Below are 68209 nucleotides of genomic sequence, written 5' to 3' on the forward strand. Positions count from 1 at the left end.
CACAACCTTTTAAATGACTGCAGGTTATGCTATGTGCAGAAGACAAGTGTTTTCAACAAATCCACGTAGTGTTGGAAATTGGCTCCTTCTGGGGCAATTCTTTCAGTATTTTAAACAGTAGTGCCTCGAGTATCCTGGTAGCTTGGTCTTTGAGCACCTTTAAAGCACTGTCTTGGTGCTGGGGACACTCACCTGCACTGTGAGAGGTCCTTTGTTTTGTTTTGGTTTTGAGACAGAGTCTCACTCTGTCACCAGGCTGGAGTGCAGTGGTGCGATCACAGCCTACTGCAACCTCTGCCTCCAGGGTTCAAGTGATTCTCCTGCCTCAGCCTCCTGAGTAGCTGGGATTACAGGCAGGCACCACCATGCCCAGCTCTTTTCTGTATTTTTAGTAGAGATGGGGTTTCACCATGTTGTCCAGGCTGGTCTCAAACTCCTGACCTCAGGTGTTCCTCTGGCCGAGGCCTCTCAAAGTGCTGAGGTTACAGGCCAGTGTCCTTGGTTATCATGAAAATGCAAATTAAAATCACAATGTAATATCACAACCCACAGAGCAGTCAGTATGAATAAGGGGAACACTTCCAGTTATCGGAACGCTGTGGCATAACCGGAACCCTCAACATTGCTCGTCACGTGAAAGTTGATGCAAGCAGCATATAAAAGTGCTGGGCGCAGGCACAGGTACCCACGGCCAAGTTCACCCGACAGAAATGCTCGCCGCTGTTCACCAAAGACTTTCCTGTGTGAGCACATTCATGTCCACGCAAAAGCCAAGAGCCAGAAGCCACTGAAACGCCCATTCATTGCAAAAGGGATAGATGAGTAGGGGCTGCACAGCCCCCGGAATGGTGCTCAGCAGTGACAATGACCGACGTAGGATCTCGTGCAGCGAGAGCATCCGTACAGACTGCACGCCGAGTGGAGGAAAGCAGGCACCGTGCCATCCCCTTTCAGGAAGGGTGCAAGTAAGATTCAGTTATCCAGCCGGGTACGGAGGCTCACACCTGCAATCTCAGCACTTTGGGAGGCCGGGACAGGTGGATCACCTGAGGTCAGGAGTTCGAGACCAGTCTGGCCAACATGGTGAAACCGCATCTCTACTAAAAATACAAAACGTAGCCGCCAGGCGTGGTGGCTTACACTTGTAATCTCAACTACTTGGGAGGCTGAGCCAGGAGAATCGCTTGAGCCTGGGAGGTGGAGGTTGCAGTGAGTCCAGATTACGCCATTGCACTCCAGCCTGGACAACAAGAGCGAAACTCCGTCTCAAAAAAAAAAAAAAAAAGATATAGTTATCCTGGGGGTACTGATGGGGAGGAAACAGGGCTCCTGGGGGCGCAGGGGCTGCTGGGTGTGGGTTAGAGGCGTGTGTTCGGTTTGTGAAGGTGCCCGGGCAGCTGCATCTTTCAACACCTCCATCATAGGTGGGTGAAAACTCAGTTCAACGCAATCATTTATTCAACCAGCACATTTGGGAAGCAGAGGAAGGAGGGAACGCGGGAGGGGCCTGAGCGCCTCTCATTCGCCTACAGAATCAGCAGACCTGGGCGATTGTAAAATGCGTGGTCACATAAACGCGATGACCCAGCGACTTAACGTTTCCCACAGTCATTTTCTTAAATCTGAGGGGATCATTTACGAACCAGTATCTTTTGTTGTGGTAAAATATTTATCTGAAATGCAGCAACTCTTTCCATTTAAATCCAAATGAAACACAATTTGCTATTTTATTTTGAAATAAAGCCTGTCTTCTTACCCGACGCCGCTTCTCAGCTGCTGCACCTCCTGCTCTCGTCTCTGTCTCTCTGCAGAAGCACCAAGCCAGACGTTGGGGATAACATCCAGCAATTTAGTGACAGTTATTTCTTAGCGCTTGGATTTAAAGTGACTTTTAGAGACTCTTTTTTTGTACATTTCCGCATTCATTCACATTTTAATAACAAGCATTTTTCAAGTTAATAAAGCTGTTCTGCCGGGCACGGTGGCTCAGATCTGTAACCCCAGCACTTCGGGTGGCCTAGGCAGGTGGATCACGAGGTGAACGGTTCGAGACCAGCCTGACCAACATGGTGAAACCCCGTCTCTACTAAAAATACAGAAATTAGGGCCAGGCGCGGTGGCTCACGCCTGTAATCCCAGCACTTTGGGAGGCCGAGGCGGGTGGATCACAAGGTCAAGAGATCGAGACCATCCTGGTCAACATGTTGAAACCCCATCTCCACTAAAAATACAGAATTAGCTGGGCATGGTGGCGCGTGCCTGTAATCCCAGCTACTCAGGAGGCTGAGGCAGAAGAATTGCCTGAACCCGGGAGGCGGAGGTTGTGGTGAGCTGAGATCGCGCCATTGCACTCCAACCCGGGTAACAAGAGCGAAACTCCGTCTCAAAATAAATAAATAAATAAATAAAGTTTAAAAAAATACAGAAATTAGCCGGGCATGGTGACACATGCCTGGAATTTCAGCTATTCAGGAATCTGAGGCAGGAAAATCACATGAACCCGGGAGGCAGAGGTTGCAGTGAGATTGCATCACTGCACTCCAGCCTGGGCGACAGAGCAAGACTCTGTTTCAAAAATAAAGAAAGAAAGGAAAATAAAGCCGTTCTGTTGTGCTCCATCACTAGCTGGATGACCTGGAGCAAGTTTCTTACCTTCACTGAGCCTTGTTTTTTGCAGCTATAAAATGCAGATACCAATATTATCAAATGCATAGGGTTTTTTAGAAAGATTAAATTAGACTATTTTTCGAAGTGCCTATAAATAAGGGAGCCCTTAACACACAGTAGCTGTTATTATTATTGCCAGACATCAATAGGGAAGAAAGCAGCAAAGAGACTCAGGCCTCCCTTCAGGAGGTGATAATCTGGCAGAAAGAGATGAGAGCAAACGCCCAGATGGAGTGACACGAGCAGCCTACTGCCCGGGGCGGCCACAGGCATGAAGGCAGGGCTGAAGCCTTGGGGAAACTGAGGGGTGGGCCGGAAGTGGAGGAGTGGGCACTGGCCCTGCAGGCTTAGAGGGTCCGAGTCAGCGTCCTGTCCTGAGGGTGTTGCCTGGCTGGGGAGTGGGGGCTACCCTGGGCCAGCAGAGGACTCCGGCGGAGGGGGGCTGTCTGCAGGAAGCGATGGGTTGGAGAGCCCTGCTATCCCTGAGACTCCTATATGAGGCATGGTCCTTGGGCCTGCAGCCCTGTGTCCCCACCCAAATCTCATCTGGAATTGTAATCCCCATGTGTGGAGGGAGGGACCTGGCGGGAGGTGACTGGATCCGGGAGTGGTTTCCCCCGCTGTTCTCGTGGTAGTGAGGGAGTTCTCCTGAGATCTGACGTTTCACACGTGGCAGCTTCCCCCGTGCTCGCTCTCTCCTGCCACCGTGCGAAGAAGGTGCCCTGCTTCCCCTTCCCCTTCCCCCACGATTGTAAGTTTCCTGAGGTCTCCCAGCCATGCAGAACTGGGAGTCAATGAAACCTCTTTCCTTTATAAATTACCCAGTCCCAGGCAGTTCTTTACAGCAGCGTGAAAACAGACTAATGCAGACAGCATCAGAAGAGGCTTGAGTTCATGCAGTGCTACTGGAAGACTGTGGAGTGGAAGAGACTGAAGGCACAGCCAAGGTGTGGAGGCTCAAAGCCAAAAGGCGCTCGGCACACAGGCAGGGCTCTCTCCAGAGAGGTCTGCTCAACTCCTGCAGGCGGGAACACCTGCCCTGTCCCGCAGCCCTCAGCGGGCCTGGGGCATCTCCCAGCTGCATGATTTCACCCCCTGACAGCAAACCCTCAGGGTGGGGTTGTCAGACAAAATACAGAACTCCCAGATCAATCTGTACTTGAGACAAACAACAAATACATTTCAGTACAAGTGTGTCCCATGCGATATTTGGGACATGCCAGTGCCAAATACTGCATAGGACATTGTATTAGTTCGTTCTCACGTTGCTAGGAAGAACTACCTGAGACTGGGTAATTTATAAGAAAAGGGGTTTAATTGGCTCATGGTTCTGCAGGACTGCACAAGAAGCACAGCTGGAGAGGACTCAGGAAACTTACAGCCATGGTGGAGCAGGAGGAAGAGGGCGAAGGGGAGGTGCTTCACACTTTTAGACAACCAGACCTTGCACTATCACGAGGACAGCAAGGGGAGATCCGCCCCATGAGCCAGTCACGTCCCACCAGGCCCCTCCTCCGATATCGCAGATACAATTTGACATGAGATTTGGGCCAGCACACAAATCCAAACCGTGTCAGACACACTTATCCTAAAACAGTATTCACTGTTTATCCGAATTTCAAATCTACCTCCATGCCCTTTATCTTCATTTACTAAAGCTGCAACCCCCTCGGGTGATGCTGTGCCCTTGCTTACCTAGTACCACCGCTGCCAGTCCTGTGCCCAGCACACAGCAGGCTTTCAATTAATGTTGAATGGACGTGGGGTGAGTGGATGGAGGATAGATGGATGGTGGGCGAATGGGTGGATGGATGAATAGATGGGTGGATGGGGTGTGTGGATGTGTGGGTAGGCGGTTAGGCGGATGGATGGTGGTGGGTGAAAGGATGGATAGATGGATGGATGGGCAGACGGACAGATGCGGGTGGGTGGATTGGTGGGTGAATGGATGATGGATGGGTGGATGGGTGAGTGGATGGATGGGTGGGTAGATGGATGGATGGGCAGATGGATAGATGGGGGTGGGTGGATTGGTGGGTGAATGGATGATGGATGGGTGGATGGGTGGATGGGTGAGTGGATGGATGGATAGATGGATGGATGGGCAGATGGATAGATGGGGGTGGGTGGATTGGTGGGTGAATGGATGATGGATGGGTGGATGGGTGGATGGGTGAGTGGATGGATGGATAGATGGATGGATGGGCAGATGGATAGATGGGGGTGGGTGGATTGGTGGGTGAATGGATGATGGATGGGTGGATGGGTGAGTGGATGGATGGATAGATGGATGGATGGGCAGATGGATAGATGGGGGTGGGTGGATTGGTGGGTGAATGGATGATGGATGGGTGGATGGGTGAGTGGATGGATGGATAGATGGATGGATGGGCAGATGGATAGATGGGGGTGGGTGGATTGGTGGGTGAATGGATGATGGATGGGTGGATGGATGAGTGGATGGATGGGTGGATGGACGGATGGGGTAGCAGGTTGGGTGGGTGGGTGGATGGTTGGGTGGATGAAAAGGCAGACAGATTTGTGGATCGGTGGGTGGATGCCTAGATAAGCAGGCAAATGAATGGGATTCGGATTCTGTAAGAGATTTTAATACTGAGCAGCCTGTACCCCATGACGGGACCAGGGTGTGTGTAATGAAGTACCTGCTGGTGACTCCCGGCCTGGACACCTCTCACCACCTCTGGGACTCTCCTGCTGAGATTCTGAACCCGTAGGATGGGAATGCTTGGTTACGCCCCAGCAAGAGGAAGCCCCATGCTCTGCGACACAGGTTACATGTCCCTGACGTGGGTGCCTTGCTGGGGGTGGTGGGGGATGATTTGCCTGCCGGCTTCAAAGCCCTGCCTGCCGGGAGCCTTGAATTCCCAGCCCCAATCAGAAGTCATACAAAGGTGACCTCTGCACTCCCAGCACCGAGGACTTCCTCTGGGCCCTGAGCAAGCACTATTCATTGTTATCTGAAATTCAAATCTACCTCCGTGCCCATATCTTCATATACTAAAGCTGCAACCCACTGGGGTGATGCCGTGCCCTTGCTTACCTGGTACCACCACTGCCAGTCCTGTGCCCAGCACACAGCAGCCTTTCAATTAATGATGGCCAAGGCCAGGCTGGCCAGCACCTCCCCAGTCTGACACAAGTGTGTCGGGCGCTCACGAGCACCGTCCCTTCCAGCAAGGCCACCTCCGCCTGCGGGGCAGGGCCTCAGGTGCTGACACCAACGCGGCACTCAGAAGCTCCCCCCGGCTTGTTGAACCTTGTGTTTTAGAAAGGGGCTTCCACTCACGGCATCTCCCTCTCCCCCGTCCTCCTCCCAGAGACTGTTGAAGGGTGGGCATGGGACCCCCAGGGTTCTCAGGGCTATTCCGAGGGGTGGACTTCTCATAAGCAATATTGCCCCTCCTCCCAGGGCCCAGGGCAAGGAGCTGCGAGCCTGGACCTGCAGTCGCCGTGGCCCCAGCCCACGGGAGGGGGCAGCACAGCCAGGGCCACGTGGAGTCTGAGGTGGGCGGGGGCCGTCCTCGCCCGGCCACCCTCCCTGCCTCCTGTGACATCAGCCCATCAACTCCCCTCCCTCTTCTGCCCTCACTAGGTCTGGTCTCTGGCCCTTGTGGCCACAAGGCTCCCGACTCCCGTGTCCTTGTGAAAAAGCCACACATAGCAGTTGGGGGCTGCCCCTGCGAGACCGGCCGGGATTCCCGCTGGCTTCCCCGTGTCCGGACCACCCACTCTAGCAGAGGAGCAGGAAGCCCAGAGAGGCAAGTCACAGGTCTAGGAAGCGAAGAGGGATCTCCGCCCCTGGCCGCCTGAGGGGTGAGAGGGCTGAGGCTGGGGTCTGCGGTGACTAGAGCTGGAACCTACAGACCTCATCCCACTCCCGTTTTGCCTCTGGGGACACCCATGGGGAGATCGTGGGGTCTGGGGCCCCTCCTGCCCTGGGCGCTGGTTGCCACAGCTGCAGATGGCATGGGAGAAACTTGTCCTTCCAGGAGGACAGGAGGACAGGGCACCTGAGGGGGGCTGCCCAGACATAGGGGCATCCCCGGCACCCACCCCATCCTGTGAAGGCAAGAGGAGGATTCAGGCAGCAGCCGCCTCTGAGAGGGAGAGCTGGGGGACCCTACCGCACCCCCGTCAGAGTAGCCCCTCACTGCTGCCCTGGACTCCACAGCAGCAGGCTGGAGTTCCCAGGGCTATGGGGACAGGAGGCTGTGGCTGGCTGAGCGCTTTCTGTCAAGGTTCCCACTGCCTCTGGGGACTGTGGCCGGCCAGCCACACCCCGACAGTGGAACTCAGCACCTGAGCCTGCTGAGCTCCTGAGAGCCCTGGAGCTGCCTGATTCCCTGAGGCAGAGCAGGCAGGAGGGAGGCCCTGGTGTGGCTGGTTCCGCTGGGCCCAGCACTCAACGCCCCGTCCCCTGACTTGTTGGGGCCCCTGGGATCCAAGGAGAGGTCGGGAAGAGCCACCTGCCCTCACCCCGCTTGTTCTGGGCAGGGCTGGGCCCTGGCCTGTCAGGTGCCCCCACCCCTGTGCCTGCAGCCCTGCTCTGAGCCCCGCTCCCCCACCTCACCTCTTCCCATCTCCTCCCCTTCCTCCTCTTCCCAAGAAGGAGGCAGATGGTGGTGGAAACTCCGCTTCCTTCGTGTTCCGGAGCGTGACTCAGCACCGCAGCTGCCGCCTCAGCCCCCACATGGCAGCGTGAAGCCTGCCCTCCCCTACAGCGGGGCCCTGGGGCTCCCCAGAGGACCCCCTCCCACAACTCATCTGGAGAACGCCGGGCTGCGAGGACCCCTCGGAGGCAGCTAAGTTCCTGCCCACCGGCTACGACAGCAGCCCCGCAGGGCAGCGGGGAGGGCGTGTGCCTGGGAGGGACAGGTGGGCGGGGCTACAGCCCCAGATCTCTGGGACACACTGAGGTGACCACAGGGCTTCTTAGCTTCTGGGTGGCCGCCCGCCCAGGAGACGGGGCTGAACGAAGGGGAGGGGAAGGCCTAGGATGGAGCCCCAGAGAGGACCCATCAGAAGACACAGGGAGGTAGGAAAATGAGAGAAATTTCCAGAAGCAAGAGGCTTGGCCCTCGTGGCATGCTGCAGAGCCAGCCTCAGCCCACCAGGGAGTCTCTGAGGACACTGACCCCAGCCCACCAGCGTGGTCCCAAGTCCTGCTCTGAGCTCCAGATGGCCCTTCCCCTCCCCACATCAGAGCCTCCCAGGGAGCCTTGGAGATCTCTGCTCCGAGAACAGAGGAACCTTCACTGCTGGGAGCCCCCATGGCTCCTCCCACTCCCCCCACTCAGCTCCCTCTCTCCTCCTCGCTCCCTTTGCTCCCTTTGCAGTGGGCTTGGGCCAGGAGGGTCCTGGCACCCCCCCCTACTGCTCTGTAAACCCCTGGGGAGGCCAGCTGGGGTTGGCTCCCCACTCCTGCCTGGCCAAGATCACAAAGCGGGCCTCGGGATGTGGGCACACACTCACCATCGCCGCAACTGCACTCTCCTTAGAGTCCCCTTCCCAAACCTTAAAACAAGGCCTGCCAGCACCCCACCCCTTCCTCCCCTCTGTCCCCTCCCCACAGCACTGGGTACAGCTGCAGACGCTGAGGCTCAAGGGGGTCAAGTCCCTTCACTCCAGTGGCAGAGCTGGGATGGTCAGAGACCCTGGACCCCAGCCGAAGGCTCCCATCCTGACCGAGGAAGCCTCTCCTGACCCAGAAAGCCCCTCCTGTGGGGCCCGAGTGGGTTCCCAGCACCAGGAAGGGCCAGCCCAGGTGAGAGGCCTCCTGCCGGGAACCCTGTGGGCAACCTGACCAGGGACACCAGTGCTCACAGGTCCAGGTGGGTCCCGGCCCCAGCCCACCCTCCGTTTGCTGGCAGTGACCTCTCTGCTCTCCCCCAGGACACCTGACAGCTCTGCACAGAGGCCTCGTGCCCTCCCGGCTGGCGGACTCCCGCCTTGCCACTGGGCTCCTTCCCCATCTCCTGGCTGCCAGCTGCTCCCCTCTTGCAGCCTCAGTTTCTGCATCTGTAGGTTGAGAATAACGAGATTCCCCGACCGGACCGCTGGGAGGGCTGGGGGCCCTGGGAGAGGGAAGGGGGTGCAGGTGTTCATCTTCTCCTGGGGACGGAAATGCCAAGAGCTGGGTGGAGCCAGGTCAGGGAGGCACAGCCATGGGCTCCAGCCCCAGCCACAGCAGCCACTCGGTGGCCCAAGCTAGCCCAGGCCCTGAGCCTGCCCGTCCTTAAGCAGGGTGGGCACTGCCAGGCCTAGTGGCTGAGGGGTGGGCCCAGCCCAGCTTTCCTCCCTAGGCGTTCATCAGGCCCAGCACTGGGGCAGGGCACCCGGCCCGCACCACATGGATGGGGACAAACCCGCCAGCTGGGCTGCCCCGACAGGGACAGAGGCAAATGGGTCTCCCGGTCCTGGGGCCGGCACAGCTCTATGGCTCCTGCATTGTCAAATCCAGGCCTCGAAAAGGACTTCAGGGAACCAGGCTGCTCCCGAGAGACCCCAGATGTCCTGGCTCTTCTTTAGGGGGTCTTGGGCCAACAAAGGACTGAAGCCCCAGAGGAAGGCAACGCAGGGTCAAGATGGGCCCCTGAGGGTCCCAAGTCCTTTGTAAATCACCTCATTCTCAGCCAGCCTGGCTGCCCCACGGCTGGGCACCCGAGGCCTTCCTGGGCATGGGCATCACTGCCCTCTGCAAAGAACGAACACTGACTCCCCGGCCTCTGCCCAAACACGCACTCTCAGGTTCACACTCACACAACTCCTTACCATTCACCAGCTCCCACTGGCTCTGCCCCAACTCGCCCCCTCCGCCCTGCCAACCTCTGCCCCTCGCCAAGGGGATCCTCCAGTCCGATCTTGTAAGTCAGGGTCCCTGGGCTCAAAGCCTCTGTCACCCTTCCTCGCTGTGGAACAAACCCACCCTCCTTCTTCTGACTCTCGCCACTCCCGCCTCGGTGCCTGCAGAGGAGCCTTCCCAGCACGCGGTTGAAGTGGCTCCCACCCTGGGGCCATTGACCAGGCTGCAAACTCCCACCCATGCCTTGGCATCTGGGCCATTTTTACTGACGGTAGTTGGGCCTGGCTTGGGGGCTTCACACACACCTCCCGGTCCAGCAGCCCTAGGAGGTAGGACCCAGACCGACCTGGCCACAGCACCCTCCCGCTGTACCACGGGACTGCACTGTCCACAGGGCCACTGCTGGCCCCTCGAGAGTCCCTCCAGGCAGGACAGGCCAGGACTGTGCTCTAGAATGCAGCCCACGCAGGGCTGCCCGCTGCACAGGCCAGGGCGGCACTGAGCGGTAGTCCGACAGCTCCCACCCGTCAGGGCCTGTGCACCCGCAATGCTCAGGCCCAGCCACCGCCACAGGGAGGTTGGCGATGACTCAGGCCTTGAGTCAGCAGCGTCGGAGGAGGGAGCAGCCAACCCTCTGCCGGTTGAGAGAGCCCCAGGAAGGCCCAGGCTCTGCTAGCTGGGCCAGCGGGACCCCTGGCTGGAACTGAACCAGGCTCAGCAGCGCTCAGGGACTGGAGCCCAGAGCTATCTCCTGGGAAAACTCACAAGCACAAGCACACGCATGCACACAGAGGAGGCCTGCCATCAGGGTAGGTGCGGCTGAACTAACACCAGCCCAGGGAAGAGAAACCAGAGCTGGTGGGGCGCAGTGGGCAGCGAGGCGGTGTCTCGGCCGGAGGGGCTCACTCAGGCTGTGGAGCGCCCTGTGCCTCCTAAACAGAAACTCCGCACGGGCCAAGGAAACAGAGCTACCAGTGACTCACTCTCCCAGCAAACAACACCGGCTCCTCCCCGAGCCAGGCCCTAGAAGAGAGGCCGACCTCACACGCTGCCATCTGGGGGGTGGCACCAGGCTGTGAAGGATCCACACACTGGCACAGGCAGGAAGAAACAGGGCGGGCAAGGGGCAAGGACCCCAACAAGCAGGAGCAGGTCAGGGCCCTCCCCGCGCCCCACTGTGGCAGGGGCCTACCAGTGCCCCAGGCTCACCCACCAGAGCACTGCGGGTGAAAGGTGAGAAGCTCACCAGCGCCCCGTGCTCACCCACCAGAGCACTGCGGGTGAAAGGTGAGAAGCTCACCAGCGCCCCGTGCTCACCCACCAGAGCACTGCGGGTGAAAGGTGAGAAGCTCATCAGTGCCCCGTGCTCACCCACCAGAGCACTGCGGGTGAAAGGTGAGAAGCTCACCAGTGCCCCGTGCTCACCCACCAGAGCACTGCGGGTGAAAGGTGAGCAGCTCACCAGTGCCCCAGGCTCACCCACCAGAGCACTGCGGGTGAAAGGTGAGAAGCTCATCAGTGCCCCGTGCTCACCCACCAGAGCACTGCGAGTGAAAGGTGAAAAGAGGAACACAGAACATTCTCCTGGATGTCACCCACAGGAAGCCGCGTGCAGGCTTGGCCCTCACCCTGGGACACTGGAAACGGAGCTAGTTATGTCACATCTGGCTCTCAGGGCTGGGGGCAGCGTCTAGGACGCCTGATGCAGAAGGCACACGGGCACCAGCGCCCCCGCTCAGCAAACTCCACGTCTCATGAAATTAGGACTGGATTTCTACTTTATTTTGAAAATACTGCCAAGGTAAGAGGTCGGGAACCACAAGGCCAAGCTGGGGTAGCCGAGAAGGCGGAGGGGTGGCCACAAGCATCAGAGTGCGGGAGGCACGGGCGCGGAGTGGGACAGCCTGGGGTTCACTCTCAGGCACCCCTGGAGAGCCAGGGTGGTCAGGACAGCTGAGGATGAGGGCTGGAGCCCACGACACCCCATTGGTTTCTCAGCATGGCTGACTCCTGGCCACACCGGGCCTGGAACTCAAAGTCTAACTGGGGAGCCAGGCAAGGAGCCAGGCCGGAAAACGGATGTTTGCAAGCGAAGATTCCAGGCTGAGGCTCTGTGGAAGGAAGGGAGCAGTCACTCTCCCAGGGCCGGAAGTGGGCGGGGTCGGAGTCTCCAGGGAGGGAAGGAGGGGCTGGAGGAGTCCCCCGGGTCCCAGGAGAGCCAGCAGCCTGTGCAGAGTCGGGGTCCCAGGAGAGCCAGCAGCCTGTGCAGTGGCACGGGAAAGACCCCGTTTCCTGGTGGGGAATTGACACAACCAGTGTATGTGGAGTCAGATAGGGTTTCGGGTTCTAGGTTATTTTTAACACGTAAGTCTCCCTGCTATTCTACAGAAGAAAGGGAACGCTGTGCTGGGCGCTCAGGAAGATGCAGGCAGGGGCCCGCAGTGTGGGGAGGGACAGGGAGGGCCTAGGGGCTGGGTCAGAGCCCCGCCAAGGGCCTTCAGGAGGGAAGCACCGTCTCCCCTCTGGAATCTGTCACTTGTCATCCTGGAAGAACTCAGGAGCAAATGGGTTCCTTTCCATGAAAAAAGCATGGCAGCTGGGGGCTAAGCAAAGCCGAAACTGGCAGATGAGGGGCCCCGATGAGCAGGCAGCTGCCTGCAGCGGCCCGGAGCAGGGCCGGGAGGTGGGAGGGCAGCAGGGAGCGGGGACCCTTGGGATGGGCGGCACCCCTGGAGGCACTGGGAAGCAAGCCAGCTGCCCGGCCTGCAGGCCAGTGAGGGGAGGACACAGCCAGAATCCAGCATCACCTGGCAACAGGTCCCGTCAAGGTGGGAGGTGACGCGGATGAGAAGAAAGAGTCTGATCTATTTCCAAGCTACCAGTGAAACTAGGAGGTTCTGTAAGAACTGGGGGCCGGGCGTGGTGGCTCACGCCTGCAATCCCAGCACTTTGGGAGGCCTAGATGGGTGGATCACCTGAGATCAGGAGTTCAAGACCAGCCTGATCCACATGTAGAAACCCCGTCTCTACTAAAAATACAAAAAATTAGCCAAGTGTGTCGGTACATGCCTGCAATTCCAGCTACTCAGGAGGCTGAGGCAGGAGAATCACTTAAACCCAGGAGGCGGAGGTTGCGGTGAGCCAAGATCGCACCATTGCACTCCAGCCTGGGCAACAAGATCGAAATTCTGTCTCAAAAAAAAAAAAAAAAAAAAGGCTGAGTGCAGTGGCTCATGCTTGTAATGCCAGCACTTTGGGAGGCCGAGGCGGGCAGATCACCTGAGGTCAGGAGATGGAGACCATCCTGACTGACACGGTGAAACTCTGTCTCTACTAAAAATACAAAAAATTAGCTGGGCATGGTGGCATGAGCCTGTAATCCCAGCTACTTGGGAAGTTGAGGCAGGAGAATTGCTTGAACCTGGGAGGCAGAGGTTGCAGTGAGCTGATATCACACCACTGCACTCCAGCCCGGGTGACAGAGTGAGACTGTCTCAAAAAAACAAAAAAGAACTGGGGAATTACTACTTTAACTCAGCAGTGCTCACTGTGAAACCAAGCCCTCACCTAGGGGAGGGCCACTGCAGCAGTGGCCGCTCCTAAAACCCTCACCTCCGTCCTGGGCCAATCTAGCCTCTAGGATGGAAGTAAGCCAGCCAACCCTAGGATTATCGCGTCTGGGTTAAACCGAGGGGTTGTCTGTGTGCACTCGGTCTGCGCTAGTGACTGGGGCCTTCACAGTGTTGGGTGTGCCTGGGGTAGCTCGGCGTCACATGGTCAGACAGCACTCAGGGCGGGGCTGGAGGGCGATGCCCTTCCCTGGGCCTCAGCGTGCCCTGTAGAGTGGAGGGCCCGGTGCCCACCTCACACGCAGGGAGGGTGGAAGGAGACCCCGCGTGCTGAGTGCCCACACTTGCAGCTGGCACCTGGACGTCTGTGGAACGTGCTTCCGTGGTCATCATTGCTGTTACAGATCTGTCCACGTGTGGCACCTGGACGTCTGTGGAACGTGCTCCGTGGTCATCATTGCTGTTACAGATCTGTCCACATGTGGCACCTGGACGTCTGTGGAACGTGCTTCCGTGGTCATCATTGCTGTTACAGATCTGCCCACGTGTGGCTGACTCAGAGCTGTGAATTTAAGGGAAAGGAAAGGAAATGATTGAGCTGCCTTTGCAGACAACACTGGGAGTTTTGAAGAACTCAAGAATCAGTCTGTTGAAAGGTTTGCACCTTGGAGTCGCTGCTCGTGCGTCCGAATTGCTGGCAAGGACAATGGGAGATACTTCATTTATTCATAAGCACCTTTAAAATGCGGGAGAAGCACCTTGAAAGGGATAGGTAGAATTTGCCAAATTAATACGATTGGTAAAATAAACCCAAACGTTTGGGGGGAAAAACGTAATTTTATTTTATTTTTTACTTTATTTTATTTTTTGAGACAGTCTCTTGCTCTGTGGCCCAGGCTGGAGTGCAGTGACATGATCGTGGCTCATTGCAGCCCCAGCCTCCCGGATTCAAGCGATCCTCCCACCTCAGCCTCCCAAGTAGCTAGGATTACAGACACACACCACAAAGCCTCATTAATTTTCATATTTCTGGTACAGACTGGTTTCCCCATGTTGGCCAGGCTGGTCTTGAACTCCTGGGCTCAAGCGGTCCACCCTCCTCAGCCTCCCAAAGTGCTGGGATTACAGGTGTGAGCCGCCGTGCCTGGCAAAAATGAGATTTTAAATGTCCCACTTTAATCAACTGAGTATTAATGTTGAAAACCCTAGGAGCAACATAGGTCCTCAAAGACAGAGACCTGGGGAGGAGTCTGCGGGTGGCTGCCATGGGGGAGGGAAGGGGGGAGGGGAGGAGGAGCCCTGAGGAGGCAGCACGAACTGGTTTATGTGGTGACCCCTCGGTGGCCTCTTGGTGACCCATAAGAATAAATCCCAAGCACTCATCCTCCTGCATGCCCCAGCCTGGGGCTGCCACTCCCTGCCTCCCACCGTCCACTCCAGGAGCCTGGCTTCCCTGAGTGCCTGGGTCCCCACCAGGTGTGTCAGGGCAGAAGGCTGGCAACAGTGACCCTGAAGGCCCCAGAGCTGTGGGGTAGGGAGGGAGGGAGGCGTTCAGGGAGAGATGGGAGGGTGGAGGGGAGAGTGAAGGGGGAGGGGAGAGCAGAGAGGGCAGGGGCAGGCCCGCAGGGGAGGGCAGACAGTCACAGCCCACAGCAGTGTCCTCATTCCAGGCACCATTCCACTCATAAATACGTCTGAAACCTGCCCCTGACACACACACACAGTTATCTCCGGAGACCTACTAGTCTCTTTAAAACACAGTTCAGCGGCTAAAAATCACGTGCAAAGCATTCCAGACTTTATTTGCTTCCCTCCAAGGTCATCAGGCAGGGTCCAATCCAGCAGCCTACAGGCCCTGCCCTGAGCCCTCTCCCACTCTCCCCTTCTCTGACGCCCAGCCCTGCCTCTGCTGAGTCTGCAGGGTTCAAGGCCAAGGGCAGGGCGAGTCGGAACACAGCTACACTCAGCAGACCCTGGGCTGGGGTGTGGATGGGTCTCAGGCACGTCTCCTCTCAAAGGAGGACCTCCAGCGAACCCATCTGGGGCTACCTCCAGCCCCTGAAGTTCCCAGCATCGGGGTTGCAAGGCCCAGTGTCTCCTCACCTCATCAGCTTCAGAGCCCCTTCTTGAAGCAAAAGATGGCACGGACCCCCAACATAAGACAGTTCAAAGCTGAGTGGCTCTCCCCATCATGCCAGGAACCTGCGTGCCACCATGGGGAACAGCACCCATCCCGTCCGGACTCCCACCGGACAACTGAGAAGGAGGCTGGGGAGGGGAGGGACAGCTCAGTGGCTCACGGGAGGTCGGCAGGAAGGCGGACTGCGTCTCCCCAGGGCCAGCACTGGCTCAGCCTGCTCAGCGAGGGGCCCGAAGGAGGCCCACCATCTCTGCCAGCACCTGCCTCTGCACCTCAGCTTTCAGCGGATAGGTTTGTGCAACTGAATATTTCACAGAAATCAAGAAACATGAGCAACCGACGCGCACCACCGCGGGGACGACTCTCAGAGACTACGGAGCAAAAGAAGCCGGGCACAAGGCTGACAGTTCACGCCATCCCAGAATGACGGATCTCTGCTGGCAGAGACGAGAACAGCAGTTAGCTCTGGGGGGTGCCCACGGAGGGGGCTACGCAGTGGAACTTTCTGGGCCCTGGAAGTGTTCCACAGTTTACTGTGGGTGGTAGAGTTACGTGAGCTTCTACGAATGTGAAAACTCGGTGTGTAGCAGGCCGAAGCTCCGGGCGCCTCATGCAGGCCACGCAGCAGCTCTCTCTGTGACGGCTCCTCCTGCGCCCCGTGATGTGGCTGCAAACACTGACTCAGCGAATGCCGAACCTCCTCTGCTCCCAGGGGAAACAGAGGGCCAGGTTCCTACAAGCCTCTGGTCCAGGCTTTTTAGCTCCCAATCCGTACGCAGTGGACTTACTTGCGTGTTGCTGTTAATCCACGTCACTGAACTCCCGGCCAGGAGCACGACTGCTCATGCCTGTAAAAGCCTTTCCAACACACGTGACCGCAGCAGCAAGTATTCATCTTACTTTACTTCACTTTCAAGAGATGCGGACTGTTCCTGAGCAAGTACTGCTTTTAGGTTTACAAATCAATTTCAGTGAGTAGACAAATTTGCAAGTGCAGAACCTGCAAATAACGAGATCCTACTGTATGTGTGTGCAATATTCAAATGAAAAGGACAGAGCGCCCTGCCTGCTGCAAGCGACTGACTGACCGCCCCACCCACTGTCCCTCCTAAAAGCAGCAACCTGGGCCGGGCGCCTGCCTCCCCGTCCCCAGACCGGAGATAAGCCCTGACCAATGTCTACGTCCTGCAGCCAGACACAGACAGGCTGACTCAGGTGCTCTCGGAGTTTGAACTAAGAAATGCACAAGACGTTTGCACGATGCTGAGACGCATCACCAGGGCTTCCGAGGCCCCAGCGGCACAGCTGCCAGCTACAGAGCGAAGAGCCGAGGGAGGGGCAAGGATGTGGGAGGAGGGACCCGGCTGGAGGTGACTCAGGGGTGGGGTCATGTCCTTGTCAGCAAGCACAGGGCAGAACAGCTGCCCAAGGTGCCACAGCTGGATGGGTGGGTGGGTGGGTGGGTGGGTAGCTGAGTGGGTGGATGGATGAGTGGGTGATGGGTGAGTGAGTGAATGAATGAATGGACAGATGGATGGATGAGGGTGGGTGCATAGGTGGATGGGTGGGTGGATGGATGGGTGGGTGATGGGTGGGTGGTGGGTGGTTGGATGAGTGGATGGATGGGAGGATGGGTGAATGGATGAGTGAATGTATGAGTGGGTGGGTAGCTGGATGAATGGATGGATGAGGGTGGGTGGATGGGAGGGTGGATGGGGGGGTAGGTGGGCAGATGACTGGATGATGGGTGGCTAGGTGGATGGGTAGGGGGATGGATGTGTGGACAATGGGTGGGTGAATGAATGAATGAATGGATGGGCAGATGGATGGATGAGGGTGGGTGGACCGATGGATGACTGGGTGATGGGTGGGTTGGTGGGCAGATGGGTGGTGGGTGGGTGGATGAATGGATGGGCAGATGGATGGATGAGGGTGGGTGGGTGGGTGGATAGATTGATGAAGTGTAGGTATGTGGGGATGGATGGGTGAATGGGTACACAGGTGGGTGGACATGGGTGGGTGGGTGGGTGGGTGGATGGATGGATGAAGTGTAGGTATGTGGGGATGGATGGGTGAATGGGTACACAGGTGGGTGGACATGGGTGGGTGGGCGCATTTTCACTTCTTTCACTCTGTAACAAGGTCAGAGATCACCTCAGGGCACCCCAGTAGGATGCAAAAATAAATCTCAAAATTAAAAAATGATAAGAAGCATTCCGGGTGCTGAATTGACAAAGGAAATGAACCCATGGCCAGACTGCTGCTCAGGTGAAACCCAGGCGGCGCTTCTGGGCCTGCAAGTGGCCACCTGCCGCATGTCCTGACTTTGCATGGTGTCAACATCAGGCTGGGAGGATTTCTCTCAGGAACGCCCACGCTGCCTGCCTGTTCCTAGCAGAAGTCGAGCCGGCGATGCCAAGGCCTGCTCTCCCCCTCATCCCAGTCTCCCAGCAAGGGGTGGAGGCAAGCTCTCCGCAGGCCCGCGGCGTGGCCCGGCACGTGTGCCTCCGCCTGGGTGTGCGACAGCGCCAGCCTGTACCTGCACGCTCCTGTTCTCAGGCATCTGGGCACCCACAGCTGTGGGTGAGCACATGTGTACCCAGCTCCAAGGAAGGACCCATGCCCAGGAGGGGAGCCTCCAGACAGGCCATGGCTTCCAGGAGGCAGCTCCGGAAGCTGCCGGTAGTGGCCGCAGGTGGTGTGATTCTGAGGCCAAATTGGTCCTCCCTTTGACCCCAGGCCCAGGAAGGAAGCTCAAAATAGGGCTGGGATGGAGTCTGGGGGCGCTGGAGGTGCAGAGGGTTGGGGGTGAGCCACTGAAGGAAAACAGGAGGGGAGCTCTGTATGTCTCAGAAAATCAGTGGTCAAGGCGGGTTGAACCCTGCTGCCCTGGGCATGGTGGGTTCAAGCCTGAGGGAAAGCCCCTTCTCAGTGTTCACACATCCACCATCCCAGACTTCTGACCTCAGCCTCCACCACACACACACACCCTTAACCAGGGCCAAAGCCCTCCTCTGCAGTCCCTCCCAACCCCAAGGACTTTTCCAGCCTCCCTCTGACTAACTCACATTCACCCCACCTTCTTCACCCTGCTCTGGCCTGCGCTGGCCTCTCTGGACCAGGTGGCAGCTCAGAAGCATGGCTGGGCACAAGGGAGACAGCCTCAGGCAGAAGCGGCCCTGGGGGCGCTGGGCCCTCCCTTCCCAGATCAGGGCAGGAGTCCTCACATCTGTGCAGCTGCAGAAGTGCCAGGAAAGGTGGATCCCTGGCCCACACCCGGCCTCCGGCTCCAGCCTCTGGGTGAGGCTCAGGACTCTGACTTTCCCCAGGCTGGTAGGCAGGGGAGGGGGCTGCAGGTCAAAGTTCACTCCCCACCAACCTCGCCACATTCCTCCATCCCCTGGATCTACAAACACACTCACTGACCAGCGCCTCTGCGGCCAGGCGCCAGCTCACCAGCTCCCGACGCAGATGAGTCAGCCCCGCCTGTGCCCTCCACCCTTACCCTCAGGAGGTACCAGCAGAGGCACCAGTGCTCAGGAATGCACGAGGAGACCCAGGGCCCAGCTTGGGGGAGGGCAGGAAGGCCTCCTGCTCTGGAGGGGCCCTGGAGCCAGGTGTGGCGGCGGCCTGCAGGCCTTCCCGGTGCATTCCAAGAATTGCAGAGCTCCTGTCTAGGAGCAGCCGCCGCCCAGGTTGGAAGGTGTCCAGTAAGCGCCTGCCTTGGCTGGCTCCTCGGGCACGCCCAGCCCTCAGGAGCTCATTCGGGGCTGTTGCCAGCAGCCGCTCCTGCACTGGGGCCGAGCCAGCAAACTTCCGGGGCTGGAGCTGCTGGGCAGGGCAGGGTCGGCACAGGGAGCGCACAGACACAGCCAGCAACTCGGGGCTGATCCCCACACAGATGCGCAGTTGGCCTCAAAGCAGAAGCTGCTTCGGGGCTGGTCAGCCATTCAAAAGCCCTTCTGGCTGCCCTTGCCCTCGCCCCGAGCCCTGCCTGCCACTGCGCACACAGCAGGCCCTCTGGAGAGATGTCAGGACGCCAGCGGAGACACTTTATCCACACGTTCTTGACACTCATATAGCCCTTACGGGTACTTATTCTGTTTTACAGATGGGGAAACTGAGGCTCCACAGGGTCATATCCCAGCCTGACGTCATACAGGGAGTGCTGGAGCCAGTTCTCAGGGCAGGGTTGTGTCTGCTCCGTCCCACGTCACACGGGGCTCCCCAAGGCCTGCCTTCCTCTGCTCTCCCTCTAGCTGCCCCCCAGGGACCCCCAAACTCCAGGCCTGATGCAGTTTCCTGCAGCTCTGATTGAGGGTCAGACGTCAGAAGGGACTTTCAGAGCTGGGGCCTGGCTCTCATCCAGCCAGGCTGGCTTTCAGAGCCGACTGCGGGCGTGCCCCACGCTGGTCAATGTCGGGGATGGGAGGATTGGTGGATGGGTGCCCTCCAGTCTAGGAGACAGATTAGGCCGGACAGCAGAGGGGTGGCAGAGAAAACCCACCCATCCCAGCACCTCCGCGGCCCTCACGCAGCTGCCTCCAACCCGCGAAGTGCGGCTGCCCAAGACCACCGAGGCCCCATCAAGGGGGGAGGGGGTCAGGAAGGGCTGCGGAGGGGAGGCCACACGGCTGGCCTGGTTGATGGGGAGGCCCTCCGTCCCCGAAGCCTGGGAAGAGACAGCTCTGCCGAGGGATCCCCGAATCCGGCTGGCTGGAACAGGAGTCTTGGCCCGAGCAGCGGGAGGTGACCGGCGCCTGGGAAGCCAGTCCCACCGGCGCCGCCGGGGCGCGGGCCTGGAGGATGCGGGGTGTAGGTGGACGGGAGGCGCCGGAGGGCAGGGTGGGGCGGACGGTAGGGGCCCAGGCTGGGGACGGCCCGGCTCCGCGCGTCCCACCCCCGTCTCCGCCCATCAGGAGCCGGAGCAGCGGGGCCCGAGAGGGGGCGGCCAGGGATTCACGCGCGCGGGGAGACCCCTTAGAGCGCCCTCAGGGGCGGGCCACGGTGGGCGGGGCCACCCCAGCGACCCCTCCCCGGCCCCGCCCCGGCCCGCGCCGGCTCCCCACGTGGCCGCTGACGGGCGGGGCGGCACCTCCTCTTCCTCCCGCCCGCCCCGCGCCCGCTGGGAGCCGCCGTCCGAGCCGTGCGAGCGCCGCAGTGGGCGCCGGCTGCCCGCAGCCCCTGACCCGGCCCCGGACGGAGCGCTGGCCGCGCCGCCGCCTCACCCGGTAAGTCCTTTGCCTCGGGGCCTGCTAGGAGCCTCAGGGGAAACTGAGTCCGGGAGGAGGCGGGGGCGCGCTGGGGTACGGGAGTGAGGCTCCGGGTTGCCGCGTGGGCGCCCCAGGTGGCGGCGGGCCGTCCCGCGGCGCAGGGCACAGTCCCGGGCGGGGACCCCAGGTCGCCCCTGACCCTGCCGGCTCCTCGCGCCCCGCCCAGGACCGTGGTCCCCGGCGCAGAGGCACCGCCCGAGCGCGCACTGCCCACAGAGTGGGCCTGGCCTACTCCCGGGGCAGGCGGGATTTCTGCGCCTCGCGGCTGCCACATCCTGACCATGAATCAGCCACAGCTGGGAAAATAAACTTCAACTTCGGGTCTGCCGCCCGGGTGGCACCCAGAGGTGCACGCCGGCCTGCTGCCCCACCTTGACTGCTTGGCTTCCAGCTGCCCACGCGCAAGTGGGTGCACAGGGGGCCCTGGCCCCCTCCGCTGGCAGGCTTGGGGGAATCAGCCTCCATCACAGCTCTCTGTTCCTTGTGGGCGGGGTGGGAGGCAACGCTGTGCGCCCTCACACCCACCGTCAACCCTCTAACCGGGGAGTCGCCCCAGGAGTGACCGTGACTATGGAGGGAAGCCGGGGTGACCAGCTGTGACTCTGCCCTCAGTCGCCCTGTGGGGAACACAGGTGTTGGGGATGGCCTGTCTGTCTGGGCCTTCTGGGCCTCGGGCTCCCCAGCCGGGGCTCTGCAGCTCAGCTGTGATCACTGCATTATTGCCCACGCCAGTTGGACGCACCGGGAGGCAGAGTGGCGGAGACCTTGCCCAGGCAGGGAACCAGAAACCGTGCCAGAGGTCAGGCAGGCCAGAAGGCACTGGACTTGGGAAATGCCGTTACTGCCAGCCCTCCCCCACTCTGGCACTGGAATGGAGCAGGGTACTTGCTTTCTTCAGGCCTCAGTTTCCACATCTGCACTCTGAAGGGTGGGACGGCAGCTCAGGCTGGGACCTGCTCCCTGCCACCCTTCCTTGGGGAAGGTAGGCTCCCAGAGCGGCGCTCCAGACGCCCAAGGTGCTGCCCAGCCAGGGGCCTTTGGGTCATGAGTGCTCAGGCCCAGTGCAGCAAATAGCAGCACTGGGTTCCAGAGCTGGGGTCTGAGACCTCACACTGCTCCCACCCGCCCCCACCAGGGCAGCAGCCACCTTCTGTTCTAAAAGCCAGGTTGCTGCAGTGGGCCCTCCTGGGACCCGAGGGAGTTGACCCCTGCCCAGGCCCTGCCCTCCATCCCTGGACGGTCCTGGACCCTGCAGGCCGGCAAAGGGGGCCTCACAGGGCAGACCGAGCGGCCACTTGCGCCTGTGGCCCCCACAGCCGGGGCTCCTCAGCAGCTAAGAGTTAACCTTCAGGTGAGCGCCCACTTTGTGGAGGAGCTGACGGCTGTCAAGCTGATTGCACGCACCGCACATGTGGGGATGTGGAAGCTCCTACCTGAAATAGACTCTGTGCGCCTTCCATCAAAGCGCCGTTGCTTCCCGGGTTGGGAAAGTTACGGGGTTCGTGCAGGCTGCGGGAGGGGTGGGCGGTGACAGGAAAGTAACTGGTGCTGCCTGTGGTGTGGGCAGGGCGCAGCTGGCCCAGCTCTGGACGGGGACAGTGAAGTAAGCTCAAGCCCCTGGCTTTTTGCTGGTGCCTGGAGGTCAGGTTTCCCGTTGTCAGGGATGAGACCTGACTCCCTGCCGCCAGGCCCCTCCCCTACCTCCGTCTTGCAAACGGCAGGTGTGTGATAGGTGTGTGGTTCATGGCCCAGTGGACACATTGCGCTGGAGGAGGCACACCCACCTCTGTTTCAGGATGTGGATGGAAGGCGGGGAGGAGAGGCCACACAGGAGCTCCCCAGTATCTGGAGGGCCGCCCCAGCGGCCATGGCAGAGCCAGGCCTAGACAAGGAGGCTGCTACCAGCTGGATGGGAAGGAGGCTCCCCACCGCTGGAGGTGTGAGCAGGATCCAACCACCTGGCCCCGTTAGAGAGGCTCCCACTCCTGCCAGCCTCACCCTAGGAGGGAGGGTCCTGCCCAGTCTGCCTCTGAGCACCCAGACAGCCTGGGTCCTGAGCCTGGGTGGAGTCTGTTCACACAGCTGCCCCCCTGCCCAGCCCCGGTGTACCATGGCGACCACCAGGCCGGGAGAGCAAGGCAGACTGCTGGTGCCTGTCCTCTCGTGAGGGGTTGTCCTTTCTCAGCTGTAATTAACTAAGGAAACACAGGGACTGCTCAGGGTCACCCCTCTTAGGGCTTATGTCAGTCCCGAGGGCCAGCCCCAAGCCCAGCCTGTCCACTCACCATTCATGCCAGCCTGGGCAGGGTCTGTGTGCTGGGTGCGTGGGGGAGGAAGGAAGGAATGAACCAGCCTGCAGGTCCCCACACACAGTCTCCCACTCTCATCCCTCCCAGTGAGGCGTGTGTCCTGCAGGAGCGTTCAGCTCACAGACGAGGAAGCAGGCACGGGACAGCCAGTGCCACTTTATACCCAGTGCCATCTGTCCTGGCAGGGGGAGCTGATAAAGCCCCTACTGTGTGCGTCGCCTTGTGCCCAGAGACTGGAGGCCGGCCCCACTCAGCAATGTGCCAGGCAGGCACAGGGCACTTACTGGGGGTCAGGATGCAAACGGGCCAGTCCTACAGAGTAGCTGGAGGCTGAGGCTCCCCACCCCTTCTTGCCACCACCAGGGCACGCTCAGGGTCCTGGCACTGCCACTCTGGAAATAGGATGGGCCTGTCCTGGTCAAGTAGCTGGCCTCCAAACTCAGGGGCAGCGGTGGGGGAGGGGGCAGGAATAGGCCCGTCCTCCAGGTACTCCGACCTGTGTCATTCCGGAGCAGCTCATGCAGACAGACAACCACCAAAGGGCCAGCCCAGACCCTGGAGCCTTCCTGGCCAGTCAGGGCCTGGGTCACAGCCTGGGTGGGATGCCCAGCCAGCCCAGACCCTGGAAACCCTTCCTGGCAGGTCAGGGCCTGGGTCACAGCCTGGGTGGGATGCCCAGCCAGCCCGGACCCTGGAAACCCTTCCAGCCGATCAGGGCCTGGGTCACAGCCTGGGTGAATGGCCAGCGTGAAGGCAAACTCCAAGGCTGCTCTCCTCTTTGCCTACAGCTTTTCCCAGAGGCAGCAGGGGAGGGAGGGGAGAGGGACCAGGAGAGTCCCGAGAGAAGGGCCAGGCTGGGCCGTCCTGAGCCTCCGTGTCCTCAGCTCGCTCCTGTTCTCACCCCAGAAGGGTGACTGGCTGCGGCTGCGGCTCCAGCTCCCTGTCTCCCTCTGCCCCGACCTCTGTGCATTGGGAGCGGCACGGAGACCTGGGAGGAGGAGATGGGCACCGCCGGAGGCCTGGCCGGGCCCCTGGCCACCGATCAAGGCCTTTGCTGGGTCAGAAGGACATGGAAAGATGCTGCCAAGGCTCCCGGCCCTGGTGGCCTGGGCAGGGACCCCCTGCTCCCTTGCTGTGATGGCACTCTACCACCCACCCCCTTCCCGTGACACAGTCTGAGCACCCCAAGGTCCAGGGTGGGAGAGGTGGGGCGGGGCGGATGGACGGCTGCCCTACTGTCCCAGGGCTCTGCCCCAGGCCACCTCACAGTGAAGGCAGAGGCCCCTAGGCAGCCCTTGGTGGCCCAGAACTCGGCCAGGAACCACACCTGGGGTGGTGAGGACAGGCTGTCTGCTTCCCATTTTGCAGATGAAGGCTAGTGTCAAAGCCTAGTGTTGGGGCTAACCCAGGGCACAGCTGGGAGGGATGCGGGGAACCAGTGGCCGGCGGAACACACAGCCCTGAGTAGCGGCTTCTCTGTATGCAGCTGCTGTGGGCGGAGGCCAGCCCCAGCCCCTCGCTCTGCCCAGCCAGTGGCCGCCCAACACGCGTGGAGTCCCGGTGGGCGTGGCCAGTGGTGCAGGGGTTTGTTTGTGCCTGGACTGTCCTGGCCCTCGCCGGTTCGGGGGTGGACGTGGCCAGCTGTGTGAGGAGGGCCAGCCTCCCACTGGCCTCCATCTCCCCGTCTGCACCTGGGTCCTTGCGGGCCCTGGGAGGTAGCCTTGGTGTGCAGCCAGCCTACCCCACCCTCTGTGGCCTGGGTCCCTGTTCCTGCTCTAGACACAGCTCAGACTGTCGCCTGCACCCAGCCTAGGCTGGGAGGAGGACGCAGGGTGGGGGTGAGGGAGTAGCCACCTGTCCCCACCTGCCTCTGCTTCCACTTTGTGCACAGACGTGAGTGGCCTGAGAACCGGAGCCCCTCGGGGACACCCAGGGCCCCTGCCTGTGCCTGCATGTGCAGAGACCCCCTGGCACCCTCGTGTCCCAACAGGCAATGCCAGGCGGCACACTGCACCCACGCTGGGGATCTTGTTCACCCGGTCAGGCCCGATGGGCTCCTTAGCACTGGCTGCCTGGAGCAGAGGTTGAGGGACGCTGAGCAGGGGCTGGGGAGACTCATGCAACGTTCCAGCTCCGTCCCAGCCGCCAGGCAGGAGGTGGGCCGATCGGGAGGGCAGGTGGTCAGGGCACGCGCTGTGCGTGGTTGCACACTGGTTACAGCCTGCGTCTCGATCTGTCAGTAAGCTGCAGGGTTGGCACCGACACGCTCGTCCCCATTTGAGGACAGGAACCAGGAGATCTGTGGGTCACAGGCCGGTCAGCAGCAGAGCCTGGTGGCACCCACAATCAGAGCCGCCCCCCACCCTGGGCCCTGGCAGCAGCCCCTGGCCGTGCTGGGTGCGCAGGCTCGGCCTCTCCCACTCTCAATCTGTCTTTGTTCTCCCTGGTCCTGGGAAGGCAGCTGCTAGCAGGGATGTGGGCTGGGGGCAGGGACCACGGAGCCTGGCTTGTGGGCGGACAGCAGGCAGCCCTCCTGTTCTGGCATGGTCAGGGTAGAGGCTGGACACCGTGGGGCCCAGCCAGGACCTGAACCCTAAAGCTGGGGCCTGGCTCCAACCAGCCCTGCCCTTCCCCATCCCAAGTTGGGAGAGGCCTTTTCTGAGGACAGAGGAGGGACCTGGGGGCCTTGGAGGAGGCATCTCTGAGTGTGTCTGGTCTGGGGGGAGGAATCCCAGGTGGGGAGATTCTGGTGATGAGCCCCTGGTCTCCATGCTCCCGGCTACCTGTCCCCATGGAGCCCCTGCCCGGTGCATCTGGGCCTGTGATAGCCAGCCCCGGGCTCACGCCCCCTGCCCTGGGCCCTCCTCAGCCCCTAACCACAGATCTGCACGCATCACTCCCAGCCACAGCCATGGTAGGTGCTGGCAGGTCCTCAGGCTCAGGATGTGCCCCCAAGGCAGCTGCTGGTCCCCACACGCCTCTCCCTGGGCCCCCAGACTCCAGCCCAGACCCCCGAGAATGGCAGAGGCGGCCAGGCCCTCAGGAAGCACCCATTGGCCCTGCTTTTTGTGCGGGTGAGGCACTATGTCCTGGAGAAGACCCATCCGGTGACCGGCGAGCTGCATGCCCACCCAGGCCCTGCACACCCTCTGCGCAGGTGGAAGCAAGAGCCTGGCTTCCTGGCGTGGGGCCTCCGCCCTTCCTGTCCTCCCTTGCCTGGGCTGCGCTTGCCGACCCTCCTCCCCGGAGCCCTCCTCCCCATTTCCTGTTTGCTGCACCCCCCCATTCCCCCCCACAGAGCCGCCCTCCTCCCCGTGGTTCCACAGGGCTCTGTTCCTAACCCAGGAACTGCACCTCCCACAGGCCCATTGTCTGCCCCAGAGCTGGGGACACAGAGCCCCGACCAGAGGTGTCCCCTGGCGCTCAGCGCTGGCCAGCCAGGCCCCCCAGCTCCTGTCCACTCACGAGGCCTCCGCCAACGCTTGCCAGAGTGCCGCGAAGGACCCTCGGCTGCCCCTCTGCTCCCGGGGTGACCCGAGCGGGGCTGCACCGCTCTGAGCCAGCTTCCCTCGGTGAGAGGCTGTCGGCGTCTTTCGGCCGTGTTGCCTGCTTTCTTCCCCGGTGTAAACCCGACCCTCTGCATCCCATTTGCAGCTTAGGTTAGTGTTTGGGAGGCGTCCTGGTGGCATCACACGCACCCCGTGGTTGAACTCTGTCGCCGTGCAGGCTGCTTCCATCTTTGTCTTTTGATGGTAACACCGCTGAGAGCGCCTTTCTGCCCACCCGCTCCTGCTGTGGGTCCCCACAGTGGCTCAGGGGGCCCTCCTTGCACAGCACGGGGAGAGCAAGATCTTGGAGGGCTTTGAGGCAGGAGCCTCGAACTCTGTCTGGATCTTGGGGACTGCAGGCAGCGTGAGGGCGGGAGAGCTCCTTGGGTGTGAGACGGGCCGGGGGACAGCGAGGACATGGCCAGCCCTCGCCGAGGCCTGTGCGCCCCATGCCTCTGGACAGGTGTGGGTGGATCCCATTTCTCGCCTGCCTTGAGGCCCCCTGTGAGCCACCAGGTCAGTGGAGTTCCCTCAGGGGCTCTTGGCCTGGCGGGGAGGCTCAGGAGTGGGGGTCACGGTAGGACAGGCTCGGCCCCAGGTGCCTCCACCGCCCGCAGCGCCTGGGCTGCCCAGAACCCCGGGTGCTGCCAGGAACGTGTGCAGTTCTGGAGATACACGGGTTGCCAAAGAGTGGAAAAATTTGGGCTCTTGGAGGAGCTAAAAATACAGTGTGGCAGCCCCTGCCTCCTAGTTCCGGAATCCTCTCCCACTGCTCTGCCCGCCCACCCCGTGGAAGACAAGATCCCTCCCTGCACCCCACCACCAACGCTGGCTCCGGGCCCAGAAGCACCAGCCCCTGCCAGTGCCAGAAGGGCCTCCCGAAGCTGCCTGTCCTGCTTTGGGGTCCCCAGAGCCCCTTAGTGCCAGGCACAGAAGGCAGTACCTGGCAGTACACTTCCCCAGCGCTGCCCGGCTCACGGCTTGGACTGTTCCTCATGGGGAGCCTGAGACCTCTCCCTTCCCTACCGTGCGGCCTGTCCCAGGCAGACACAGAACATGTCACGGGGGGCCTCCAGGCCCATTGGTGCTGACTGAGGGCCCAGGACCCCCACACTCATGCTGGGATTCAGGCCTGGTCACCGTCACCCTGGTCCGTGTGCCGCTCCGGCCATGGAGCCCCCAGCCACTCTGCACCGCAGGGGCTGGGCACAAGGCCTCAGGTCTGGTGGGGGCCAGCGATGGCCCTGTCCCCACCCCATGACTCACGCTCAGCTTGACTGTTGACTGCCAGGTGGGGCAGCCCAGTGGCTTCCCGAGAGTCAGCGCAGCTGCCCTAGCGTGGAGGCCCTTGGATGGAGGTACTGGCATCACCCTGTCAGGCTGGCCAGGCCCAGGCCCAGGGGGGACCCTGCCCGCAGGAGCTGGAGTCTGAGGGGAGAGGCATGACCCCAGCCTGTGGAAGCCCACGCCATTGGCTAACAAAAAAGCAAGAGCTGGAGAAATGGTGACATCACACTACCGCGGGTGGGGTGAGCCCCTCAGACCCCGGGGTCTTCGTCTGCACTACCGCGGGTGGGGTGAGCCCCTCAGACCCCGGAGTCTTCGTCTGCACTACCAGGGGTGGGGTGAGCCCCTCAGACCCCGGCGGGTGGGGTGAGCCCCTCAGACCCCGGGGTCTTCGTCTGCAGAAGACCTGTCCCATGTGGTTCCATTGGTGCTGGTGGACTGTCAGGGGTGGGGCGGATGGGGACACCCCTTCTCGGTGCCCTGACCCTTTTGCTGTCTGAGGCATGGGCCTGGCCTGAGCCATGGGCCCTGGGCCCTGCAGAGCCTGGATGGTCCTGCCCTGCCTCAGCCGGAGCTGCTGCCAGCTGCAAACAGATTGGGAAGAACGCAAATTCCTGTGCCTGTGGAGGTGGCCACACCCCTGCAGCCAGGGCTGTGGAGTGCTGAGGACACATTCCTGCCAGCCCACTAAACAGATGGAGAGCAGAGGGGCCGGGTGGCTGCCCAGGGGCACACCGCTCAGCCGTGTCTCCCGCCCTTGCCCTACTTGCTTGGCACCGTGCCTTCTAGGGTATTGTTCCCCGTGGCCCCGTGCCCCTGAGATCGGCAAACCATGGATTCCTTCTGGAACCCTTGTAGAAGCGGACACCACCCCCCAGTGGGACCAGGCAAGGCTGTTTGCGCAGAGCTCGCTGGAGCAGGGAGTGGGCCACTGCCACCCACGTTTAGCAGAGACTCAGGCGGGCGGGGGAGTGGGGAGCCTCCTGGTTTTCTCGTGTGGATGTTTCACTCTATACATAGAAAGCTTTTTATAGACAAAGGGAAGGCTCGGGGATGCCCTAGAGAGGCTGCTGGCTGGAAGTCGGACTCCTGTGAGATGGGACAAATATCACAGAAGCTGTCAATTATTACCCAGGTCCCGGCCGTCTGGGGCCAGTGGCCAGACTGCGGGTCGGAGTGCTGTGTATGTGGTCTGGCCACGTCCGTGTGCAGGCTCAGCCCCGTGCTGAAAAGCGGCTGGAACATTCCCCAGTGCAGAGCCTGACCGGGGGCCCTGGATGAGGTCGGGCGGCCTTGGCGGCATCACAGAAGCAGAAAGGCAGCTCTGGCCTCGGCCTCCGGGTCCACCGTCTATGTCGGCTGCAGCCCAGCAAGGCCCTGCTACACTCACTGCCCCCGCACAGCACCCGGTGGGGCCCAGCTGACTGGGGCGGCGCGGACACAGAGCGTGGCGCCCGGGCACGGCCATATAGGGACCCGCGTGGATGGGAAGGCCAGTTTCCTCCCACCGTGGCTCCACCCCACAGACCAAGGGGGCTCCTCTTGACTAGGGTCTCTCAGGGGTGTGCACAGGGCAAGGAGGACTGGGCAGGGCCGAGGGGGCAGTACTCAGATCGGGGAGTGCCCTATGTGTCCAGGGACACCCTGGGGCCCGGGGGACGGCGGCTTTCGGCGACACTGCTTGTTTCTAAAAGGTCATGATTTTTTGCATGGAGGGACCCCTGGGGCTCTTGGCTGGAGAGGACACTCTGGATGCCAGGGGCCGGGCCTGGGAGAGTTCATAACTCCATCCACTCGGCCTGTGCCAAGGGGACAGGGACTCCGGCCAATGGAGGCGGGGGAGGGAAGGAGGGTCAGTTCTGGGGCCTCTAGGCAGCCACAGCCAGGGTGGGTGGGAATGCGTGCAGAGCCCGGCTGCCTGGCTCTTCCTGCTGCTGTGAGCAACCCCCACTGCTGCCAGGAGGGGCCCTGAGGACCTGAGGCTGCCTGGGAAGGACCTGGGTGGCAGCTCTGGCAGCTCAGCGGTCAGCAGCAATGAGAAGCCAGGGGAGCGTGAGGAGCAGCCCGGGGCAGGGCCCAGAGTGGGTGGGCAGAGGCGGCCGGAAGGTCCTGCGCATCTGGGTGAGTGGACGGCCACTGGGGGACCAAGAGGGCTGGGCCCGGGAGGGTGACTTAAAACCACAGTGGGCCGGGGCTCCGGGCTCTCCGTTCTGCAGTGCCCAGACTGGGATCCCCTGCAGGGAGAGGGGGCATCCAAGGCCACCCTCTCATGGTGCTCCCGGGAGCCTGATGCTAGAGGTGCGGAGGAGGAAACTGAGGCACAGGCAAGCTGAGTGACTGGGCCCGGCTCAGCTGGTGAGGGCCGGAGCTGGGGACACAGATCACATGCAGATCAGAGCTCTGGCTTCCACCCGCCAGGCTGCTCCTGGAAGGAACCCAGTGGCCCCCCAGGGCCGTTGGACAGGCGGAGGGTTGAGGAACGGTGGGGGGAGTGGGGGCGGACTGCCGGAAACACCAGGCTTGGTCGTGGGCCAGGCTGGGGAGTGGGCCTGGGACCTCAAGGGAGGGGGCTCCAGGACACTGTCCCAAGGCAGGAGGGGAGGAACGGGGCCTCCAGCGGTGAGGACAGTGGTGGGGCTGGGGCCAGAGCCGCCTGGGGAGGCAGACGCTTGTGTGCTTCCCCCCGCTCGGATCCTGTGACCTCAGATGGCCCTCGGCCTGGGGTCTCCTGACTTACCAGGTTGGGCAGCACTTGCCAGGTTGAAGCAAAGCCCTGTGGGACCTCCAGTCACAGCCCAGCTGTGCCCAGGTGTGGGACTGTGGGCAGGGACCCAGCTGCCTCCACTTCCCCACCTGTTGCAGGGGTATAAAGTGCCTGCCTTGCGGGTGGTGGGAAACCGAGGGGCAGGGTGGAGAGTGCTAGGCCAGGGTGGAGGCTCAGAGCGTGTCCCTGCCAGGCCCGGCCCCCGAGCTCCCTCCCTGAGGCTCCACACTGCCGTTCTCAGACACTAAATATAAGCTCTGAGCCGCACGTGGTCGCAGGAGGGCCTGGGATGCCCCTGACCTTCGAGGCCAGTTCCCAGGATCTGTGGTTGGGGACAGCGGCTGGGGGGACATGGTGGCGTGGCGCTGATGGCAGAGGTGCAGCCCGCCCCTCCTGCCGTTCCCTTTGGGGAAAGGCACGTGTTGAGGCTGTTCTGGGCTGGGCCTGTTATGGGGGTGGTCCCAGGGCTGGAGTCAGACCTGTGGCGACTGAAGCCTGTGAAACCCTGCGTGCCAAGGTCCGTCTTCCTGTTGGTGTGAGCCCACCACCCACACACAGATGGGCAGACAGGCCCAGGGGAGACCCGGGAGCCGCGCCTCCTCCCCAGCCATGCTCCTGACACTGCGGCAGCCCAGGCAGCGCCCGGGGTTTACAATCTCCCTGTCCATATTGTCCACGGGGGCAGGGGAAGCGCCTGGGGTGAGATAAGGGAGCCCCAGATGTGCCGTCTGTTGCATCGTTACCTCTGGCAGTGTTCCTGCCAGTGGAGCCTCCTGCTCCCCGAGGCCCCCGCAAGCTCATCCGGTCCTGTCCATCTGGAGAGGCCGTGCCAGCCTTGGACTTGGGGTGTAGGTTTCTGAGCCAGCTCCTCCCCTCCCAGCTCTGAGCCTCGGGGTCTTGATGCGCGCAGTGGAGCCCTTCCTGCCTGCCGCCTCGGTTGCTGAAATCAGTCAGGGATGGGTACAGGGAAACCTGGGATACCTGTAGCGGGGGACACAGTGCTACTCATACGCGTGAGTGGGAATTGCCACAGAGAAACTGAGGCTGAGGGAAGGCCCCGCCTGCACTGGTGGCCAGGAGGGGCCCGGCGTCCCTCCGGTGAACAGCCCTCATCCCCGCCCCGCTGATGGCCCCGTACCCTCTGCCCGCAGCTCAGCAAGATGTCAGTGAAGGAGGGCGCACAGCGCAAGTGGGCGGCGCTGAAGGAGAAGCTGGGGCCGCAGGACTCAGACCCCACGGAGGCCAACCTGGAGAACGCAGACCCCGAGCTGTGCATCCGGCTGCTTCAGATGCCCTCTGTGGTCAACTACTCGGGCCTGCGCAAGCGCCTGGAGGGCAGTGACGGCAGCTGGATGGTGCAGTTCCTGGAGCAGAGCGGCCTGGACCTGCTGCTCGAGGCGCTGGCGCGGCTGTCGGGCCGCGGCGTCGCGCGCATCTCGGACGCCCTGCTGCAGCTCACCTGCGTCAGCTGCGTGCGCGCCGTCATGAACTCACGGCAGGGTATCGAGTACATCCTCAGCAACCAGGGCTACGTGCGTCAGCTCTCCCAGGGTGAGCCACGGTGCCAAGCCAGGGACCTGGCGTGAGGCCTGGGGGCCCACCGGGAGGAAGCGCAGCCAGACAGGCAAGGAGGGCTTCCTGGAGGAGGACTGGCTTCCTGGGCGCAGGGAAAACATCACCATTCACTCCGAGTCTGAGGCCTCCAGGTCACCCCAGTCCCCGCACTGGCCGTACCAGCAGTCTCCCTGTTCCCGCCTCTGTTCTGTGGCTCTGCCCCACCCTCCCAGCCCTGTGCTGGTTCCCACCCTCTGGTTTCTCTGCCCTCGTCTGCACCTCGGCAACCAGAGTCACCTGGGTCAGAGATGCGAGTCCACCCGAGGGGCTCCTGCATACACCTGCCTGGCTCCAAGCTCTTCACCCCCAGCCCAGACAGAGCCTTCCGGTCTGGCCCACACCTGATGAGGGCATCACCCTCCACCTCCCAGCACCTTCACAGCGTCCCCCTCCCCGCCCTGTCCCCTACACCAGCACCCAGGGGCAGCCCCAGCTCACTTCCCCTCCTCCAGGAAGTCTCCCCCGGCTGTGCCCAAAGTCAGTCCTGACCCCTTGAGAGAAATCCTTGCTGTGCCGCTCATGGCTCCTGCCAGGTCCCACCGATGCTTGGGGACCAGCTGGGGTGGGCGGTGATGGGCGGGGCTGGGTCCATGGGGGCAGCAGGTGCCTGTGTGGGCAAGCAAGTCAGAGGTGCCTCGTTTCTGCCGGACCCAGGGGACAGAGGCAGGTGCAGGAGCCAGCCACTGTCCCTGTCTCCCCGGCCTGGGCCTGGCAGGCCCCTCTGTGGAGTCCTTTGTGGATTGTTCTCAGCAGGGTCAGATGAGAGCCACCCCCAGAACTCTCACAGCTCAAGGGATGGGGCGGGTGGCAAGGGTTCATAGGAATGAGGAGGTATCCCAGGTTTCATCTGCCGTAAACACGGTCAGTGCTGCACTGGCAGAAGACCTGGGCCCAGAGCCAGCAACAGGATGGGGCCACTGCCCCCAAGCTCTTCCTGCAGGGTCTGGCCCTGTGGTCCAGGAGCAGGGCCAGGGCACCGAGGAGCGGGTAGCTTACTGGGTCCCAGCCCTTTGCTCAGCACTGCTGTGGGCCACGGGCAACTGCCCAGCACCCCCTGGCGTCTGCCTGCCAGGCCCTGAGCCCAACTGCACAGGCGTGGGAAAGGGTGCGCTGACCCTGCTGAGCCCGCCCGCTCCTCCCTGGCAGCCCTGGACACATCCAACGTGATGGTGAAGAAGCAGGTGTTTGAACTACTGGCCGCCCTGTGCATCTACTCACCCGAGGGCCACGCGCTGACCCTGGACGCCCTGGACCACTACAAGGTGGGTGGCAGGGCCTGGGCCGGACGTGTGGGGCCGCCTGCCTGGGTGCACCCTGACCCCGGCCTCCCCGCAGACGGTGTGCAACCAGCAGTACCGCTTCCGCGTGGTCATGAACGAGCTCTCCGGCAGCGACAACGTGCCCTATGTGGTCACCCTGCTCAGCGTGATCAACGCCGTCATCCTGGGCCCCGAGGACCTGCGCACACGCACCCAGCTGCGGAACGAGTTTATCGGTAACCACCCGCCCTGGGCTGCTTGAGTGCCCGCGCCTGCCCTCCTCTTTGCCAGCGCGTCCCATGAGGCATCCGCCCGGGGAGGTGGGAGCACCACAAAACCTGTCCCCAACCCGGGGCCCCAGAGGACGGCGTCATTGCGGGTGTGCCACCACCTGCCCCTTCGATGGATGCAGGCCTCAGAATGCCTGGGGTCAACCCTGGACCGTTCTCAGTTGCAAGGCTGGCCGGGCCGTGGAGAGGGACGGGGGCCTGATCCCCGGTTCCAGCCCTGCCTGTTCTGGCCGTGAGCCCTGAATAAGCGGCACTGGGTATCCACCACCAGGTCTCCCCGCGGGAGCCTCGGTCTCTGGTGTCCTGTGGGTGTAGCAGAGCAGGGCTGGGTGCTCTGGGTGGCAGAAGTGACCTGGGGAAGGTGGGGGTGGCCTCCAAACCCTCTGACCCTGTCTGTCCCTTCCCAGGGCTGCAGCTGCTGGACGTCCTGGCTCGCCTGCGGTGAGTGCCCACTGTGGCGGTCCTGCCAGCTGCCCCGTGCCCCTACTGCTCCCAAGGCCAGGCCCCCCTGCCCTTTGGATCCCACCCCCCACCCCAGGTAGACCCAGGGGTCCAGCAGGAAGGCAGGTCTCAGGCTAGAATCCAGCTCACTGTGCCCAGCAGCTGCCCACAGAAACTAGGGTTGCAGCGGCCGTAGAACAGACGGAATGAGCTCACATCCTTTGCACACCGTGGATGGAGCTGGAGGCCGTGACCCTAAGTGAACCCACTCAGACACAGAAAATAGAACGCCAGTCAGTGGGAACTGCAAGGTGGCGCAGCGGACGCACGATGGAGACAGCGGGCACGGGCTCCGGGCGAGCTGAAAACCCCACGGGGTACAGCGTCCACTGCTTGGTGTGAGCTCCTCTAGAACAGGGGTCCCCAACCCCCGGGGCCGCAGACCGGTACCAGCCCTTGGCCTGTCGGGAACCGGGCCGAGCAGCAGGAAGTGAGCTCCGGCTCCCGTCAGGCCAGCGCAGCGTTCGAATGTCGTCGGTGCTCGATGGCTACTGTGCACGCCCGTGAGGCACCCAGGCTGCGCTCCTCCTGAGAATCGAATGCCTGACGACCCGGGTGGGAGCAGTTTTATCCCGAAACCGTTCCCCTCACCCCTGTCTGTGGAAAACTTGTCTTCCACAAAACCAGTCCCTAGTGCCAAAAAGGCTGGAGACCACTGCCCCGGCAGGCCAGTCCCCGCCATTACAGGACACCATGTGGCGAACACGCACACGTGCCCCCGAGTCTAAAACAAATAACAGTTTTTAAAAAAAGAAACTAGGGTTGCCAGGTACCATACGGGACATGCTGTGTATTCGAGTTTCAGATACACAACGTGTTTTAGTGCAAGTATATCCCAGATATTGCGCGGGATATACTTATGCCAAAAGTTATTCATTGTTTGTCTGAAATTCAAATTTAACGGGTACCCTGTAGTTTCATTTGCTAAATCCTGCAGCCCTGCTGGGAACCCACATGGCTGAGAATCTGTATCCCAGGCCTCAGTCAGAACTATACTCAGGCCAGGGTCCCAACGCGCAGGGAAGTCAGCTTGGAGAAGCCCATGGCTGGAGTGCCTGGTGTTGAAATGGCCTCGGGCCAGGCGCAGTGGCTCACACCTGTAATCCCAGCACTTTGGGAGGCCAAGATGGGCAGATCACTTGAGGTGAGGAGTTCAAGACCAGCCTGGCCAACATGGTGAAACCCCAGCTCTACTAAAAGTACAAAACTAGCTGGGCATGGTGGCGTGTGCCTGCGATCCCAGCTACTCAGGAGGCTGAGACAGGAGAATCGCTGGAACCCGGGAGGTAGAGGTTGCAGTGAGCTGAGGTCACACCACTGCACTTCAGTGTAGGTGACAGAGCAAGACTCCATCTCAAAAAAGAAGGAAAAAAAGGAATGGCCTCATGCAAAGTTTGCCTGGGTGGGTGCCTGTGCCCCACCGGTGGGGCTGAAGGGGGCTGGCCCTGACTACAGAGAACTTGCTCATTGGCTAAACTGAGATGACTGGCAAGCCCTGGGCCCAGTGAACAGTCAGGTTCCTCCTGCTCAGTCCAGAGCCCCGCCCTTCCTGTGTCCGCACGGCCCTGTGGACCCACCTCAGGAGTGGTCTTGACTGTGGCCATGCAGCACCCAGAGGAGGATCTTCCTCCCCCGAGGCCATGGCCCCGTTCCATCATGTGCCATTTCCCCAGGCCTTGGTGCACGTTACCCTTTCCCAGGGGCGTGCAGCTGCCCGGTGACCTGGGGGCAGCCTACCAGGGCGTGAGGTGCTGACCTGGGAGCTGCCACTCCTAGGCCACCATCCCTGGCTGTGTGGGCCACATGTCAGCCACAGCTGGCCACGGCCTGGCTCAGAGTCCCAGGTGGGCTGCACGGGGCAGATACACCAGCGCCGAGCCGGGCTGCCTGTCTGCCTGTCGGTGGTGGCAGCAGCAGGCTCAGCCCACCCGGCCCCTCCCACACAGAGACCTGGAAGACGCCGACCTGCTGATCCAGCTGGAGGCCTTTGAGGAGGCCAAGGCCGAGGATGAGGAGGAGCTGCTGCGAGTCTCCGGTGGGGTCGACATGAGCAGCCACCAGGAGGTCTTTGCCTCCCTGTTCCACAAGGTGGGCTGGGGGCTGGAGGGCGGAGGGCTGCCCCCCAGTGTAGGCTGTGGCCCCGAGGTCCAGGGGCTGGGCCTGGAGTGGCCCTCCCTGCCCTGGTCAGACCCTGCTATTACCTGGGCATGGTGCCAGCTAATACCTGGAGTCTCATGGTGCCATGAGACTCCAGGAAGGAGCAAGGAGCCAGGGGTCGGAAAGCTAGCTGGTGTTTGCAGCGGGCAGCCTGGGGGCTGGGCTGGACCCGGGGGCAAAGCCAGGGCCAAAGGACCCAGAAGTACAGGGCTCCAGGGACCAGGGCTGCCCAGCAGTGGCTGTGCTATCCCAGGCCCAGCTGCCCGGTCCCCATCAGGTGAACTTCAGAGGCCTCAGGGCCTGGTGAGGGGCTAGGAGGCTGAATTCCCATCAAGCTTGGGCCCTCCCCTCATTCTCTGAACCTGGCAGCTCTCATCTGGGGGCACTTGAGTCCCCAGGCAGCATCTGGCAAGTCAAAGACATTTTTGGTTACCACGGCTGGGCAGGAAGAGCTGTTGGCATTGAGTAGGCGGAGACCAGGGCTTCTGTTTAACATCCCATAATGCACAGGACAGTCCCACATGTCACCCATACCACAGTCGCCAAGGCTCTCATCTCTAGGGGTCTGTGGGAATGTGATGGGGGTCCTCAGTCCACCCAGAGGGGCCGGCTGCTGACCCACACCCCACACTCGCCCATCCAGGTGAGCTGCTCCCCGGTGTCTGCACAGCTCCTGTCCGTGCTGCAGGGCCTCCTGCACCTGGAGCCCAGCCTCCGCTCCAGCCAGCTGCTCTGGGAGGCCCTGGAGAGCCTGGTGAACCGGGCCGTGCTCTTGGCCAGTGACGGTGAGGGGCGGGAAGGGGTGTAGGCAGACACGGGGTCTTAGACTGGGGGAGACGGACCTATCCTTGACCCCAACCCATCCTCTGCCTGGGGGAGGTGGCCGCTTTTTCCTGCCTCCTCCTCAAGCCCCATCTTCTCCCTCCCCTGCTCCCTTCTCCCTTAACCCTGGACACCCCCCACCGCAGCCCAGGAGTGCACCCTGGAGGAAGTGGTTGAGCGGCTCCTGTCCGTCAAGGGGCGGCCCCGACCAAGCCCCCTGGTCAAGGCCCATAAGAGCGTCCAGGCCAACTTAGGCCAGAGTCAGAGGGGCAGCTCCCCGCAAAACACTGCAACCCCCAAGGCCGGCGTGGAGGGCCAACAGCCAGCAGCAGCCCCTACCTGCCAGCCTGTGGACCATGCCCAGAGTGAGAGCCTCCTGAAAGCTTCGCAGCCGAGAGTCCTGGAGAAGCGGGCGCCCACCCCACCCCCACCTGTACCCCTGCTCCCTGGATCCAGTGCTGAGCCCCTTCCCCCTCCCCCACCACCCCCCCTGCCCAGTGTGGGGACTGAGGCCCTCCCAGCACCACCTCCACCCCCACCCCCACCCCTGCCAGGCCTGGGGGCCATGGCCCCCCCAGCACCCCCTCCACCACCACCCCTGCCAGGTGCTTGTGGGATCCTGCCCCCACCACCTCCACCACTCCCGGGCATGGAATGCCCACCCCCACCCCCACCTCTGCTGCCTGGTATGGGCTGGGGCCCTCCTCCACCCCCACCTCCACCACTGCCCGGCACCTGCAGCCCCTCAGTGGCGGGAGATGTGGAGGAGATCATCGTGGCCCAGGTGGACCATGGCTTGGGCTCAGCCTGGGTCCCCAGCCATCGGCGGGTGAACCCACCCACACTGCGCATGAAGAAACTGAACTGGCAGAAGCTGCCATCCAATGTGGCACGTGGTGAGGGTCCCCAGACCCCTGAGGGAAGCTTCCCCTGGGACGAGGGCTGGGCCCTGCTGGGGAGAGGGGCAGGTGGCACATGGAATTTGTCTGCACGTGCTGCCTGTGCGTGGCCAGGGCAGCCTGGCCCCTGCTCCGGGCTCAGCGCCTGTGGTTGAGGTGGGAAAGGGGAGGAGCAGAGTGGGGGCTACCTCTGAGGGACCCCTCCACACACTCCTGCGGGCCAGTGCATGTGGGGTGCCCTGGGGCCCGGCTGCCACTGCTCAGGTACCTGCTGCGTGCTGGACCTGCTGGGCCCAAGGCAGGGCATCCTGAGACCCTCTGGGAGGCCCCAGCCCTTGCCTGCTGGATCGCCAACCCCAGGGCCGCCTGATTCTCACCGGCTGTGTCCCCGCCCTACAGAGCACAATTCCATGTGGGCGTCCCTGAGCAGCGCCCACGCCGAGGCCGTGGAGCCCGACTTCTCCAGCATCGAGCGGCTCTTCTCATTCCCTGCAGCCAGGCCCAAGGAGCCCGCCACGGCCGCCCCAGCCAGGAAGGAGCCCAAGGAGGTGGGGACGGGGAGGGGACTCAGACCAGGGCCGCCTGCCTGGCCACCCTCTGGTGCCAGCCTGTTGGGCGGGGGGTTTTCCAGGTCACTTTCCTTGATGCCAAGAAGAGCCTGAACCTCAACATCTTCCTGAAGCAATTTAAGTGGTGAGTGAGGGAGGTGGCCCGATCCCCGGCCACGGGGCCTCCTGACTCGGGCCCACAGTGCCCTCTGCAGGCCGCCATGGGAAGTGCACACTGCATCCCCTAGGCAGGAGGGTAATAGTGGCATGCCGCCCCTGCTAGGGGCTATCCAGGCTCCCAGGGAGAGAGCGCTGGGGCCTCCCCACAAAGCCACAGATAAGCAGTGGCTAAACCAGGGTGAGGACCTGGGCCCTGACTCTCAGCCCCAGAGTCCGTTCCTGCTGCGGGTGTCTGGCTCTGGCCCCTGAGGGAGCTGGCCGGACCTGACCTTCCTGCCTCTCCTGAGCAGGGCCTGGGCCCCTTCCTGCCCTGGTCCCACCTGCCCTGGCCACCCCATGACTGCGAGGGGAGACCCTGCTGGGTGGGGTCTCAAGGACGCTGCAGGGGGTGACTCATGCTTCACCCACCCCTGCCCGGTCCTCTCCCTGCTCCAGCTCCAATGAGGAGGTCGCTGCTATGATCCGGGCCGGGGACACCACCAAGTTTGACGTGGAGGTTCTCAAACAGCTCCTTAAGCTCCTTCCGGAGAAGCACGAGGTGAGGCGACCCCCACACCAACCAAGGGCAAGGCCGTCCCGGGAGCTCCCAGCAGGGAGACGGAGAAGGAAGTGCCCCAGCCCCGCGTCTGCCCTGAGCCCATCCCGGGAGAACCCAGCAGGGAGACCGAGAAGGAAGTGCCCCAGCCCCGCGTCTGCCCTGAGCCCATCCCGGGAGAACCCAGCAGGGAGACGGAGAAGGAAGTGCCCCAGCCCCGCCTCTGCCCTGAGCCACGAGCCACAGGGAGCTGTGGTGGGCAGTGGAGGGGCTGAGGCCGGCGGGCAGTCCTGGAGGGTGGAAGCTGGCGTCAGGGGCTCCCACATGCGGTCCTCCTCCCGGCAGATTGAAAACCTGCGGGCCTTCACAGAGGAGCGAGCCAAGCTGGCCAACGCCGACCAGTTCTACGTCCTTCTTCTGGCCGTTCCCTGGTGAGCACGGCCGCCCTCAGACCCCAGTGCCCGGGCCCCAGATGGGAGAGCAGGGATAGGGAGTAGGGCCCAGCCAGGGAGGGGAAGGGGCCTCTAGGAGCAGCCTGGCAGCTGTCACTCGAGCCCCACCCCCAGCCCTTCCCTTCAAAGAGTGAGGCTCGAGGCCTGCGCAGGGCCTGGATCCCGCTCTGGGCCGGCCCGGTAGGGTGCCTCCTGGATGGGGCAGGTGGTGGAAACCCCCTCTCTTTGCCCACCACCCAAGCCAGAGCCCTGTGCTGACTGCCCCTCTGGCGGGGGCAGGTGGGGGTGCGGGCCACTGACCCCTGGCTGTGCCGTCCCCAGCTACCAGCTGCGAATCGAGTGCATGCTGCTGTGTGAGGGCGCGGCCGCCATGCTGGACATGGTGCAGCCCAAGGCCCAGCTGGTGCTGGCCGCCTGCAAAAGTGAGTGGGGACAGGCGGGGCGCATGTGCAGGAGGAACAGGCCTCAGAACCTGGGTGCGGGGCTGCCCGGGGCCCCTGATACTGCCGAATCTTAATCGCGGGGCGCGTGTGCAGGAGGAACAGGCCTCGGAACCTGGGGGCGGGGCTGCCTGGGGCCCCTGATACTGCCGGAATCTTAATGGCTGTGAAGAGCACCCGAGGGTGCCAGCCTTCACCACACTCCGAAACCTCCCTGCTGCCACCACCTTGGACACACACCCGCTGGACGCACAGACACGCATGCCCACTGCCACTCTCAGGCACGTGCACACGCAGACACGGGCACACAAGACATGTAGACACACGTACACGACCCTGCGCGCACACACACACACCCTCACACATGCGTACAGACACGTGCACTCACACAGGCACCGTCTCTGAAAGAGGATTCAGCGGGGACCTGCCACGGCCCTTGGGCAGGGAGAGGGACAGGTGTGGCCCACCGAGGCACAGCTTGCATCTGTCAGGCACACCGTGGGCGTCCACTCCCATCGGCGGAGGGTTTGCAGCCCCCGGGCCCTGCCCTGTGTCCCTTTTGGTGCTGGGCTGACCCTGGGGAGGGCAGGGGTGCTGGCAAGCAGGACCACACCCCACACCAGGGCATGGGGCCTCCGAACCAAGAGCCCCACTCCAGCCCTGGCTGCCCCTGCAGGCCTGCTCACCAGCCGCCGGCTGCCCGTCTTCTGCCAGCTGATCCTGAGGATTGGGAACTTCCTGAACTATGTAAGTCAGGGGCAGCCCCCAGCCCACCTGGCCCACCGGGGCCGCAAGACTCACTCCCTGCCCCTCCCAGGGCAGCCACACCGGTGACGCCGATGGCTTCAAGATCAGCACGTTGCTGAAGCTCACGGAGACCAAGTCCCAGCAGAACCGCGTGACGCTGCTGCACCATGTGCTGGAGGTGGGTGTGGCAGTGGGCACCAGTGGGGGCATGATGGCAGGGCTTCCAGTGCCCCCGGAGCTGCAGTGTAGACGTCATATCCCCATGGCCTCCGCTCAGGACCCCGTCTGCAGCTGCGCACGGCCCGCCCAGCACCCCTCCTTCCTTCCTGCAGCACAGGCCCCCTGTATCCCCAGGATACCTGCCCCTGGTCTCGGGGGACAGTCCCTAGGAAAAGCAGAAACATCACAGTCATAGCCAGGCCCAAGGGAAAGATGTGAAGGTCTGGAGTGCTGGGGGTTTTCTGGACTTTAATTGCTAAGGGTTAAAGCTAGGGGGTGGGGCGGGGCATCCCCAGGCTGAGAGTGTGGCCACCGTGGAGCTCGCTGCACGTGTCCCTTTTCAGGAAGCAGAAAAGAGCCACCCCGACCTCCTGGAGCTGCCCCGGGACCTGGAGCAGCCTTCACAAGCAGCAGGGTAGGCAGCTCCTGCCAGCCCACCCTTCAGCTGTGCCCAGGCAGCTCCCGCCAGCCCACCCCTCAGCCGGGCCCAGGCCGCTCCCGCCAGCCCACCCCTCAGCCGGGCCCAGGCAGCTCCCGCCAGCCCACCCCTCAGCCGGGCCCAGGCAGCTCCCGCCAGCCCACCCCTCAGCCGGGCCCAGGCCGCTCCCGCCAGCCCACCCCTCAGCCGGGCCCAGGCCGCTCCTGCCAGCCCACCCCTCAGCCAGGCCCATCCCTCAGCTGGGACCAGGCAGCTCCTGCCAGGCCATCCCTCAGCCGGGCCCAGGCAGCTCCTGCCAGCCCACCCCCGTCAGCCAGGCATGGGCCCCAACTTCTGTCCCCAGCCAGTGAGGTGGCTGCCCTCCAGGGCTGGGTCTCACAGCTGCAACTCAGCCCCACCACCCCTAGGAGCCCTGGCCAATAGAATGCTTTCCTTTTGGGACAGGACCATGTCTGCCATGGCCTGTCCCCTTCTGACTTAGGCGAAGAAACAGCCCTAGAGGCAGGGGCTGGCCGGGTCACGGTCACACCAGGGGCAGGTCTAATACAGCCCATTCACAAGGTGAACCTTCATGACAGCCATGAGCAAGCTCAGGCCTCCCTCATTATACAGATGAGGAAACTGACACCCAGGAGAGCAGTGTCACTTCCCGGATCATACAACCCAGGCAGGAGGGCAGCCTGGGCCCCCCACTACACAGCCTGGATCCCCACTACACAGCCTGGGCCCCCCACAACACAGCGTGGGCCCCCGCTACACAGCCTGGATCCCCGCTACACAGCCTGGGCCCCCCACTACACAGCCTGGGCCCCCCACTACACAGCCTGGGCCCCGCTACACAGCCTGGGCCCCCGCTACACAGCCTGGATCCCCGCTACACAGTGTGGGCCCCCGCTACACAGCCTGGATCCCCGCTACACAGCCTGGGCCCCCCACTACACAGCATGGGCCCCCGCTACACAGCCTGGATCCCCGCTACACAGCCTGGGCCCCCCACTACACAGCCTGGGCCCCCGCTACACAGCCTGGGCCCCCGCTACACAGCCTGGGCCCCCGCTACACAGCGTGGGCCCCCGCTACACAGCCTGGATCCCCGCTACACAGCCTGGGCCCCCCGCTACACAGCCTGGGCCCCCCGCTACACAGCCTGGGCCCCCCGCTACACAGCATGGGCCCCCGCTACACAGCCTGGGCCCCCGCTACACAGCCTGGGCCCCCGCTACACAGCGTGGGCCCCCGCTACACAGCCTGGATCCCCGCTACACAGCCTGGGCCCCCCGCTACACAGCCTGGGCCCCCCGCTACACAGCATGGGCCCCCACTACACAGCGTGGGCCCCCGCTACACAGCCTGGATCCCCGCTACACAGCCTGGGCCCCCCACTACACAGCCTGGGCCCCCCACTACACAGCCTGGGCCCCCGCTACACAGCCTGGGCCCCCGCTACACAGCCTGGATCCCCGCTGCACAGCCTGGATCCCCCACTACACAGCGTGGGCCCCCACTACACAGCCTGGATCCCCGCTACACAGCCTGGGCCCCCCGCTACACAGCATGGGCCCCCGCTACACAGCGTGGGCCCCCGCTACACAGCCTGGATCCCCGCTACACAGCCTGGGCCCCCCGCTACACAGCCTGGGCCCCCGCTACACAGCCTGGGCCCCCGCTACACAGCCTGGGCCCCCGCTACACAGCCTGGATCCCCGCTACACAGCCTGGGCCCCCCGCTACACAGCGTGGGCCCCCCGCTACACAGCGTGGGCCCCCGCTACACAGCCTGGATCCCCGCTACACAGCCTGGGCCCCCCACTACACAGCCTGGGCCCCCGCTACACAGCCTGGGCCCCCACTACACAGCCTGGGCCCCCGCTACACAGCCTGGATCCCCGCTGCACAGCCTGGATCCCCCACTACACAGCGTGGGCCCCCACTACACAGCCTGGATCCCCGCTACACAGCCTGGGCCCCCGCTACACAGCCTGGATCCCCCGCTACACCGCCTGGGCCCCCGCTACACAGCCTGGGCCCCCGCTACACAACCTGGATCCCCCGCTACACAGCCTGGATCCCTACTACACAGCCTTGTCCCCCCACTACACAGCCTGGGCCCCCTCACTACACAGCCTGGATCCCCACTACACAGCCTGGATCCGCACTACACAGCCTGGACCCCCCACTACACAGCCTGGGCCCCCACTACACAGCCTGAGCCCCCCACTACACAGCCTGAGCCCCCCACTACACAGCCTGAGCCCCCCACTACACAGCCTGGATCCCCACTACACAGCCTGGATCCCCGCTACACAGCCTGGACCCCCGCTACACAGCTTGGGCCCCCGCTACACAGCCTGGATCCCCCGCTACACAGCATGGGCCCCCCACTTCACAGCATGGGCCCCCCGCTACACAGCCTGGGCCCCCTGCTACACAGCCTGGATCCCCACTACACAGCCTTGTCCCCCCACTACACAGCCTGGGCCCCCTCACTACACAGCCTGGGCCTCCTCACTACACAGCCTGGATCCCCGCTACACAGCCTGGATCCCCCACTACACAGCCTGGATCCCCATTACACAGACTGGATCCCCCACTACACAGCCTGGGCCCCCCACTACACAGCCTCGATCCCCCACTACACAGCCTGGATCCCCCACTACACAGCCTGGGCCCCCCACTACACAGCATGGGCCCCCGCTACACAGCCTGGATCCCCACTACACAGCCTGGATCCGTACTACACAGCCTGGACCCCCCACTACACAGCCTGGGCCCCCACTACACAGCCTGAGCCCCCCACTACACAGCCTGGATACCCACTACACAGCCTGGATACCCACTACACAGCCTGGATACCCACTACACAGCCTGGATCCCCCACTACACAGCCTGGGCCCCCCACTACACAGCCTGGATCCCCCACTACACAGCCTGGATCCCCACTACACAGCCTGGGCCCCCAGCACAGGGTGCTTCCCGGGCTCCACCTGGCCTGGAAGGTTCTCTGGCTCAGGAGCTGCCCAGCCTTGGGGAGAGCCAGGCAAGCGGGACAGGCCGAGCGTTCGGGTCCCCTCCCAGATGCTCAGAGCTGTAGGTGGCACTGCACAGGAGTGGGAGGGGCTCAGAGTGCAGCCTGCAGTGTGCACAGTGGGGCACGGGGGTCTGCAGGGGAGGGACTCCCCTGTCCAGGGGCTCCCCTGTCCCAGCGAGGCTGGACGTCAGCTGTTGCTGTCTCTGCCCGGCCCTCCTCACCTTTCAGGATCAACCTGGAGATCATCCGCTCAGAGGCCAGCTCCAACCTGAAGAAGCTTCTGGAGACGGAGCAGAAGGTGTCTGCCTCGGTGGCCGAGGTCCAGGAGCAGTACACCCAGCGCCTCCAGGCAAGTGGGCACCTGGGCTGGGGCTGGCAGGAGCCGCAGCCCTCATAGAAAGAGCGGGGCAGGTGAGCAGCCGTGCGGTCTGGCTCCAGGGTGGATCCTGGGGGCCGAGGTTCCCAGGTGTGCACGGTCGGGGTACAGGCCCCTGCTCCTTCTCAGAGACTGCTGTCCTCAGGGCCTGTCCCTGTGGCCGCCACCGTCCCACAGCTCAGGGCCTTGCCCCAGCTGGTGCCCGCAGGGCTCTCACGAGGCCGTCACGTGCCCTTGCTCCCAGGCCAGCATCTCGGCCTTCCGGGCACTGGACGAGCTGTTTGAGGCCATCGAGCAGAAGCAGCGGGAGCTGGCCGACTACCTGTGCGAGGACGCCCAGCAGCTGTCTCTGGAGGACACGTTCAGCACCATGAAGGCCTTCCGGGAACTCTTCCTCCGCGCCCTGAAGGTGGGGGCAGCCCCGCACGGCACAGCCTGTCTGGCTAGAGCGGGGTCCCGAGGCCCCCGGCCTTCCTCCAGCGGGACGGGCAGAGGCACCCTTGCCAGATGGACACGGCCACATGGGCCCTGCCCTGCCGCAGCTCAGGGAGGGGGACACGCAGGCCCACGGAGCCCCTGAGGGATGCCTTGCTTGGGTGACGGGGCCACTTCTGCCGATGCAGGAGAACAAGGACCGGAAGGAGCAGGCGGCCAAGGCAGAGAGGAGGAAGCGGCAGCTGGCGCAGGAGGAGGCGCGGCGGCCTCTGGGAGAGGACGGGAAGCCTGGTGAGGCGGGGCCACCGGCCGGGCAGGGAGCGGGCAGCTCTGGGGTCCCTGTCTGTGCCCTAGCCTCCCTCCCCCCACCACCCCCAGCCCTCTAGGTGGGCTCCAGGTTCCCGTGCCGCTCCCTGAGTGTCCCACGCTCCTCAGTCAGGAAGGGGCCCAGGAAGCAGGAGGAGGTGTGTGTCATTGACGCCCTGCTGGCTGACATCAGGAAGGGCTTCCAGCTGCGGAAGACGGCCCGGGGCCGCGGGGACGCCGAGGGGGCCAGCAAGGCAGCCTCTGTGGATCCCCCAAGGGCCACAGAGCCCGGTAAGACCCTCTCCCACTCCCTCCTTATGGTGCCTTTGCCACTGTCCCTGCCCTCCTCCAGGAAGCCCTCCTGACTTCACTGGAAAGTCCTCTCCTCTCCCCTGGCCGCTCTGGAGGCTCCTGAGACTGGAGACAGCTGAGGGGGCAGGCAGCTGCTCAGCCGTCATCCCTCCCTCGGCTCACTCCAGCTCTCCACTGTAACCACGGGCCCTGCCCCAGTGCTGAAGCGGTGGCCCAGCCCGCAGGTCCTGAGAGATGAGGTCGGGCCCACTGACCATTGCCCCTGGGGTCAGAGCGGGCAGGAAAGGCAGGCTGCAAGGCCCTGGTGGGAGGGCCCCATTCCTGGAGTGGCTGGCTCGGGGTGCGAGGGATGGCATGGCCCAGTGTCCCCTGCCCTGCCACAGTGTAGACAGACCAGGGACACCGAGAACGGGTCCTGCTCTGAGGCATCACAGGAGGCTTCCTGGGGAGGAGGCTTTGCAGGGCGTTCAGGTAGACAGCAGGATGGAGGAGGCTGCACTTGGGCCGGCTCGGGAGCAGGGGGCCTGCCCTTCACTGGCATGTCCCTCCAGCCATAGTGGCCACTGGCGACCCTTCAGGAGACCCTGTGGATGGCACGCGCTGCCCCACCTCTGAGCCCAGCCTTGATGCTGCAGTGGCCAACAAGTCCCGGGCCTGGGACCTTGTGGACGCCGGGACCCACTGCCCTCAGCCCACCCTGGAGCAGTCGGGGGAGGGTGGTCCCCGGCCCCTGGAGAGGCGTTCTTCCTGGTACGTGGATGCCAGTGAGGACCTAACCACCGAGGACACCCAGTGCCCCCAGCCCTCGGAGGGGGCCTGGCCGGTGACTCTGGGAGATGCTCAGGCCCTGAAGCCCCTCAAGTTCTCCAGCAACCAGCCCCTGGCGGCCGGAAGTTCAAGCCAGGATGCCAAGGATCCCACTACCTTGCCGGGCGTCCTCCAGGCTGAGGCCGGCAGCACGAGCCAGGGGCGGGCGGACACTGTCCACGGCCGCAGTGTCAGACCCCCTACGGCAGGCCCGGGCGGAGACAGGGATGAGGACGAGGAGGACACAGCCCCAGAGTCCGCGCTGGACACATCCCTAGACCGGTCCTTCTCCGAGGATGCGGTGACCGACTCCTCGGGGTCCAGCACACTCCCCAGGTCCCGGGGCCGGGCCTCAAAGGGGACCGGCAAGCGAAGGAAGAAGCGCCCCTCAAGGAGCCAGGAAGGTAACTCAGGGAGGGGCCCCGGGCACCATCCCACGCCAGGATGCTGGCGCCCAGCCGGTCCCTTCCCTTCCCCACTGGGCACTGCAGGCTCCAGCTGCACCCAGGAGAGGTGACTTGGGTGTGGCATGCGAGAGGAGGTGGCAGCGCTTCCCGGAGGGCAGCTTTAGGGCTGCTGAGGCCCGTGCGGCTGTTCGCCAACCCACCTTTGCGCCACCTCCATTAGGGAGTAGGGGCGGACACCGGGCACAGGGCACCAGTCCCGGGCAAGCGGCTGCCATGAGTTTCAGCAGCCAGAGAACCGGGCCGCCCTCAGAGGGTGTTGGCGTGCCTAGCCCGGCCCCACCAGCCCACCCGCTCCGAGCCAGGGCTGCTCCCTTGAGACAAGCCGTTGAGTGCATTTCTTTTATTTGAAAGCAGAGGTTGCCCCTGATTCTGATGCTAATAAAACCGAAAGACTGTGTGTGATTAACTAAGGTACGTCCACGCGGCCCGCGCTCCGCTCCGGGGCTAACAGCAGCTGCAGGGCAGGGGCGGGGCTAACAGCAGCTGCAGGGCAGGGGCGGGGCTTGCTGCCCAACGCCTCCGGGACACTAACCTGGCTTCTCTCCGGCTGCCTGGTGTGGCCTCGCCTCTCCCGCGCCGCTGGTGGTGGGCTCCCCCTTCTGTCCCCTCCCTCTCTGCAGGTCACCTGCTCACCCAGTGTCTCCCCTGGGCATGCGGGCCGGTGGTAGGGCCAGCCGGCTCCCTCAGCGAGCAGGATCCGGAGGCCCCAGGGCAAGGGTGGGACCTCCTGGCTGGCAGGACAGGCTGAGGTGGCTCCTGTCTGGTGTCCTGGCCCTGACTGCAGCACCAGTAACCCTTTGGCTTTCCTGCTGTCGGTGGAGTTCACTCTGAACACTGTGTCAGTGGGATGGGGCCTCTTGGGGCATGTCCCCAGCAGTCTGTGAGGAGACAGGGAGGGTCCCAGGAGTAGACGCTGCCGGGACAAGCACACTACAACCCCTCCTGTCGGACGGGGGTGTCCTCCTACCCTGAGGCCACGGGTGGGACTGTGGAATGCACATTACTCCCAGCACACCCTGCGTCTTCTGGGAGGGCCCCCGCCGAAGGTCAGCCAGCCACCATCCACAGGGCTGGAGAGGCCGATGCATTCAGCTAGATAGACCGGCCTGTGCTGGGTGGAGGAGGAACCAGAGCACAGAACCAGAAGGTCCAGCCCAGCCAATTGCGAGCTCTGTGAGCCCAGGTCGTGGGGCCTCCAGCACCTCCAGCCTGGCTCAGAGAGAGCCCAGTGTCCGCGCCCTGCAGATATGCTAGGGCTGAGGCTGGGGCTAGGCCCAAGGTGCACACCTGAGGTCTGCTGGTGCCGTCAGAGCCCAGAGAAGCTTCTCTGGACATTTGTCCTCGCTGTTGGGGCACAGCCTGCACCCTGGGTTCCAGCTTTTGCTTCCGGGGTCATCTTCCAAGCGTGGCCCTCTGGTGTGAAACACCCACATGTATTTTTTAGAAAGGTGCTGGCGTCTCCCTTAGAGGCTGGAACCTGGACTTGCTGGCTCTGGGTGCGAGGAGCAAGGGAGCATGCGGGCCTGGGGCCGGCAGCCACGTGTGACAGCGCTTCAGTGAAAGGCGGACGTGCCCAGCGCCGGCTCCACGCTCCGCCCGGTTCCCTCCTGGACCGGCTGCACATGCTTGGCGTCCACCCGCCCCAGCTCCTGCCACGAAGGCAGCTGAGGGCAGGAGGAAGGAATCCTGCCCTTTTCTCCCCAACTTTTTATTTTTTATGTTTATTTAATTTTTTTTTTTTTTTTTTTTTTTTGAGATGGAGTTTCGCTCTTGTTACCCAGGCTGGAGTGCAATGGCGCGATCTCGGCTCACCGAAACCTCCACCTCCTGGGTTCAGGCAATTCTCCTGCCTCAGCCTCCTGAGTAGCTGGGATTACAGGCGCGCGCCACCGTGCCCAGCTAATTTTTTGTATTTTTAGTAGAGACAGAGTTTCACCATGTTGACCAGGATGGTCTCGATCTCTTGACCTCGTGATCCACCCGCCTCGGCCTCCCAAAGTGCTGGGATTACAGGCGTGAGCCACCGTGCCCGGCTATTTTTTAATTTTAATTTTTTGAGACAGCATCTCAATCTGTCGCCCAGGCTGCAGTGGCACGATCTTGGCTCACTGCAACCTCCACCTCCACAGTTCAAGTGATTCTCCTTCCTCAGCCTCCTGAGTAGCTGAGACTACAGGCATGTGCTACCACGCCCAGCTAAATTTTTTTTTTTTTTTTTTGTATTTTGAGTAGAGACTGGGTTACCATGTTGGTCAAGATGGTCTTGAACTCCTAAGCTCAGGTGATCCTCCCACCTCAGCCTCCCAAAGTGCTGGAATTACAGGTGTGAGCCACCACGCCTGGCCTCTATTTTTTTTTTTTTTTCTGAGACAGAGTCTCACTCTGTCATACAGGCTGGAGTGCGGTGGTGCAATCTCAGGTCACGTCAACCTCCACCTTCTGGGTTCAAGTGATTCTCGTTTCTGAGCCTCCCGAGTAGCTGGGACTACAGGAGTGTGCCACCACGCCTGGCTAATTTTTTTATATTTTCAGTAACGACAGGGTTTCCTCATGTTGGCCAGGCTGGTCTCAAACTCCTGACCTCAGGTGATCCACGTGCCTCAGCTTCCCAAACTGCCAGATTACAGGCGTGAACCACCGCGCCAGGCCCCCAACTTTTTATTTAGAAAATCTTCAACACCACAGGAAATTGCATAGGATCAGAATGACTAACACCTTCTCCCCAAAATTGCAAACATTTGCCAAAAATGCCAAAATTGTGACCATTTTGCTACAGTGCCCCCTCCGACTGAGCCAGTTGAGAGTCCCTTACAAACATCACGGCACTGGCCCTCTAAACTGGCCCACAGACGCCTCCTGGGAGCACAGGCTCCTCCCTCGTCCCACGGGCAGGGCGGGCTCCAATGCGTTTCACATCCACGTGCTCCTAAGATTCGGTCCCAGTGCAGATGTGCCGTTTGTCCCAAGAATTCCTTTTCTAGTTGTTGCTTCGTTGTTTTTTGCAAATGAGATACTATGTGGAATCACATGCTGTGTTTGGTTGTCATATCGCTCCAGTCTCTTTTGTTCTAGAACATTCCTGCCCCTTTTTGTCTCGTATGGCATTGACATTCTGGAAGACACCTTCACTTTGGGTTTGCCTGATTGCTCCCCCCAAGTTGGACCAGGTTGAGTTCTGGGGCAGGAGTTCTACCCCAAGGGACGCCATGTCCTCCCAGCTGGGTGGGGCCGTTCGTGGCAGCAGCACCGACCATGGATACGGGGGTGGTTTCTGAACCTCCCACCGCGTGAGCACCACGCGCTCTGTGCTCAGTAAGCTCCTGCGGTGACCCATGGAACAAACCGCTGCAGCCCGATTCTGTGTTCACGGCGCCTCCGAGTGTTCCCCTCTCCCCTGCCCTTGTGTGAGTTTTGAACGTGTGGTAATCCATCAGTCACTGCCATGCATTTGGTGTGGACCGGCGGGGGCCCTTGACCCCCAGCCCCAAGCGCTTCCCATCTTTGGCACAAGCCCCTGCTCCCAGCTCACCCTGGGCTTGCTGCCCCCCCCAACAGTGGGCTGTTGAGGGCAGGAGACCTGTGGGGCCATCTGGGTGGCGGGAGCTGTGGGGGCAGGGCTGAGCACCCTCAGCAGCCCACTGGAGAAAGCATGGCTGGGGTCCTCGTGTGGGGCCCAGGGCCCGATGTGGAGGCGATGGAGGGCTCCAGGTGGTGGCAGTGGGGATTACTGAGTATAGACAGTGTGTGGCCTGGGTCTGAGACATGAGATGGAGGCACAGGCCACTGAGACTCCCCATCTCAGCAGAAAGGAGACAGGCTTAGGGTGCTACGCCTTGCCAAAACCCAGTCTGGCCAAGCTGTCCCAGCACCTTCTACTCAGATAAGTTATGCTGCTCCAGAGAAAAAACCTGGGGTCTGCATGGCATAACCCGCTGGACAGTGGTGATGAAGGGTTCAGGGACCTGAGGGCCCAGAAGCGGGCACCTGGTGTTATTACCCAGCAGAGCTGCTCCTAATGATGTCATTTCTCCTCTCTCCTTATAGGCCTCAGGCCCAGGCCCAAGGCCAAGTGAGAGAGCCCTGGCCAGCCCGCTGGACATGCTGCCATTCTGCTGAGAGAGGCTCTTCTGGGGCCGGGCTGGGACTGGGCCCCGGAAACCAAACTCCGTGCCTTACCCAGCCGGGGCCCTCCTGGAGCCTTCTTGGGGTGTTGTGGCTGGGACCCCAACAGGTACCGGTGTCCCACCAGGCCTGGTGCCCTCCTGGACCGCCTGCACGCGCCAGCCTCCCACTTGCTTCCTAAAGGCGACCCTGGCCCACACGCGCATGCTCCCGGTGCGGCCTGCCCAGGGCCAGCAGGGGGTGCTGCATCCCACCAGTGCCCGCCACAGCCCTGCCTGCCCTACAGCCCAGTGGGGTTTAATCAAAACGCAATGCTTTGTGAATCTTTAAAGCTCAGAGGTGGCCAAGTTGGGGGCCCTGGGCAGGGGCAGGCTGGCAGGCGGTGCCATGGCAGGCCAGGGTCCCTTCCCATGGGGTCGGGCCCCATCCCAGCATGTCCAGCCCCTGAAGTTGGGGGAGGGGGGTCTGCCTTTGCTGTCACTGCCAGGCCAATGCCCTGCAGCTGAGACTTGGCCGCACATCAACAGAAAACCCTTCCCAGTGCCAGCTGCCCAGGGTGGCTGGGCCCTGGGGCAATACGGGTCCCACCTGAGGGGCTGCAGGGTGACACCCAGCAGCCACCGCCCCATCACTGCCCACTCAGCAAGGGCAGCCTGCCCAAGCCTGCCCCTTGCCAGGTGTGTGCCCTGAGGCTGGTGGCTAGACACGTGGCCAATAAAAAGCAGATCTAGCCCCACGTGTGCCTGTGGTGTTCAGAGGCTGTGGGAGTGGGCGGCAGACGCAGGCTCCCACAGACGTGGTGGGCACTGGACAGGCCCCATGTGAGCATTCACCGCTGAGGGTCCCCGAATCGCATGTGAGCATTCACCGCTGAGGGTCCCCAGACCGCGTGTGAGCATTCACCTCTGAGGGTCCCCAGGCCGCGTGTGAGCATTCACCGCTGAGGGTCCCCGAATCGCATGTGAACATTCACCTCTGAGGGTCCCCAGACCGCGTGTGAGCATTCACCTCTGAGGGTCCCCGAATCGCGTGTGAACATTCACCGCTCAGGGTCCCTGAATCGCGTGTGAGCATTCACCTCTGAGGGTCCCCAGACCGCGTGTGAGGATTCACCGCTGAGGGTCCCCGAATCGCGTGTGAACATTCACCTCTGAGGGTCCCCAGATCGCGTGTGAACATTCACCTCTGAGGGTCCCCAGACCGCGTGTGAGCATTCACCTCTGAGGGTCCCCAGACCGCGTGTGAGCATTCACCGCTGAGGGTCCCCGAATCGCGTATGAGCATTCACGGCCGAGGGTCCCCGAATCGCGTGTGAGCATTCACCTCTGAGGGTCCCCAGACCGCGTGTGAGCATTCACGGCCGAGGGTCCCCGAATCGCGTGTGAGCATTCACGGCCGAGGGTCCCCAGACCGCGTGTGAGCATTCACGGCCGAGGGTCCCCGAATCGCGTGTGAGCATTCACGGCCGAGGGTCCCCAGACCGCGTGTGAGCATTCACGGCCGAGGGTCCCCAGACCGCGTGTGAGCATTCACCGCTGAGGGTCCCCAGATCGCGTGTGAGCATTCACCGCTGAGGGTCCCCAGATCGCGTGTGAGCATTCACGGCCGAGGGTCCCCAGACCGCGTGTGAGCATTCACGGCCGAGGGTCCCCGAATCGCGTGTGAGCATTCACGGCCGAGGGTCCCCGAATCGCGTGTGAGCATTCACGGCCGAGGGTCCCCAGACCGCGTGTGAGCATTCACCTCTGAGGGTCCCCAGACCGCGTGTGAGCATTCACCTCTGAGGGTCCCCAGACCGCGTGTGAGCATTCACCGCTGAGGGTCCCCGAATCGCGTATGAGCATTCACGGCCGAGGGTCCCCAGACCGCGTGTGAGCATTCACCTCTGAGGGTCCCCGAATCGCATGTGAGCATTCACCGCTGAGGGTCCCCAGACCGCGTGTGAGCATTCACCGCTGAGGGTCCCCGAATCGCGTATGAGCATTCACGGCCGAGGGTCCCCAGACCGCGTGTGAGCATTCACCTCTGAGGGTCCCCAGACCGCGTGTGAGCATTCACCTCTGAGGGTCCCCGAATCGCGTGTGATCATTCACCGCTGAGGGTCCCCGAATCGCGTGTGATCATTCACGGCTGAGGGTCCCCAGACCGCGTGTGATCATTCACCGCTGAGGGTCCCCAGACCGCGTGTGAGCATTCACCGCTGAGGGTCCCCAGATCGCTTGTGAGCATTCACCGCTGAGGGTCCCCAGATCGCGTGTGAGCATTCACTGCTGAGGGTCCCCAGATCGCGTGTGAGCATTCACTGCTGAGGGTCCCCAGATCGCGTGTGAGCATTCACTGCTGAGGGTACCCCAGGCTAGGGTTTGTCCCTCGAGCCCTCAGGAGGCAGTGAGAAGCATCTAGAACAGGGCAGACTCAATGAACAGCACCCAACAGTGGTGAGATGGGTGCAGCTCTACAGGGGTGTAATTTACAAACCACCAGACTCACCATTAAGTGTGTGCTGTGATGGCATTTGCTTTCCAGCAGATCAAGGTTGTGCAATGATCCACTTTTAGACTCTCTCCATCACCCCAAGAAGTCCTTTCGAACCCATCAGTCCCACCCTCTCCCCGAGCTCCTCCCCAGCCCTGGCAGCCAGCGACCTAAGCTCCAGACGCTCCTGACGTCACGCGTGTTTTCAGGCTCCATCCTCACCGTAGGCTGCATCAGGACCTCCTTCCGTTTTATGGCTGAAGCACACTCCGTTGCATGCATGGACCACATTCTGTTTGTCCACTCTTCTGTCCGTGGACATCTGTGTTGCTTCCAGTTTGGGGCTTTCGTGAATCCTGCTGCTGTGGACATTCACACAGACTTCGTGTGGATGGAGTTTTCATTCCTCTGGGTAGATTCTAGCGGAGGAACAATTGGGCGACCTGCTAAGTTTATGTTTAACTTCTTAAGAAACTGCCAAACTGTTTTCCAAAGCAGCTGCACCATTTTTCATTCCCATCTGTGTTATTGTTTTTAAGTTAAATAGCTCAACACCTCCCCCGCCCACCCCCCTACAGATCTGCCAGTAACACTGGACTGTGGAGTACTGGGCGAGGTCACCTGCAGCAAGTGAGGCCATGGCCCCTCCTGCCTGGAGAGGTGGGGCTGGGGACCCTGTGACAGGAGGAGGGGCTGCCTTTCTTGGAGCCTGGTTTTTCCTCTCTGTTTCATGAGACGTCAGTTTAGTGGGCTTCAGCCAACAAAGGAGCCGAAACAGATGAGGGTTCTGGGTGTGCCTTGCACAGGGAGGCTTCGTGGCTGCAAGCGTGTGTGCAGGCGGCTGTGGGTGTCCGTGTCCTGGACCACCGTGTTCGATGGTCCCACAGGGAGGTGTGGCCCCCAAAGAGTGGAATGCACAGGTGGACGAGCCCATGTACCCTAGTTCCTGCTCAAGGGCACACATTGAGACAGCAGGGGCCAGGTGGATGGCCCCAAGCTCTGTGGCTCCCATGCTGACCACCACCTGGGGACAGGCCCACTGTGGGGGTTGTGGGGTGGGGGTGTTCTAATTTGGGCTGGGCCGTGTGACTGGCAAGGTCCCCAGCTGTTGGGCCTGGGCAGGGCTGTTTTTAGAAAAGGCCCAACTCCCTGCCCCAACCAAGGCCCGTGGCTATTTATAGTCGGGGCCTGGGGAAGTGGGTGAGTCACTACCGTTCGCCACTGCAGGGTCAGTCCAAGTCCCCTTGGTGGGGTGGGTGACCCCCCAGACTCCCAAGCCTCTAACAGACATCTGCTAGCCCGGAGCCGCATGTGTCCCCAGGAAGGGCTCAGAGCTGGTGGTGCCCGCCAGGCCTTGGAAGCACCCCTTTGATGGGACTCTGTGGTTCCTGGTGGCATATGACATCGTCAGTTTCTCTCATCTGGAAACAAACCTCCCGTGACCCTCTCGGTTTGTCCTGCCGCAGTCCGCCTCTTCTCTACCTGCACAGCTAACGCTGTGCCCCAAATTCCCTCCTTGACACCCCCAGGCCCACTGCCCCACCCTCGGGTGCAGCCCCTGTTCAGCAGGGTCCAGGTTCTGCCAAAGCTCAGAGCCCTCCAGCCCTGCTCCAGTCCCTTCCCAAGCTGGGGGGGGTGGTCTGCTCACCCCCGCCGGCTTGTCGCCCCCAGGACGGCACTAGGAAGGTGGAGAATGTGCAGTTCAGGCATGAACACTATTTCCTCTGAGGCCCCCTGACTGCTTGGAACCCACACAGTGGCCTTTTCCCCGCAAGGATGCCGAGGGAGAGGAAATGACAATGTGCCCATTGGAAGAAGAGGGGTCTGGGGACCTAAGAGCAGGGGGCGGGAGGCCAGGCTGGGGCAGGTAGGCGCCCAGAGAGGAGGGGTGGGGAGCGGTGTCCTCGGCTGCACCTGAATCACTAACTCAGTGTGAGCAACCTTTGCCCTGGCAGGCCCAAGCTCCCCTCCCTTCCTCATGGGGAGTGTCCCATCTCCATGGGCTCCCCGTGACTGGCATTGGAGCTGCCCAAAGCCCAAGGAGCCTGGTGACTCCAGGCTGTTTGGCAACTGAGAACCCTCAGGGAGGGAGGCAAGGGCCCCGTCTCCCTGCTCTGGGGCAAGGGCCCGATTCTCCTTTCTGACCCCAGGGCCCCAGGACCCTTCTCCTGGCCACCAGAGCTGGCTTCCTCCAAGCCTCATCCACTAGGGAGGGGTGGGGCAGGGTGGGCGGGGCAGGTCAACCAGCAGGGAACACGGAGCCACGCATACCATCGCCTCCCTCTGGGGCCTAGTCCCTCCACAGGCTGGGACTGGGACGGGAAGGTGTGATGTGAGGCCTCTTGGGAACCTGGGCCCCACGCTGGTGCGCACCCCTGGGGGTTGCTCCCATGCCAGCCAGGTGAGGCTGACAGCATGGGTCCCTTTACCCCAGACTTGGGTGCTGAGGGCTGGAGCTCCATGCTGAAGCCCACCTGCTCGCGACAGCCAGGACGGAGCAACAGCGCGCCCGGGCAGGACGCGGGGCCCCTGCCGTCTAGCCGAGACGCAGGCAGGTGCAGGGGACACTTCGTCCTCGGCCAGGACGCGCTGCGGGGCTCTTCGCGGCCGGCAGGGGGCGCGCGCGCGCCCAGGGGACTCGGGGTTCCGCGCGGGGCAAGTGCGCGCCCCGAGAGCGCGGCCTCTGCAGGTGGGATGCAGGACCGCATTCCTGCTCCGGAGGGGGCGCCCACCGCCGCAGTTGCCGGAACCCCGAAGTTCCGGGCCCGGCAGCGGCCTGGCGGGGTTTGGTCGCGGATCACAAGCCCCGGCCCCGACAGGCTTGCGGGAAGCTGCCTCCGCTGGCAAATTCGTGGGGCGCCCCAGGCCCTCGGCCTGCCTGGCCGTCGGTCCGTGCGCCCCCTCGCCCCTAAAGTGCTCAGGCTCAACTGGACTTCCCGGCAGCGGCCATGGGGCGGGGATCTGGCGGCCAGAGGTCACCGGGACGTCACTGCGCCCGCCCGGGCCCGCCCCCGGCCCGCCCCCTGCCCCGGGCCTGCTCCATTTAATGGCGCGGACGCCGGCGGCGGCGGGCTCCTGGCCGGGCCAGCGCAGCGGAAGAGCCGAGCCAGCATGTCGGGGACCCGAGCCTCCAACGACCGGCCCCCCGGCGCGGGCGGCGTCAAGCGGGGGCGGCTGCAGCAGGAGGCGGCGGCGACCGGCTCCCGCGTGACGGTGGTTCTGGGCGCGCAGTGGGGGGACGAGGGCAAAGGCAAGGTGGTGGACCTGCTGGCCACGGACGCCGACATCATCAGCCGCTGCCAGGTGCGGGCTGGGGCGCCGGGTCCCTCCCCCACCCGCCCAGCGAGCCCCCTCCCCGGACCCAGACGGCCCCTGTCCTCCCGTGCCCCCGCCGGTCACTCACCCGCTTGGATGCCTTCCCTCCGGGAGCACCTTTCCCAGGGCCACCCCACCCACCCACGCACGCGCACGCACCACCCACACAACCCGCGACCCACACACACCGCCTCCCTCCGCCCACCCCTCCCCCACCACCCCGGCAGCGGGCCAGGGCTCAGCTATAAATACAAGTCGCTGAGTTGGGGACACCCGATCCTCTGGCGGCGTCACATGCCTTGGGAGTGACGCTGGACCCTCCACGGAGGGACCGGAGGACCCAGCCCCAGGGTGGTTTGAGGACCCCCAAGACACCCCCGTTCCTCATTCTGCAGTGACCACCTGGGGCCTGTCTGGGTCTGGGACAGGGCTTGGCTGGCTCCCTGCAGGGTCGGGGGTGGTGGAGGGGTGAAAGCTGCCTGCTGGGTGGGGGTGACCCCGGTAAGTCAGCCAAAGAGAGGCAGAGGTGGAAGGGGGCCAGGCTGTCCTGGGGGGCAACTGGGGCAGGACCTGAGGGAGGGTGCTCGGCACCGTCCCAGCCAGACATGGGAGAGGGAGGGCCACAGACTTCTGGCCAGGGTGACCCGGTGGCTGGCCGGGCCACCGAGGCCAGACCCGCTTGTCCCCAGGGCCCAGGGCAGGGCCTCTGCTGGCTGCTCTCAGCGCCCCCATCTGTTCCGACTGAGCTGGACACTGGGCACTCTCAGGCCACCACCCTGGGGATGCATGCCCCATGCCAGGGCAGCCAAGTCCTGCTGCCCATGGGCTGACTTACAGCTCCAGGCACAAAGGGGTCTGCTTTGGGAAGCACGCATCTGGGGGTCAGAGCCTGCCTCGGGCTGCTGCCCAAAATGGAGCAAGGGCCCCTGCAGCGTCCTTTCTCCGGGTTCTGCGGCCTCCTTCCTGAGCTCCGGAGAGGAGGGCTGGGGCTTGCCATAATCCCTGTCAGAGAAGGGGGTCAACCCAGCACCCTGTGTGGCTCAGGGCTGTCTGAGCCCCTCCTGCCGGAAGGGACTGTGGCTTCCTGGAAAGTTCTTCCTGGAACCGTGGGGGACCTCCCACTCTCCCTCTCCGCTCTCCGTCCTAAGCAGCAGGCAAGCTCATCCCTCTCTCCAGAGATCCCCCAGGTCCTAGAGATGGTCCCAGACACCCCACCCGCCACTGCAACTCCCTCCACACTGCCTCTGCCCCGCCACCTGGTCCCTGGCCGCCAGGGGGCGTGTCCCAAGCGCTACCACTCTTCCCCTCCAGGGCGCCCTCAGCTTGGGGCAGCTTCCCTCCTCAGACCTGTTTGCCCCTGTGAGGCCCAGGCCCCTCCCTGTGAGCTGGCGGCTCTTCTGGGGCCATGCACTTCTGCAGGGCAGGCTGGGGCCCCCGAAGCTGATTCATCCGGCTCCACTCCCGGCGGTGGAGATGGTTCTGGATCCAGGCTCTCCCTGCTGTCCCCTGCCCCGTCCCCCGACAGCCGGCCCGACCCCACTTGCTCCCAGCTGCAGAGGGGAGCCCGTCTCGCACTCAGGCCGCCAGGTGCCCCCACTGGGCCACCCCACAGCCTGAGGGAGCCCTTGGCTCTCCAAGTGAGTGGGAATAAAAGAGGTTTGTCCCTGGAGCTCCCCCTCCAGCCTCCTCACAAGCCAGTGAGGTGGGATAAAGAGCTCCTTCACAGGGGAAGCAGTCTCAGGCGTGGAGGAATGAGAGTCACTGCCACGTCTGGAGCGCTCACGGGTGCTGGACGCCCACCATGACAGCCCAGGGCCTGGCCCTTTGTCCCCACCCGCTACGAGCTCTGCAGAGGCAAGGACAGGCCGTCGTCTTTGGGGCCCCAGCCTCAGGCTCTGCAAGTGCTCAGTGACCCCCAACCTCACAGTGCCCATCTCTCCTCTTAGCGGTGGGGGCTCTCCCTACCACCAGGCTCCCAACATCTCCCACTCTTGTGCACTCCATGTCTGACCACGCTATGCCATCAGAGGCTGGCAGAGTGAAGGTCTGGCCGGATGCCCCCAGGGAAGATCGCCTCTTTCTTACATGATGTGTAGATGCCTGAAGCCAGATGAAGGGACCCGACATGGGGTCTCAGGCGCACAGAGGCCAGACCTCACCCTCTCACTCAGGGGGCTGAGCAGAGGACAGAGCGAGGCCGAGTGGTCCAGGTGGGGAAGTGCATGCAGTGCAGAGCGGGCTGGGAGCAGGGCTGGGAGCAGGGCTGGGAGGCAGGGCTGGGAGGCAGGGCTGGGAGCAGGGCTGGGAGCAGGGCTGGGAGGCAGGGCTGGGAGCAGGGCTGGGAGGCAGGCTGGCTGCCAGGAGGGCTGAAGCCACCAGCCCTGGCGACCAGCCTGCTCTGCTGCTCGGTTCCCGAAGGGTTGCCTGGGCCTGGAGCTACCCTGAGTGTTGGCTACTCTCCTGTCCTGGCTGCCCAAGCCTCTGGACGCCCAGGCTCTGGCTCGCTCTGCCCTCTGTTGACGCCTGCACCTCCCAAGCCCCCAGTGGCCCTTGGCACTTGGCGAGAGTCGCGGCTTTGCTCACCCTGGACGTGGACTTTCCACCTTGCCCAGAGGAGGTCTGGGGCTGCCCCAGGCCCTGCATGGCTCCCCTCATTCTTTTCCCATCCCAGTGATTTGGGGCCTGCGGTCGGAGTGCGCCTGGGGGCCCCTGAGACGTCCTCTAGACCTGCTTCCTGAGCAGCCCCCCTTCCCCAGGCTGAGCCCCCACCTCCCCCCACACCCCGACCTTCACACCTCGGCCGCCTTCCTCCACTCCAGGGCGGCTCTGGGTCTGCTGGGCTGCACCGTGCCCCCCGGCCCCACTGTGCCATCTTCCCCTTTGCCCGCTCCCTGGCTGCTCCTGAGCCTGTCTCCCCTCCAGGCTGAGTCTCCTCTGAGCCAGGTCTGCCCTCCCTGCTCGGTGCTGGGCTCCTGTGTTCTGTCTCTTCTCTCTGGGCACAGACACCCCATCTCACTTCCGAGGAGTCCCCAGGCACCTCCGCCTGCACTTCCTCCCTCGTGTCCTCGGCGTTTCTTTCCCCTGCGTGCCCCGCCTGCATGTCCAGCTCCTACTTCTCAGATGGGCAGCTGAGGGCAGGCACACCTGGGTCTCCCCTGCCCCCGTTCCCGGGTGGGCAGTGCCTGGCCTTCACCCCTAGTTCCTCCTTCCATTTCCAAGCTACTTCCTTTGGATAACTGGGCTCCCTGCCCAGGACCGGAAGGCTCCGGCGTGCCTGGTCGGGGCTTAGAGTCCCATCCTGCTGCTGCAGTGCAGACCTCAGAGCCCTGGGCTGTTGACGTCTGACCATGCCCAGCACACGGGCGGAGGGGGCCTTCTCTGGGTCTCCACAGCGCACTCTCAGGCCTCCCGTGCCCTCCAGCTCTAGCCAGAGCCGTGTCCAGCTGGCAGACAGGTGAAAGGCTGTGGCCATGTACACAGGGATGTGAGATCATGGGGTATTCCCACCGTGTCCTCTGTGGTGTGGCAGCGCCAGGTGGCAGCTGGCATCCTGTGCATTGGGGGCCCCCGTGCTGTGGCTGTTGGGGCTCTGGGCGCCCTCTCCAAGGGGCCTCGGGTAACGCTTCACCTCTGGCTCCAGGCTGCATCAGAGACCTTCTGGGAGTCAGAGGGGCAGCTGCCTTGGCCAGGGAGTGCCCAGGGTTGCTTCCAGAAAGAGGTCTTCTCCTCACCCCACCTCTGCACAGCTGATGTGCTGGTCATTGGGCCGTGCCTCCAGGACAGAGGGTCCCTGCAGTGACATACAACCCCACGTCATCGCAAGAACACCAGTCACAGGCAGTGGAGACCTGCATACCTGTGCCAGTGACCTCAGTTCTGCCCCAGGCCTCGCCCCAAGACCAAAGGGGCAGAGAACAATTCCTTTGGGTTGAAGGAATGAATGAGGGGTGGGAGCCTGCACGCAGAGCCCGGAAGGGAGTGAAGCAGTGTACTTGGGTGAACCCACCAGACCACACTGGTTCACAGGCGCATGCACACTGGGCCCGAGGGCCCCTTGCCCTGTGCCAGGCACGGTCGTGATACCAACTGCCATTGGGTGCCGGTGCCAGTGCCAGGAGGTCAGGCCTAGGAGCCTCACGGCCTCTGAGAAGCTGCCGCCGGCCTCCCCCACGCTCGCCACTGTGCTCCCTTCACGGCCCGGTGTGAGCTCGATGGCCACCGGGCCCCGGGCTAGGGCTGGGGCTGGACACAGAGGTGGGAGAGGTGCACGCGGCCACTCAACCGTCCCCTCCTCCCCAAGCCTGCGTAGGCGCCGACGGGGAAGTGGTGTAGCGTGGACCCGGCACAGCCAGGGCAGCGGGGGACCAAGCAGAGCGCAGTGGCATTGGGGCAGGGCGCCGTCAGGGATGCAGTCGGCTAACGCGGGTGGGAGGAGAGGCTCTGTTGCGTGGGAGGTAGCGAGCCTCGCCACAGGTGCTGCTGCAGGCAGGGCTGATGACGGGGGCTGCATTGCAGGAGAGAAAGCGGCCTCCTTGGGAACCCTGGGCTAAGCAGACACCGTGGCCAGAGGAGTCGTCTATGGCCGTAAGGGGCCTGTGGACTGCAGGGCAGATGTGGGAAACAGACGCTCCGTGCCGCAAAGAAAGATCAGCACTGAGACAAAGGATCTGTCAGCAACGCAGTGTTTACTTCCTGGACTGCAGGAGGGGTACTCCCACTAGCCATCGTGCCACGAGAGTACAGTGAACAAAGGAAAACAGACATATTTATCCCTTATGCGTTTGGGGTCATCCTCACTGCTCTGTCTGATCTCCATCAGCTGGAGCCAGACCTCACGATCTAAACTAAAACCCGATTGGCGAACAACTGAAAACTTTTCTAAACAGGTGAAAGCATGGAGAGCTGGGGCATGCCTGTGAGCACGTCCAGCACAGATATCTTGGTTAAAGCACAAGGACACAGAATGTACTAGGTGCCTGTAAGCACGGCGTGTGTAACAGCTACATAGGACAGGGCTTCACAAAGTTATGAGCACACTTATTCTTTAACGAGAAAGGAAGCTTTAAACAGGAGCTTTCCTACTTCCCCCAGCAGAGAAGGGCAGTGGCTGAGCAGGCCATGAGAGGCGGGGGCCCCGGCAAGTCAAAGGAGGACAGTCCCCAAGGCAGGTAGACGGCAGGGGGCATCCCAAGGGCTTAGGGACAGGGGGACAGGAGCAGGACAATGGCTGCAGGGCAAGGCTGGGACACGCACAGGGGACGAGCTCAGTGCAGGGGCAGGGCGTGCGGCATCCGGGCGGTGTGGAGGCGAGGGGCAGGGACAAAGCCTGTGTGTGGAGAGGCCTTGCAGTGTCGGCAGCATAGCACTGCGGGGATGGTGACCAGACACAGGGCTCAGGGCCGGGCCACCTGGGACAAGCGGCAGGATCCATGGACCCATCTACTGGGCCAGCAGGGGCCGGGAAAGGAGAGGAGGGAGACCCGTGGGGCTGGAGACAGCTGTGCATCTGTGCAAGAGCAGGAAGCCGTGTAAGAGGACGGCAGCCTCCGGACCGCCCTGCTACCCCTGCTGAGGGGCCTGGCGTCCACCTACAGCCACAGGCAGCCCCAAGGGAAGGCCCCGATGTTTGGCGCCTCGTCAGTGGCCAGCCCCATGGTCAGCCCTGGCTGGTAGCTCCCATGGCAAGGCAGACCCTGGCCTGGACGTGAAGGTCCTGCCTTTGTGCAGAGCCCCGGCCTGACCCAACTTCCCTTTGTCCCCCTTTGCCCAGCCCTCCTTGGGTGCCTTTGCCGTGGGAACCCCAGGCTGAAGCTGGAGGAAGGGCAGGAAGATTTCTTGTCCCCAACCTCACCACGTGCCTGTGCAGCCTGACATCCTGAGACCTCACTGGCAATGAGGAAGACAGACTAGGGTCTCTCCGGGGCCATCGTCCTGGGCTCCCCAGAACTGGGAGCCCCTGCAGGCCATCAGGTCCCGGGCTTAGTGTCCTGGGCTGCCTTCTGCTCCTGGGAGTGGCCTGGCACTGGCCCTGGGGTCGCTGGACACCCACCGGCCTACAACAAGCTGCGCCTGTTCCTAGGAGCCTGTGTTTGCCCCCAACAGAGCCAGGGTGTGCCCAGCAGGGTGTCCCTGGGCCTGCTGACATGGGCCCTGGGCGCTCTCCCATGGTAGGCAGCACTTGGCCTGGCTGCCAGGTCATCCCTCATGGCCTGCCCACCCTGGAGAGTAGGGGGAGCTGTGTACAAGGGAGAGGCTTCCCTTCTCTCAGTTTCCCTACCTGTCCTCAGAGACGTCATCCCAGCTGCCCCCAAAAGACAGCAGATGCAATCGTGGGCATGAACATGCTCCGTGACCCCAGCGGAGGGGAATTACCACCCGTGTCCTGAGGCAAGGACAGAGTGAGGGTGGGGGTCTCCAGGAGAGCACAATGACCCCAAACCGAGCCTGTGCGAGTCACACCAGGGCCTGCCCCGTCCCGATGGACTGAAGCCGCACGCCCAGGGCTGACTCGGGGTCTGCTGAGCAGCACGGGCTGAGCCCTACCCGTCCGCCTGGGCTGCAGAAGGGCCTGACTCTCCTCCTCATCCCTGCTGCACCGCCTGGCAGCATTAGCTCTCCCGGACCACCCTCCCGCCTGCCACCAGGCTTCCTGCGTTTCTCCACCTCCCAAGATCCCCACCCAGTTCACCCAGCACAGCCCTACCCAAAACCACAGGCCTGAACTGGTTTCCTGCAAGGACTGGGCCCAGCTGGGCAGGGCCAGGCGGAAGTTAGGTCCCAGGAGGGCCAGCCCTCTGCCTGGCGTCTCCGGATCTGCCCTCCCTCTGTCCCCAGGTTTGCCCTGCCACCAGCTGCCAGGGCTCTTCCATGTAAATCTCCTCCAGATGCATCGTGAGGAACTGGTGCAGAGGGAGGGGACCGCCGTCACTGAGTCCTGCCTGAGCAGCAGAGAAATGCTCTGTGGGACACCCCACTGCCAGGCCTTTGAAGGTGGAAGGGGAGCTGAGACCCCTCTGCTGAGCAGAGAGCAGTAGGGTGTGGCTGGGAGGTCCCCCATGGGTAGACAAGCTGAGGGCTTTTCTTCCGGGAGGCGAGGCAGGAACGTGGGGCTGGATCAGGGTTCTGGGGTTCTGGGGACAGAGTGGGCCCCAAAAGGGCAGTAGTGAAGGAAAGGCCAGCCCAGTCTGTGGGACAGGGTATCAGTGCATGTCCCTGCACCCCACCGGGACCCTGCTCCCCCTCCAGGTGGAGCTCAAGGAGAGGGGGCAGCAGGGAGGGTCCCCCGTGCCATCCAGTGGCTGACCGGAGGTGGGGCCGGAGACCTGGCCTTCTCTCCTGGACCGGAGACCTTCTGGGGCTCCCTCCAGGCTCTGCCACACCTAGCTCACGCGGGTCTCTGATGGTGGCATGAACACCCAAAGGTGCTGGAGGGACACCCGTTGCCGTTGGTGGGGGCTTGGCTTCAGGGCCAATGGGCCGGCAGATGCTGGCTCTTCCTCAGCTGTGCAGCGGGGGCCTCCTGCCTGCACGTGGGGGAGCCCTGCCAGCCGTGCCTTGAGGCTAGGGTGTCCCTGCATCCGTCACACCACCACCCCACCTGCCCTGCAGGAGCAGGGGGTGGGGGCGACAGGGGACACCCACTGGACCTGGGTCCCGCTGAGCAGACCCAAGCGAAAGGCAGGAGGGCTTTGTCGCCCCACCTAGAAGGGCCCCACTTCATCCTCCAGCTTCCGCCGGCACAAGAAGCTCTGCGAACCTAAGGCGGTGGCGTCCAGGGCGGTGCACGGTTTGCTTGTGTCACGTGACTGTCTTGTGGCAGGAGAGGGATTGGAACCTGCACATCCCAGTCCCAGGCCCTCTCGCTGCCATCAGGAGACCCCCGAGAGGGGAGCCTGTGGCTGGGTGTTCCCCAGAACAGGGCTGGCTCAGAATGGCTTTTCTTTTTCATTCTTAGATGGGAGGTGCCTGCCCAAAGGGAGGGGTCCCTGCTAAAGCGGGTGAGGGCGGGTTGGGCCCCTCATCCCTGCGTGAGAGGAGTGAGCTCCAGAGTGAGGTGTGTAGCTGCAGAGACCTGCACCCAGCCACCTGGAGGTGCTGGCGCCAGCCTGGGCGAGACCCTCCCCGACCCGGGCCCCTGATGGAGCTGCTGCACTCTTTCCAAGGTGCAGGACGCTCACATCCCAGCCCTGTGCTGGCACAGTAGAGCTGGCCACCGAACCAGATGCCCCAAGACGCACTGCCCTGTGGGGACAGAGGAAGCCCCCTGTGGGCCAGTCCACGTCCGGGGCTCCTCAGCACTCGAGTGCCTTCAGCTCAGCCAGTTTCTGTTCCAGGGGGGCAACAACGCCGGCCACACGGTGGTGGTGGACGGGAAGGAGTACGACTTCCACCTGCTGCCCAGCGGCATCATCAACACCAAGGCCCTGTCCTTCATCGGTGAGTGCCCTGCGCCCAGCCGTGTGTGAGCGGGAAAGGCAGTGTCAGCCAGCCCAGGGGCCCCACGGGGCACCAGAGCCCGGTGATGACGGCTCTAGCAGTAGCAAAAGCCTAGGCTGGACCCCAGCCCCACCCGCCCCAACAGGCACTGGTGCAGAGAAACCTTCGTGGCCCGGGCCTGGGCTGGGAACGCAGCTGAGAGGACCAGGGGCTGACGGGAGAAGGGGCGGTCACGTTGGCCACGCAGGAGCGTGAGTGCCTGATCCCAGACTCCCTGTGTGTGCGTGCGAGACCACGTGCCCGTATGTACGTGACTGCGTGTGCATACTTGTGAGCGCGCACATGGTTGTGACAGGCCTGGCTTCTCGCTGCGTGGCGACCAGGCTGTGGCCGGGCCATGTGGCCGTCCTCTCCCCTGGGCTGCTGTGGCCACCTGACAGGCCTGGTTCTAGCCTCTCCCCAGTCCGTGCTGCAGACGGTCCTCTTTCCACATCACCTGTCTCTCCTGGGTCCGGGCACAGCCCTCCCTGTGGACTTCACTGCAGCCACCGCTGACCACCAGTGCCCCAAGAGGTGACCCACCTCTGTCCCCAGGGTTCCGTGGCTCTCCCTCCGCCCTTCTCTCATCAGAAGGCTGCACTGTGCATCCTGGCCTCAGCTCTCACCCAAGACCCCTTTGCGCAGAGAAGCTTTTCCTGGTCCCGGTGGCCGAGCCGGCCAGGCCTTGTACTTTCCCTCCCTGCTCCTGCGACTTAAGCAAGGCCACTCTTGTGATGTATCTGACCCTTTCCCAGCCCCTGTCAGGAAGTGGGGGCTCAGGCGCCTTCGGTGTGCGCCCAGCAGATTGAATGTGAGCAGAGGGAGGCGCTTAGCACAGAGGTGGCTGCTGCGGGGGCCGCGTGCGGTCAGGAGCTGAGCTGGAGCGACTCACCCAAGCCCGTCCACTTGGGTGCAGACCCGGTCCTGGCCCTCCCAGCAGTGGGGCAAGGACAGTGTCGGGGCAGTCCCTAGTTCACAGCAGGGAGGCCCTAGGCAGTGAGGTGGCCTGCCCACCATGTTGCAGGAGCCCCTGGCCCCTGGCAGACTGGGCAGTGGCGCTGGCCGGCCGCCCCAGGCTGTGCTGCAGGAAGCCTTTGCCAGCCGCCAGCCGCAAGCCTTGTCTGCCCAGCCCTGGGCCCTACATGGTGGGAAACAAGGCCAAGCAGGCACCGCTTAGCAAGGGGCAGGACGTGCCAGGGCTCACACAGACACCCTCAGCTTGCGACACTCCAGGCCTCTGCCACGTGTCTATTTCAGGATGCCGTGGCATTTGGGTGACCTTTTGTGCTCACTGAGGCTCGCATAGTCTCTGGGTCACTCTCGTCTGGACTGAAGTCCTGTCTCCCTCAGCTGAGCCTGTGCCATGGCCAGCCTCGGAGGGAACTGGCAGAGAAAGGGGTTCCCTGGGGAGGTGGCAGGGGCTTCTGCAGGGCTCCGTCTTCCATCAAGGGGGTTACAGCTCAGGGGTGGATCTGTGTTTGTCTGTTATTTGAGACGGGGTCTCGCCCTGTCACTCGGGCTGGAATGCAGCAGCACAATCCTAGCTCACTGCAGCCTCAACCTCCTGGGCTCAAGAGATCCTCCTGCCCCAGTCTCCCAAGTAGCCAGGACTATAGGCGTGTGCCACCACACCAGTTTATATATATATATATATATATATATATATTTAGAAATGGAGAAATGGAGTCTCGCTGTGTTGCCCAGGCTGGAGTGCAGTGGCATGATCTCAGTTCACTGCATCCTCCACCTCCCGGGTTCAAGCTGTTCTCCTGCCTCAGCCTCCCGAGTAGCTGGGACTACAGGCACGTGTCACCATGCCTGGCTAATTTTTGCAATTTTAGTAGAGATAGGGTTTCTCCATGTTGACCAGGATGGTCTCGATCTCCTGACCTCGTGATCCACCCGCCTCGGCCTCCCAAAGTGCTGGGATTACAGGCATGAGCCACTGCGCCCGGCCTCCGGAAGTGCTGGGATTACAGGCGTGAGTCACCGCCTCAGCCTCCCAGAGTGCTGGGATTACAGGCGTGAGTCACCGCGCCCGGCCTCCCAGAGTGCTGGGATTACAGGTGTGAGCCACCACCTCAGCCTCCCAGAGTGCTGGGATTACAGGTGTGAGCCACCACCTCAGCCTCCCAGAGCGCTGGGATTACAGGCGTGAGCCACCGCGCCAGGCCCCCGGAAGTGCTGGGATTACAGGCGTGAGCCACCACCTCAGCCTCCCAGAGCGCTGGGATTACAGGCATGAGCCACCGCGCCCGGCCTCCGGAAGTGCTGGGATTACAGGCGTGAGTCACCACGCCTGGCCTCCCAGAGTGCTGGGATTACAGGTGTGAGCCACCACCTCAGCCTCCCAGAGTGCTGGGATTACAGGTATGAGTCACCGCGCCCGGCCTCCCAGAGTGCTGGGATTACAGGTGTGAGCCACCACCTCAGCCTCCCAGAGTGCTGGGATTACAGGTGTGAGTCACCGCGCCCGGCCTCCCAGAGTGCTGGGATTACAGGCGTGAGCCACCACCTCAGCCTCCCAGAGTGCTGGGATTACAGGTGTGAGCCACCACCTCAGCCTCCCAGAGTGCTGGGATTACAGGCGTGAGTCACCGCGCCCGGCC

The 68209-nt window shown here is 62.8% G+C and overlaps 2 protein-coding genes across 4 annotated transcripts in view; both read left to right on the plus strand.

The window, feature by feature from the left end:
* The first annotated feature begins 20416 nt into the window (after nt 1-20416).
* INF2 (inverted formin 2) lies at nt 20417-52066 on the plus strand. 3 transcript variants are annotated; one of them, XM_064375264.1, is made up of 23 exons: nt 20417-20430; nt 31532-31931; nt 33141-33256; nt 33330-33489; nt 33951-33984; nt 35991-36132; nt 36845-36986; nt 37170-37919; nt 38322-38470; nt 38554-38615; nt 39086-39188; nt 39531-39616; nt 39959-40059; nt 40754-40824; nt 40895-41002; nt 41388-41458; nt 44739-44859; nt 45131-45295; nt 45510-45612; nt 45757-45918; nt 46491-47150; nt 47568-47624; nt 51258-52066. In XM_064375264.1, exons 2-22 carry the CDS (start codon nt 31541-31543, stop codon nt 47621-47623), a joined length of 3753 nt encoding a protein of 1250 aa, XP_064231334.1. In that variant the 5' UTR covers nt 20417-20430; nt 31532-31540; the 3' UTR covers nt 47624; nt 51258-52066. The 3 variants fall into 3 exon arrangements, with proteins under 3 accessions (XP_064231334.1, XP_064231332.1, XP_064231333.1); XM_064375262.1 differs by lacking the exon at nt 20417-20430 and adding an exon at nt 29515-29737; XM_064375263.1 differs by lacking the exons at nt 20417-20430; nt 47568-47624 and adding an exon at nt 29515-29737.
* Nucleotides 52067-56879: 4813 nt separating this feature from the next.
* ADSS1 (adenylosuccinate synthase 1) overlaps nt 56880-68209 on the plus strand; it is a 21791-nt gene continuing 10461 nt past the window's right edge. Inside the window, exons 1-2 of the mRNA XM_064375265.1 lie at nt 56880-57113; nt 65459-65561. Of these exons, the coding sequence (XP_064231335.1) occupies nt 56922-57113; nt 65459-65561 (295 nt within the window). The 5' untranslated portion in view covers nt 56880-56921. The remainder of the gene's footprint in view (nt 57114-65458; nt 65562-68209) is intronic.

This window comes from Aotus nancymaae, unplaced genomic scaffold (genome assembly GCF_030222135.1).
Source record: "Aotus nancymaae isolate 86718 unplaced genomic scaffold, 86718_ANA_hifiasm-v0.15.2.pri h1tg000011l, whole genome shotgun sequence".
NCBI classification, from domain to species: Eukaryota; Metazoa; Chordata; class Mammalia; order Primates; family Aotidae; genus Aotus; species Aotus nancymaae.

Excerpts from the sequence above, each read along its gene's own strand:
- INF2 (XM_064375262.1), top strand. The coding sequence starts at position 29,651 with ATGAGAAGCCAGGGGAGCGTGAGGAGCAGCCCGGGGCAGGGCCCAGAG. Across the intron at positions 33,985-35,990 it reads GACGTCCTGGCTCGCCTGCG|AGACCTGGAAGACGCCGACC; the intron begins GTGAGTGCCCAC and ends CCTCCCACACAG. Across the intron at positions 39,189-39,530 it reads TCCTTCCGGAGAAGCACGAG|ATTGAAAACCTGCGGGCCTT; the intron begins GTGAGGCGACCC and ends TCCTCCCGGCAG.